General features: G+C 38.7%; 2 protein-coding genes across 2 annotated transcripts; one reads left to right on the top strand and one right to left on the bottom strand.

Annotated features, from left to right (window-relative positions):
• Positions 1-2,315: 2,315 nt before the first annotated feature.
• On the bottom strand, positions 2,316-27,768 carry LOC139712498 (eukaryotic peptide chain release factor subunit 1). Its single transcript, XM_071624315.1, has 10 exons — positions 27,319-27,768; positions 14,345-14,461; positions 13,266-13,464; positions 12,396-12,534; positions 11,423-11,613; positions 9,890-10,019; positions 8,756-8,911; positions 8,184-8,248; positions 6,888-6,960; positions 2,316-5,805 (listed from the first exon to the last, which is right to left on the bottom strand). The coding sequence occupies exons 1-10, from the start codon at positions 27,405-27,407 to the stop codon at positions 5,651-5,653; spliced, it is 1,314 nt and encodes a 437-aa protein (XP_071480416.1). The 5' UTR covers positions 27,408-27,768; the 3' UTR covers positions 2,316-5,650.
• Positions 27,769-31,492: 3,724 nt separating this feature from the next.
• On the top strand, positions 31,493-43,785 carry LOC139712497 (L-seryl-tRNA(Sec) kinase-like). The gene is made up of 6 exons (XM_071624314.1): positions 31,493-31,681; positions 33,258-33,588; positions 34,702-34,903; positions 35,759-35,837; positions 39,512-39,605; positions 43,340-43,785. The coding sequence occupies exons 1-6, from the start codon at positions 31,493-31,495 to the stop codon at positions 43,519-43,521; spliced, it is 1,077 nt and encodes a 358-aa protein (XP_071480415.1). The 3' UTR covers positions 43,522-43,785.
• The last annotated feature ends 17,163 nt before the right edge of the window (positions 43,786-60,948 follow it).

Raw genomic sequence — 60,948 nt, 5'->3', positions numbered from 1 at the left:
ATATACTCAAGATATTGCATGCAGCCAACTCACATGATCACCTCATTAACATGGTCATCTTTATCTATGCATATATTTCTCTCATTTATTTATTTGGTAAACTGAATGACTCCCCTTCAGTCCAAATGACAGCACTCATTCCATCCTCAGAAACACAAGGCAGGCTACACACGGTCGTTCTTGCACTCACTAAAGCATGACAATATACTGAACTGAAGGAATATATATTATGATGCATATAGATTTTGCTCCATGCTACGCCATACTTGAAGTCCCCCTAATGCCCCTAATTTTTATCTTACCAAAAAAAGAGAGGAAAAAAGGAAGCTTTTGTCATTATGGGGTGTATAAGTTTAACCCACCACTAACACTAAATTGTTAATGCTAATCAGACACAGAACATAACAGTGACTGCACAAAACAATGTACTCTGCCTTCGTATGTATGATATAAGTGCACTTCATAATGGTCACATATGGCCACTACTATCTGTCTGCAGCTACGTACAAAACACTTTCTTCTTGATCGACACACTACACCATCACTGCACGGGGGATATACACTTGATTTCTAATCACATCACAGTAGCAGGGAATGTCTTTGCATAGAGATTGAAATTTTATGCACTGAAGGATGGAGACCAGACTAGTCTACTAGGGAAGAGCTTGGTTGGGGGTGGGGGAGGGGGAGGGGGGTTTGGGGATGTTCTGAGATTATACAATGATATATAAGCCCGGTAAGAGTACATCAAGTATATGTCTTGAAATTTACTAATGCCCTAGTTTTTTCATCTTAAAAAGTATGCAAGAAACAAACTAGCTGTAACCCGCCTAAGAAATCTGGTGGATACACGTTTTTAAAAAAATCTAAATTGCACTGCATGAGAACTTTTTTTATTTTCACTAGTATTCATTTCATACTCCCATGAAAACAGGACAGTGCCTTATCAAATATGTCGATCCTAAATAACTGAATTTATCTCGGGTCCAAACATGACAACTAACTCATTATTAGTCACAGAACTGTCCGGGTGATTTGTAAAATGTTGGAAAAGAGAATGTCAACACGCAGCATTTGCAAGATTTTTATTTTTTTATTATTATTATCAACATTACAATATAGTCTAGCTAGGCAAGACTAAAAGCCTATAAACTTTCTAATATCTCATTACATTACATTAAAAAAAATTGCAGATATGGAAGAGAGACTAGGGATAAGGAAGGGGCCATGGAGTTACACATCTGGTGAAAGGAGTCTTATGGCACTCCTCTTCAGATAAAACCATGGTTTGTCATCGCCGGATTTGCCATAAAAAGGAGATTAAGTCGAGAAGCTTGAGTTGAAGACGTTCCATCTTGATGTGTTTTTGTTTGTGTTTTTCTCTCTGTTTTCAAATTTGCAGTTGCAGTCAGTCTTGCAAGCAAGAATTGGGAAGATTGGTTTGGGGTTGGGGTTGGGGCTGGGGCAGAAATGGGTCAAATGTGAGTGCTTGCAGTGTTTTTGTGTGCATGCTTTTATTCCGTGTGCGTCCTTTAATCATATAGCCACAAATACGGTATGAGGGATGCATGGGATCTCAATGTTTGTTACGTGGAAACATGCTTTGGTTTGAGTAAGTCGCTGAGCATTCCTTGTCAGTGATGAAACCGAGTCTCACAAAAGATGGTACGAAGCTGTTGGGTGCATACTGTGCACGTAGAATCTGCCATTTTCTAGCTATGCCATGAAAAAAGAGTGAAAGAAACAGAAAAACAAATGATAGTGTAAAGAATCGTCCCATCGTGCCCACACATATTGACACTAAGATATCTCTCATCTTCCATGCAATAAATCTCCAAGTCAGAGTTTATATTCAGTATCTTAGTGAATCTAAGCTCTCTCTCTCTGCCCACACAACAAAAAGGATCTCTTTACAAATACTTCATAATTAGTTGTGAAATCTTACAATATACTTCCACAGACTTTGTGTCACACATTGCTGCCGGAGTCACGTCCAGCTTGTGGTTCAAGAGGTCATTTATGATCATCAATGCCCTCACATCCCCCGGCACGAAGAAGTTACGAGTGATCGCAAACTTGAAAGTCCAAAATAAATTGGACGCTCCATGCCCATCAGAAAATAGGAAACAGTGTCTAATGTGATGGATTCACATTTATTGCATCACTGATTACGAACACTTGTAACTTTTGGTGCACTGAGATGCTCCTGCCTTCCAAGCCAGGAACCTGGTGACCAGTATTTCCTACACAGTAGTGACTCCACAATAGACTTGCTTCTTTTATTTTGGCAGCTTCAAACGTAGTGACATTAAAAAAAAAAAAAAGATATGGTGACTTGCAGGAGACTAAATCTTGTCAGTATATGACTTTACTGTGGTCTCCCATCACATGCGTACAGACTACAAAGGCCAATGCATAATCTGTGGGGGAAATGTAGTATAGGCATCTTCTTTGTTATCATCACATGAAATACATAACCTTTTATATCTTTGACAAAGGAAAATATGCACATCCTGAAGGTCTGTTCACACTTGTTACGTATTGTATCATATGAATGGGTAGAACGGCTCTCTTTGAGATCTTATCGACAGAGAAGTTTTTTGCACATCTAGAATTATGTGACAAATACCGGTAGTAATTTGTTATTAGTCAGTGTGAAACACAAAAGCATAAGCTACCTATCATGGCTGCCCTTTAACAGAAGGTCAACAACCACTGAATAGTCTTCTTTGAGTATGATTAAGTTGGCAGGTAGTATCTGTTTGATAGAGGCATAGAAAGAGAGCAAAATGACAAAAGGTGCAGTGTGAACAGTCCTGTGTGGATGTAGTTACTTGTAGCAATGGAATGACACGATGCCTTTACTGTGTTTGTGGCTTGGTTTGGTCAAGCACCACGCAGGACTGACCACCCCAGCTGTCTGGAGAGAGAGATAGGAGCACATTCTATTATCCCTCCCAATGTAGTCTCCATCAGCCATTAACTTACCAGTGCCTGATATCACTGACCACTCCCACACGGACAGACTTGTGCCACACACATCCCGTCTCTGAAGGGCAACCATTTTTTTTTTGAAAACACACATGCACATCTCGATGGTGGTTTTGAGTTCCGCCCCGATCTCGCAGCTAACCAATCAGGTTTTGCTACCTTGTAGATGCATGCTGATCACTCATGTAATAACTCATATATACTGCGGTCCGTGACAATTCTCCAATTGAGACTTGCCTAGCACATGGTAGAATATCGTAGATTACATTATCAAAAGAAATAAAATATTCTCATAGTTAAGTGTCATACATGACAAAAAGACAAAGATAGACCATTATCACATCAAGTTGATTGGTCTCTTTGCCTTGTACAGTGTGGGAGGCTGGGTTTACTCCACAAATCCACAATAAAAGTATGTCTCTCTCCAAACAGCCGTGTGACATTCTTTTCATACCACAATGATGAGAAGACTGACAATATTTGGATTCACCATTCACCTCAGCCACTTCATGCCCTGAATATACCACTTTTTTCGTTAACAAGTGCTCTAGAAGTAAAAATACACAAGAATGAATCGCTACAGAGTCTAAGGGAACCTCATGGAGGCTTTTAAAAAAGGTGTCATTCAACGATTACCTCAGATTTCATGGTTGGGTGGGTGCCGACTGCGAGCCAAGCTTTGAACAACTTGTCACACAACACTCGTGTGGGACTAGGAGCTGTTAATTTCCACGAACTTTTTAAATAGAAATAAGTCTTCTCCTTTTTGCTCCTGAAAACAACCAACAACAACTCGAATTCAAAACCTGCCATGCAAATGATTTGAGAAATCAGTCATACTCAATATCAAGTATATGTACAAAATTGTCCATGCATCTATTGAGGTAGAACCAAGCCATGACTGGGAGAAACGCATAGTAAATGCTACTATGCATAAACTTCCAAGAGGGGATTGCAAAACTAATTCATAATAAATAAATAACTGCTCCTACACTGGCAACCAGAATTTCTTTACTGCACAGGCATTGAGCACCTAGCAAAACATAGTGAAGGCATCACCGTTTGACAGTGGGACCAAAAAACTTTATAGTTTTTATGCAGGCCTTAAAAGTCATTAATCTTGCAGGTGATTCTAGTTTGAAGAATATAAATGAATGACAAACGAAAATGGGGAGAAAGGTAGCTCTGGAAGAAATTTACATGCAAATATTGGTCGTATTTGGCTTTACAGACATTTATGCAGGCTGCTCTAAAACAAAAGTTTTGTAATTCTGTTCAAAATTTGTCATGGTCAGCAATTCGCGAGAGTTTTATGCAGCAATAAAGCCCATTGGCTCGAATTTGTGAGTTTCATGCCATGAATGTTTCTGGTTTTACAGAAGTTGCAGCTTTTTATCAGGCTTCCAACATGAAGCTCTCTTGACATCAGCCAGCATCGCTCTAATGCTTTCCTCAGATTACTGAAGCACACCCGAGGGAAACATTATTCCAAACGTGTGTCATTTCTTCAAACTCTTGATAAGCATACAGTATGTACCACTGCTGAAATCACAACAGCAAATCAGGAGTGAAAAGCAATAATTTTTTTTTTTTTTGGTATGTTTTCCATGAAACCCTAACCCCTTTGCTCTACGTCTTCAAAGACTGCTGGAATGATGTGTGTAGTGCAGCATGAAATGCCTCCACCAGCTATTCTCAATGATCACTGCATGTCACTCATTCATATCAAGGGCATTTTAAACAATCGCACCCTTTACAAAAACTGACCCCTCCCCAGACCTACCGTTAGATTCAGCACCCAATATCACTGTGGTCAAGTGAAAAAAAAAAAAAGACAAGAGAGAGGATAGTGAAGTGTGAGCTCAGAGGTGTATCTCATTAAACTATCAGGTAATCCAGTTTGTGCTATGACAGGCTACGGATTATCTGTTTTATCATTTCATATAAGCTTCTCCAATGCACCATGACATGCCATTAAAAAAAAAAAATATGATGAACGGAGGGGAAAAGGAGGGCTTAATTCTTGTCAATCGGGGAACAAAGTTCATCCTGTTCAGCTCTTAGTGGCTCTTTCTCTGCCTACAGGGAAGTACAGGATTGTACAAGATAGAACCTTCTAAACAGAATAGCACTTTATAAATATTACCAAAAGATACAGCAGGCACCAGGCAACCATGAAATCCTCGGCATACTGTCATGTGACAGCAAATTTATGGGTTCTAACTAGGAGTAGCAGCTTTGTCCTTTTTCTGGTGGATTGGATCCCATTTTGGGTACTTTAGTGTGACAAACACGTGTTACCCAGGCTTCTAAATTCTCCTATAATATGAAGACAAAATATGTCAAGTTCAGAGGCATTCAGAAGCTTCAAGCTAACAGGTAAGGGGCGCCATCTTGGTTGCCTCGGAGATTAGACCACGTCCGACGTCCGAGACCAGCCATTCTTCTGGGAAGAAAAGCCATCCTGCTGTTGATTGGAGTCCCACTGAAGAGAAGGTCGGATAGATGGTAAACAGAAGTTGAGGTGCTTTTACTGATATAATGTCATTTTGTGTCTCTGTAAAATGATATCTTCTTTCTGCTGTCCGTGAATGTGTGGATGTCGAACGATTGCTGCCTCACTTATACGCTTCCCTTTGTTTTTTTTCTGTTCACGAATTTAGTCGTCGTAGTCGCCGTAGTCGTCGTCATCCTCATCGTAGTCCAGCTGCTGGAAGTCCACTCTGTATCGCAGGAGACCACCGATGCCCCCGAAACCCTTGCAAAACTGGGATCCCTCTTGTGATCTGTCTGTGATAATCTCCAATGTTGCACCTGGTTTTACAAAAATGATATTTATAATGAAGTACATTTCTTTAATTAATCAACTTCTGGTACATGATTACTTAACCCATTGCGGACGGGCTGATTTTGCTACAACACGCTTTTCACATAGACCCCTGCCCAAGTATACTCGGGACTCGTTCCCAACGGGGTAAAAAAAAAAATCTGCTTTAATTATGCATGCCCCCCCGTCTCTGTCTAAAGAGACTAGTACACTTCTGACAGTTGTCTATCAACATTCAATTGTAAATTATTCCCACAGTCTGTGGCCATTTCATCACAAACAGCAGGAAAAAGACACAAGATTCAGCACAAATTTTACTCATCACTCTTGGGGACACACAAGATAAAATCATTGAAACATAAACTGCCGCTTTTCCTTTAACCGGCTTAGATGAATTTCCTCAAATGTTTTGGTATTCATTATAGCTCAAAGTGTAAGCTGAGTTAAAAACCTCTCCAGCCCCAGCCCTGGACACATCAACCTCCAAATCAATTCCCCCAATACTGTAAAAGTGGAAATTTTTGCAGTGTTGAAATTTTCACGCATTTCACACAACCAGAAACTAGCGCAAAAATAAAAGCATGCAAATATTTTCGCTTGCCATATGTTCTAGGAGTTCCGCGGAATTCCGCGGAATTAAAAACACACGAAACTCTTCTTATTCGGCAGAGCACAAAAATATCCACTTTTACGGTAACCCTGAAATAATGATTTGCTTGCACTAAACTACACAAACCAGCAGTATCTGTTGCACAGCCTAAACAGGGTAGAAAGATTAATAATTCTGGAGGAAATAGTCTCTGTAACTGTTTACCAAGGCCCCAATACACTCACAAAAGGTACACCCTTGGGCTAGTTCTTCCTCAATAAAATTGGTAATAACTGATGAAAAACAGAACATATCCTCAGCTTTTAAAGTCATTGCACAACATAAGAAAACGGAGATTATCCTGAATGTAGTTGCAAAGATAAATACATTTGTGCCTTCTCCATCTACCATTCTTATGATTTCTGGTGCTGTAGTTGTCAAACTCTACAGCAAGCAGAGACCATTTTCCACGATACTCACCGAATGATTTGTAGTTGTTTGCCAGCCATTCAAGCAATGCTTGGGAATCCACTAACTCCATTTCTACACCAGTCTGTGTATTTGGAAAAAAAAAAGGCAGGATAAATGCAAAGTGTGATTACCAGATAGCAAAAAGACAAAAAACAAAAACAAACAAAAAACAAACAAAAAACAAAAAAACAAAAAAACAAAAACAAAAAAACAGAAAGAGACAGTACCATCAGCTGTGTCAAAGAACTCTACTATACTGTTCTCTAAGAGGGGAAATGAAGACATTGACAACAAATGACGTTGTCAAGGCAACACTGGCAGCAAACACAAAAACCGAAAGCCTGGCGTACTTATACAATACCTTGAGACCATTAAACAATTAACCAAATTTCTTGCAAGCTGCTAAAATATTCTCCTTAGAAAGTTTCTTTGCAACAAATTGATTGCTCAATCTACTAAGAAACAACATGATGACTCACTCATATCCCTCAAAATTTTCTCTTTTTTTTTTTTTAGGGGGGGGGGGGGGGGGGGGGGGGGCTCTAATCATTCAGCCCAGACAGGACATGTCAGATGAAGATTTCAGAACTTGGAATATTTTCACCCATTGAGGATGGGATGATTTTGCTACAACATGCATTTCCCATAGACATTTGACCGAGTATACTCGGGACTCGTCCTCAATGGGTTAAAACCACAACTTCTGTATGTCTATTCTTGCTGTAAAAAGACATAGATTAGGATATATCATCAGTTATTTTTTTCAAAAGAAAATATAATTCTAAACAGGAATGTACCCAGCAGAGAACGTCATAAAGCATGAACATTGTGAACATAAATTCAACAGTCAGTGACAGATTTGGTGGAATTGGTCAAACATCTGAGAATTTTATAACTCTATTTGTATATCAGTCAGCCAACCAACATGAGGTGTAACAGGGATAGCAAAATAGTAACCCTGGCCATATGACTTGCTACTATCTTCTCTGTATTTACCATCAGCACATATTCCCTTTCCAACTTCACTTGAAGGAAGTAACAGGCTAGCGATTTTTGCTAAATAATGTTGCAGACAAGAGAACATAACTTATTGCAAAGGGAAATGGCCATCACCTTCCACTTTATACCTAAACTCATTGAATTATGACATACTTTCCATGAACAAAAAAAAAAACCCAAAAAACAAAACGCAAAAAACCCCACAAATAATGCCTCCGGCACCACTTCGTGGCGGAGGCATAAAAAACCCCCACAAAAAAACAAAAACAATATATATATATATATATATATATATATATAACTCACATCTTTATCAATGAAGTAGGTCTTGTCCTTTTGTTGCTCAGGGTTCAGATGAAGCACTTTCTCCTCTGTAAATAAATGACGAGAAGAATTATTTTGACATTATTGATGTAATCAGTAGGAAAGCATAAAGAGGCAAACTAAGAATACACAAGAGATGAATTCTGAAAGTTCTGGATGCAGACAGCGTATGGCTACACCATGTGACAGAAATGAAAGGAAGTGAGAAGGAAGGAACATTAGAGGGGATTATCCCGAGTGATGGATGGATGGTGTAGACTTCTTGGAGGTCCAGAGATGACTGGAAACCTCACTCTCCCTTGTACACAGTTCTCTTCTACAAAAAAGGAAATAATATAAAGGTGACACCAAGTCTACACAGAGAAATTTTCCCAGCATGCTAAAGACATTGCCAAAATGAAGAGTTATACAACTTTGTGAACAATTTTGAAATCTAATGCTTGGATCTCATTAAATCTACAAGAAGTTTCATGATTATAATATCAAATCCCTCATACAATGGAAACAGTGACATAAATAAAGCCGTGATCTCAGAAAATCTCCTCGTGGCTTACCATCGGAGGAATGGTTCTTGAGAACATAGCGGACGACATCAAGATTCTCCCAGACGATGAGGATTTCGACGGCACCCATCTCCAGTGCCTTGAATGTGTCCTCGACCCCGAAGCAGTACTTCCCCGTGTCTTGTGAGATCTCATCAAAATATTTCCCTGGTGAGAAAAAGGAGAAAGAGACTGAAATGAACGAAAATTTATGGTGATTGACATCACAAATTCCAAGCTCATAGACCCAGTGCTGTGGCAATGCATATTATGCATTTTCAGAAATAAGTCTCCCCTTTAATTTTTCCCTTTTATTTTCATTTTTATTTATTTATTTATTTTTTTTTGCATTTCTATCATTTTGTAGACATCCCAAACAACCTACAAACTGGCATCTCATAGGAACTTCACCAACTCTGGATTACTGGGCTCAGGAACAAGGAAGACATACCAAAGTATATGAAGTCTTCACAAAATTTCAGACAGTCTTGGGACAACGGTTATGGTGCATTTAATAAATTTCTGAGAAAGTAGACTGTATGAGCGCTGGCAAAAATAATCTACCATGGACTGAAAAACTGACATCCTTCAATCACTGATCTCACAAAGAGACATGTAAAGAAAAATATTGACCTGAAACATAACAACTGCACTAAACAAGTTAAAGGGATTGTACAGTTTTGGTTGAGACCTAATTTCAGGTTTCCAACATTTTTTGGTGAGATGAGAAACCTCTTATGAAATATGAAAGAGCATGTAATTCTATGAGGAATTCAATGTTTATTTGATAAAAATTGGTTTTGAAATGGCTGAGATATACAAAAAAGAGCGATTATAATAAAGTGTGGGACCCACACTTTATTACGATCGCTTTGTTTTACTTTGTTTTTGTATGTTTCAGTCATTCCAAAAACGATTTTCATCAAATAAACTTTGAATTCCTCTTAAAATGATATGCTCTTAACTATATCATAAGTGTTTTCTTGGTATCTCGCAAAAAGTTATAAGCCCAATTCTCATCTCCACCAATACTGTACCATCCCTTTAAGCCAGACAAAATTACGACATGGGTAATATTCCAGAAACAAATGCTGCTCTTGAAATTGAATTAACAGAAGGCACGGCCAGTGCACTGGCCCAACGTACCGATGAGTTTCTTTTCTTGAATGAATTTGACATTGGAAAGGACCTCAGCTGACAGTTCAATGGCCTGGTTAAATCCATTCTCTCCTCCGTACGATACATCGACCAGCTTGAGCACTTTATTTTGTAACCTCTGAAAGACGGACAGAAACAAGAGAAAAGCATGGAGATTAGAGCAAACATGATGACATTGGCACTTCAACATTGTACATACAAACATGAAGTTACATAAGACCTTGCACTGGTACAGATGCAACAGGAAAGGCTTCTTCCACTATCTGTCATAACTCTTTCCCTACTGAGGGTGGCAGGTAGTACCATTTGTGATTCATCATTGATATGTGTACGCAAAGCAAATCAGGAGAGATCAAAGCTGTCTTTTACAGTGTTTGTGAAAGAGATCTCTTTAATACTGTATAAGCTGTTATTTTCGAAAAGGTTGAATTTTCTCGAATTTCACGAGTCACAGTTCGATCACGAATTTGACAGCACGTCGAAATGTTGCCATGTGCTAGGGTAACAAAGACTATTCAATAGCGTCGGTGTCATTTCACAAAAACAACTTCTCGCGAAAATGTCTCCGACCTCTTAATTTGCAAAAATATCTGTACGTGAAAATAACAGCTTATAAAGTAGTATCTGAATTATCAGTGCTCTTTTCAAAGAGTCAAATAGAGCAAGGAATATGTGTTACCATGGTAGCATTACATAAGGTTGAAAGCTGGAGGGCCTAAGACTAATTTATCCCAGACACACACATAGCTGAAGAAGAGAAAAGACACAGCACTAAAAGAAAAGAATTGACAGTATAGAGGGAAAGATACATTGGCAGGGCTGCTCACATTCACACAGTCAAATCAGGCAGGTTCCACAGAGTAATCGGGGAGATACTTTAGTGATACATGGATCTTTGCAGGCCAATATAGTCCCCAAAACAGGAAGATCTTTCCTTCTTTTTTTTTTCATCAGTACTCAAAGAGATGGTGACACAACATTTGCTCCTGTGACAATTGCTCCGGCCTTATTTTTTCCAAGGACTTACAGGGTTAGGGTTAGGTTTGTAATAGGGTTTTAGGTTTAGTTTGATGCAAGGATTAGGATTAGAATTTAGAATTAGGATACTGTATACGCCGCATATTTTGTGAGGTTTTTATTTTCGCGAATTTCGCGAATCAGGTGCTATTCGCAAAATTAAAGACACACGAAAATATTGACTCTGATCCCGATGTGGATGTGATGTACACGTGTACATTTCTCCGTTCAGTACAAGACTCCACGATCACGAATTTAACCACTCGCGAAATCGTCAGGAATTCCCAATTCGCGAAAATTTAGACTGGCGAAATAATATGGCGTATACAGTAATGTTCGTGGGCAGAATTTGGGTTTGGCGTAGCGTGCAGCTATATTTCACAGGAGCAAATGTCATGAAACCAAAAAGATACTAAAAGGTTTCAGGGGAGAACCCTTCAGAATCACGAAGACTAGACAGCTCAGGATTGGACAGGAATGACTTTCTCTTCTAAGAAGACTCACAGGATCAAACATGTCTGACTGGCTGAGCTCTGTCTTGAAGTCTGCAGACCCTGCGAGGATCAGGCCACCAATGTTCGGCTTGTCGTTGCTGATGTACAGCTGGACCGCTGTCTCTGCAACCTTCCGTACATAGTTGTGTCGCTTCTCCATCCTGAGACGGGCAAAACGTAGGGCCGACTGACCTCCACGACCTGGGGAATACAGAAATAGGGACAAATCTGAGTCAAGACATTGTTCAAATCGAAAATATAGAGAACAAAATTGTACATGTTACATACACACAATTAACGAATCCTGACTGTTAACCTTATATTCCTTTTTGGGAGAAGGGAAGGGAGGTTTTGAAATATTACATGCTAGGTCAGGTATCATGACAGGGATTTTTTGACTAGTCTTTAATCTGACAATAAGCGACTATATTGCTAATTTCTATAGTCTTAGCTCAAATCACATATCATTTATGAAAGACAGATCAATCATGGCATTAAAGTTGCTCAAACTGACATTACTTTGATATCAAACTGATTCAATCAGTACACTGTAAGAACTTCCTGTCCTGCTTGTTTTAATTGAAATGTCAAAGAACAATATTTTTTCCTCATCCAATTACAAAGTGAATTGGTTCCCTATGTCCACGGTACAAGTCAGAAAATGGTTCTCTTTCCAGTTTTCTTCAAAACAGGTATGGATGACAGGAAAGACTTCATATGCGTCGAGTAAAAACCTAGCCTGAATAAGAAATTCTACTACTGTAAAAGTGGAAATTTTCTCGGTGTTGAAATTTTCGCGCATTTTGCCCAACCAGAACCTAGCACGAAAATAAAAGCACGCGAATATTTTTGCTTGCCATATGTTCCTGTGCGTGATGTCTCTATTCCGCGGAATTAAAAACACTCTGAACTCTTCTGACCGGGCCAAGCGCGAAAAATTAGTCGCGCGAAAGTATCCACTTTTACAGCAGTTCTCCTCTCACCGTGTTTCTTTGGTAAGTCTACGGTGAACTTGTGCAGCACCTCCCTGGTGTTCCCTGACAGGGTGCCAAACAGGGCCCCGTTACCGTCCATCACGATGAAGCCAAATTTATTGTCGTCTGCTAGAAGTGCTGTCAAAGCCTGGTCAGAGGGAGATGGATAGAAAAGCAAAAATAAATGCGAGATACAGTGGAAAAAAAAGTGCTGTAAAACCAGAAACAATTTGTGAATACACAGCATGAAATTTTCACGAATTGATGAAAATGAATGCAGTTAATGGATTGTGTAGACCAAAACTTTAATGTGCATTTTACCCTCACAAGTTTTGGCTTCCTGCGAAATTCGTGAAAGTTTCATGCACACGAAAGTTTCCGGTTTTACAGTACTGGGAAGACTTATGACATTAAGTTATCAATGAAGCCCTTTAATCATATTGTCATACAGACATTCACACAACATTGAACTCAATGCCATGTGATTCATTGACATCTAATTGACAGATATTTGATCAAACATTTGAATGTCATCCGCAAGGGAACAAAGCATGGATGTAAGTTATCTTGAAAAAGATAGTCAGGTTCAGATAATAACATTGCATATTAGCTGGTATCGGTCTTAATTTGACCGAAAGACTTGGACCGTTACTTACGTGAGCAAAAACATTTGCATTCACCCAACTGCGGGTATGATTTGTATTACTTCATGACCTTGATAAACAGAAAAATAAAGAAAATAATATGCAAACTTCATCATCTTTCCCTCTCTACTCCCCCCCCCCCCCCCCCCCCCCCCCCCCCCCCTCAAGCCGAATATGGTGACAAGTGTTGAGATAACCATTCTGAATACACTGGCAGCGGCTGGGCACACCATACCTCTGTGTGGAATTTGTTGTCGCATAGGTAGAGGGAGGTGTTGATTGGCCGGAAGGGCTCGAAGTCGATGTTGACCTTCTTCTCCTTGCCGTCCTCCGTCACGATGGTGCCGCAGTAGATGACGAGGCCGTTGGGCGGAACCTTGGAGTACAGTTTGAGACGCTGTTGTACTGATGTGATTGCCGATAGAACCGAGAGTCTGGAAGAAAAGGGGGCAGGGAAACACAGTATTCAGCAGGTAAATCTGGAAGTGAAACACTAAACTCATCAAGTTTGAAATTCCCCCTACAACGGTAGGCAAAGTGCTGATAGACTGACAAACTGGCATGCCAAAAATGATAGCAAATTTATTAACAGCAATGTTATCTTCCAGGATAGAATAAAGGGGGGGGGGGGGTGGACAGGAGACTCTTTTGTCTGGGATAGCATCACAAAGCATATCACCTGGTAATGCTGGGGTTATAATAAAGGCAGGGCCCTCTGGAAGAGCAGTGGTAAGTCTGAAGAAGCAATCCCGTGTAAATAACAGCATATCATTATCATTCACAAACAAAAAATATCAACTCAGAATGCTAAATTTTACTCAATTTTCCTGGTGAAAGCAAGATTGATCTATCCATCCATCATAGCATGGAAAAATACACTGACCCCAACAACAGCAAGACCATGGGAATGATACATATATTATTGTAATAGCAACTTTTTTTGATAAATATTGATAAATAATACTGCTGATTTGGAAAATATCAAATTTGTCCTTTTCAAATTACATAGATTATCTTACACTTTTTTGATATAAAAAAGCTAAAACCATCAAATTAGTAATCATAAAAACACAATAGCTTTATAATCATTGTCTTAAACTATAAAACCATCAATGGTAGAGTAACTTTTCCTGCTGAAATGCACAACATTTGTCAATGCCTAACAGATATGTTTTATGTTTTTGTGTGTACCACTGTGTAAACATATTGATAGACATAGAATGTAAGTACTAGTCACTAGGTGGGCCAAGAGTGTTCCCCTCCCTATCCCATCCAAACCCTCCCCAACTTTTACATCCATTTTTCTTCTTTTACCTGTTGACTCGACTTTTGATGTTTGAGGCTGTTCCAAATTCGTCGGCCAGCATCTTGGCGACTCTGGAGATTTGATCTTTGGGTGGGATAATGAGGGAGATCATACTGGTGCCATTCCTGCATGAAAGGAGAAGCAATGATGAAAGGAGGAAAATTAGCATACTGCACTGAATCACACACTTTCCGTTCATTTCCACCAGCCATACATAGCCTTATTTCAAGGCACTCATGCTGTTGTTTGTGTCAAAAAAAAAAAAAAAACCTCCAGCAAAGAGAGTGGAAGCTGTGTGCTTTCAACATGAATGCTGTTTGAGAACAGTGAATGTGATTACCATCACAACTGGGGCAAAGCCTAACCAAAGCCCCTCTCATGCTGAATAATAAGGCTAGTTTGACCAATGGAACTGCTAAATTTGCCCATCATCCTGCAGTGCCAAATAGATAGATCTAATAAATATGCTTCCCTGAGCAGAGTTCTACTGATGGATTGCAGAATTCTGTATGGTAAGTTAAGAAATAGACTGGTCTACCAAGACTCTCTTACATCCCATCTATACAGGCCATTTAGAGCTCTCCAGGACTGCTCCTGAACCCATCTGAGCTGTGTATGAACAGACAGTCAGGACCTGGAGTGCTCAAAAGTTATGCCCCTCTCGAGCCTACAGTTTGTAGGCTGTAGGCTAAGGAGCACTCCTGAAGCGCCCTACATTCTGTATAAACGGTTGCCAACGTTTCTAAGAGGGCTTCAGAAGTGGTATACAGTGCAGGCTGTGCATACAGTGTACATGTTCGAAGTTCTGAAGGTTGTCATGAAAATTATGTAAGTCGAAGCACTTCAGCACTACTCCTGGGCCCAGCTGTGTGTATAAATGGGGTATCATTTGGGCTTGCCTCTCCCTGGAGGCTTGACTCCTTCACGCACAACATCCCTTTGACGGCTCCTCTTGCAAATGACTACAGCAAGAGGGTCTTGAACAAAGGCTAACCTCAACATACAGCCTAGGGTTACATTGCATGATGTGTGAGGTTCTCTAATATTCCATGAACTCCACAATCCCCTTCTGGGTTGTAGGTGTAATTTGAACAACACTGACAAGCTGGAGGAGTGTTCCTAACAGCAACATGTTCACTGTGCCATAACATGACTTCTTGTTGGCAAGCAGCCTGGGTAGAGTCATTACTGCACAGAGCATTATATTCACCAGAATACAATATGTACATCAATTATAGATTGAGAAAATGTGAGGTACCGTACTTAAATCAGCAACACAAACAGTACACACACTCACTCAAACACACATACACACACTGAGGGAAAATGCACAAGGGGGAAAAGTTTGTTCAAATGCAATCATTATACCGTAAGACCAGAAATTTTTGTGTACATGAAACTTTCATGAATTTTGCGAGGAAGTATTCATGAAAGTATTATAATGCATGCAAAAGTGTTTGCCTACAAAATGTATTAAATGTCACATGTATGTGATTCGCGAAAGTTTTATGCCGCTAACAAGGCCATCAGCCCCAATTTGCACAATTTCATGCTGCTAATAATTCTGGTTTTACAGTACATGCACATGGTTTTTGCCAGTCACATGTGATCTTGTACAGTATACGTAAGGATAAGTTTTGAGGGAAAATTGGAAGAGTGTACCAGAGCCTGCATGACCAAAGGTAAGAACAAAATTGTGTGTTACAGGTTGGAATACTGACAATGATACATGTAGCTTTGTACCATTAATTTGCATTTTTTGAAAAGTAATGATGTGCAATTTACGCACAGTACCAGCGACTTTTGTTATTAATGTGTCAGTAGACACTGTAAGCATCATACTGCATTTTTCTAGGACCACTGAGCAAAAGCAGAAAGAAAGATGGAAAAGGATAGACATGCAATAGATAGATAGATAAACAGACAAACCCTGAGGGGGAGATGGGAAGGATGAGAAAGAAAAAAAAAATTGTTTGCAATATTGGTTTTGGTTGCACTGTGCAATCTCAAATGGAGTACAAATGTGTAGGTCTACTTTCTTAATAGCGCTGTGTTTATTGCTTATTCTGGTTCAGAAGAGAGAAAGGCAATCACGAGTCATCTCATACAATTCTCTCCAAACATGATCCAATTTATAAACATGCCTCATGACAGGAAGTTGTCATTCCAAACATGGGATTTACTGTCCAGACCAAATATATGTAACATTATCCTCTTGGGGAGATTTCAGCACTATGATACACTTTTACTGACATCGTGATGAATTCATACAGGCATGCGATGATTGCCCCTCAATCCTCTCTCACCACATGTGAGGGACGTTTGGACGCAATAAGACCAACAACTGCATTCCAAGAATGTCACACTGCCCTCTTGTCAAGAGAGAACAATGGTGCATTTGAGTCTTTCATGCTGCTAAAACTCTTACCTACATTTGTATGACAGGACATCACACACACACACAAACAAACACACAAATAAAAACAATACAATTATAATGTACAAAGAATAACTATTTGCACTTTCAAATCAATTTTCACTCTTGCAACATGCTGTAGGAACCTGGAATAACCTGGAATGTTGCCTACATTGTATACTGTAAGCTTCTTATTGCTTTTATTGCTGTGACTGTGCAATGCATTACCTACATATGTACACACTAACATGTTCTATACTGTGCCAGATCAGAGAAGCAAAAAATTGCTCACTGTAAACTCTCAATAATTTCATTTCCATCATAATTCTTAGTAGCATCTCTCTGTCCCCACCCCCTCCCCTTCTCTCCCCACCCCCTCCCCTTCTCTCAAGCTTTGAAAAGACATTGTGACTGTTTGTGGCTATATCAAAATATCTGTCATGATGAGTGACCATCATTCCCCATGAATCACACCACAGTATGAAGTGCAAATGTGATATTTCAATCTAACGGACCGATGTCCATCATACTGACATCACACTTGGATGTGGGTGGATGGGGGCGGATTGGGAGGTGGGGGTGGGGGGGGGGGAATTCATCTTGGTACAATATACCCCTGCCAGGATCCATGAAGTCATGTCGTCACATACGCCCACCATCGGCTGAAAATAGTTCATGCCTGTCCACAAAAGATTTACCGGTAAACACACTATCTCGATGGGCCACTACAGTGAGCACATTACTCTACTGCATACTAGACATGCAGATGAATACTGACTTAATGATATTGACCCAGACTTTTTCACAGACATAATTATCATAATGCAAAATATTATCATATCGGAAAGATTGTTTTTATCATAAATACATTTTTATCATGCACTGTCGGTCTATCAGCAGATTAATATACCACAGTTTTATTGTAGACGGGGGATGAATTTCTCTGCGAAATGTTTTAGCACATAGAGAGATTGACACCGCTTGTCTTCAAGATTGCAAGGAATGCTACAGCTGTATTTGCTTGACATGCAAAACCAATGTACATGAAGGCAAAATCAAAATACTTGTGTCATAGAATGAAGATTTACCACTGCATTCAACATTCAAAGGCATGCTTAACTGACATACAGTATGTGTACACTAGTGATTTCAAGGGGTCTCTTTGAAAATACAGTATGACACCTTCTTAAAAAAACCCAAAAAAACAAAAAATAAAAATGCACATATCAATGTATCTCTTCTCTGTCATTCTATTTCTTTTTTCTTTTCTTTTTGGGAGGGGGTCAATAATATGGAAACTCCTGAAGTATGCTTAAAGTACACAACTGTGACAATGCAGCAACAACTAATTTGGCCAAGAGTGAAAACAAACGCATCATGTGCAGTACAAAGTACTCTACGTTACCTGCCTACTGCAGCTGTATACAAATTCAAGTTAAGTCATCCATAATTCACAAGTTTATTGGTGGTGTATGTGGCAATTCAACCATGCTACACAGGTACTCATAAATGCAGTTGTCTTGCAACATCGACAGCAATTCCTATCCAAGTGCACCGCCGAACCTTACTTCCTTTTTGCGGCAAAACCCTGGAAGGTTATGGCACTCCTGCTGACTGACTCATGATTAAATATCCACTGTTTTTCAGGACTACAAGTACGCCTCACTGCATTGCTGACTGGCTCCATCAAAACCACTAATCTGCAAAGTAACAACTTGGACTGACACAGCTTCCTCACCATTCTATTTGCATTTCTAAACTACAGTTAGTCTGCTGTTTTCTGTAGAACAATAGCATCATCGTTCAGTTGCAGAGAGTTTGTGCCATATGATATAGGACCCTACAACATAAATGATAGCTTAGCAAAATACATGAAAATAAAAAAGTCTTGAATTGTATACGTACAATGTACATGTGTAGTGTTAATTGTTACAATCCTCCCACATGGCAACATACTTGGTTTGGTACCTATGCATGTAGGGAAGAGGTAGGAATATAACATATAGGCCATCATATAATTAGTTGGGGGTCTCTAACTTTTTTCCAAAGAAACAATTAAAAGAAATGTGTTCTTAATTATTGAATGACGAAGGAAAATGAATAATACAGTATGTTTGGGGTTTGGCTGTTGATTTTTATTTCCTATAGCTGATAGCTCTGTTCAGGACAACCAACAACTTTTGAGCAAATTCATAGTTACATGTATATTTGAGTTTGAAACACTGCACAGTTCATACATGTACATGTACATAACTTTGTACAAATGTACAGGTGTAGGAGGGGCGATTCTTTAATCCATCTGGATATGAAATGCTTTGACTGCCCAGTTCACTTCATATCTTGATTTTTTTTTTCTCTCGGTCATGCAAGGTCCTTAGGCACCCTAAAACAGGAATTCCAACTTTTGTTGTAGAAAGCACGAAGACATCATTGTATTTTAATCTTAATCCTGATCCTTCTTGCACTTTTGAAGAAATCAATTGATGATCCAGAGCAATTGAAAGTACCCCGTACCCCGTAAATGCATGAAGCTGAAAGTCCTTCTGTCGTATGTAAACAGAGATGCTAATAAAGGCAGAACAAGACATCAGGCAGGGGCAACTTCAGAAAGCAAACCGTACACTGTAATGTATGTATCACATTAAATAAATGTCAATCACACATTATCCTTGTCCCATTTAACTACAATTGTAAGTCATGATGAAAATTGTGTGCTAATTACAAAAGACTTGTCAGCATACAATGTACACTGTATGCTCTAAATACACTGTATGCTCTAAATACCAAAGATCTACCACATCATAGTATCTGTGCCGACAATTTCAGATAATATCATGTAGATCCCTCAAGAGAAAGCACTTCACTCATTGCCAGCTGTTTTGGCCAAGTTCCCATTGACTGTCTGATGTCGTCTCATAAACAATGTGGCAATGACACTGACAGAGTGACGGTCGGTAGGATCCACCAGCATTCAACAGGGAGATGAAAATCAGAGGATGCCACACACATTCTCCCAAAATGCTCTCAAATGACTGTAAGAAACCCATCTAACAATCAACAACTTGTACTTTACTTGTCAAATATATTACAAATTTAACCTCCATATTCAAAAGAAAAAGAAAAAAAAAAAGATTCAGAGCATATCTGTTGACCTTAGCAGTTCTATCCTTTCATGTCAACATTGACTTTGTGGTAGTATTCCAACTGTAGTTGCGTACAATGGTACTTAAATTGATAGTTTAGCGGGTTAGGGTCATTCATGATTCAATCACTTATAAAACAGACTGGTAAAATAAATGTCCAAGGACCAATACAACAAGTGCAAGCACGTAGAAATACATGTAGACTGATTTCTCTAGACAACTTGTATATGTACAATGTACATTTGTAGGTTATATCTACAATGTAGTGTAGTTCAACTGTATGAATAGTGGCAAGACTAAGTAAAATCTTGAAAAGATACGATGTATATTTTCTTCATTTCTGCTATATAATCTTGGCATGAACACATAACACATGGTATTCACTTTTAAGCACTGGAGTACTTGTATCATGTAAATGGGACACAAAGAGGAAAGAATATTTCTGTACATGTACAGTTGACCTTGCCTGTAAAGTTGAATCTATTTGGACTGAAGAAATAGCTTCGACTTGGAGGAAGGTTGACTTTCATATGACAAATTAAAATCGATAAAATATACAGACAAAATGACTCGAAAAGACCTTTGACTTAGGCGATTATTCAACTTATGCGAGGTTGACTTACATTGTAAGCGAGGTTGACGGCAGTACATTTCTCTATACAACATTGCCACTTTGACCAAGTTTACATGCACACTGTGCATTTAGGTTTGATAACAAATTGACAATGCTGTTTTTAGCATCCATGAGTAGAATCAAAACTGGAATGTGGCAATGCATGTTTGACTGGGAATCCCACCTGACTGTTCAAATCACACTACTTTCATTATCTCCAACAACCAAACTACCCATGCACTATAGAAAAATGAATTGATTTTGCACAAGTGCCAATATTTGCTGATATTCTATTGGCCATTACTATAATAACCCTTGTGTAATGGGATTTATCACACATTGTAGGGCACCACTAGAATTTCTGACAGTTCATAACAAACTGAAACAAAACCACAAAATAAAACTTATCCCTGCAGATGGTAACTGGCCGAACAGATTACCAAGGTATCCCACTATGAAAAAGATATGGAAACAAAAATGAATCACTTAGTATTGTCACTATGTACCTGTCAAACCTCCTACAAAAATATCAAAACACTATGAGTTTTTGGTCAAGTGTTAATTCCATCTGCTTGTACTTGGCAGTTGAGAATATGTATCAAGGTATGACCTAGATGTGCTATACAATGCTAATGACGATTGTAGCTAGATGTAGATACTGTAATGTGATGGCAATGCAGCTGGAAAACCAATATTTTCACGTCAAAATCAGAAAAGAGTCCATAGAGCAATCAAGATTTAAGATTCTTTATTCTCTGCATGTATGAACAATTAGGGAAATGTTTTGCTTGTTTCATTTTCTATCTGAGAAGATGGCTGGGTAGTCCATATTCAGCTGTGCTACACGTGTACAATGTAACTGGTCTCCCATGGGGTCCACTTGGGTGTGACGCAGACCACTTCACTACCACCCTGCTCTTTGTGATGAATGAACGAAGCAAGATCTTTTATGTGCATGATTTGAGACCCTCTCACACATGGGACCTTAATTTCATATGCCATATAAGGGACAGAGTGTTTTGCCTCTTTAGAGCTAAACTTGGGAATCAAACCCAAGTCATGTGGATTGACTGGGAGGCAGGCATGCTAATGACTAGGCCAAATCACTGCCCTATGTGTCGTATAAGAGGCAGAATACTAGTATATTTCCAAAGTCGCGAGGCTTGCATACTGTACATGTATATAGTGAACTCTCTGGTCAGTTTACAGAGCAGGGAAGGTTGGAAGATTGTATCTTTCAGTGAACCCTAGGAGAGCCAAGGTGATTTTAAAGGGATAGTATAGTACTAGTTGAGGTGAGGATTCAGCCTTTAACATTTTGCAAGATACTTAGAAATGACAATGAAATGTCAAAGAGCATACAATTCCAAGAGGAATTCAAAGTTTGTTTGATGACAATCGGTTTTGAAATGGCTGAGATATCCAAAAACAAAGTAAAAAACAAAGCGATCCTAACGAATGGTGGGTCCCATCTTTTATTAGATTGCTTTGCTTTGGATATCTCAGCCATTTCAAAACCAATTTTCATCAAATAATCTTTGAATCCCTTGTAGAATTCTATGCTCTTTCTTATTTCATAACAGGTTTCTCATTATCTAAAAAAAAATAATCATCATCAAAAAACGTTGGAAAACTGTGGTCCCATCTCAACTGAAACTGCACCATCCCTTTAAAAATAGACGGATACAGTACAGGAGCAGATTGGTGAGATTACCATACTGTGACACTACAAGTAGCTACATGGTACAGAGTGACTTCTGAATAACATGCTGTGACTTTGGTTTCAAGATCAAACTGGAAATTGAAAGTCTCTAAGGTATGGTACTCTCTTCCAGATGGTTGTTGTGGTTGAGTTAGGTAGAGAAATCCAGTGGCTAACTACGCAGAACAATTAGGGTAAACATCAAGTGCAGTCCGTGTGTGACAGTCACAAGGCTGTTACTGTTTGGGACCTTGCCATGGAGTGTCATTAGCATTGACAGTTTTTCAATGCCATAATAACAACAATCAACAAAGAAACATCACTAAACCTTACAACAATGCTTAGATTTGATTACTTTTCCATTTGATCTAATTGGCTCTGAATTGGCTCTCGGCCTAGTGTTGTTGCGTTGATGACCACAATGCAAGGGCTGTACAAAAACTGTTTACGGGACGAACTTCTGGAAATTTGTCCTTTGATGTCATGATATTGCGACCACGTAGATTGGTGGATTACGTAAAGGGGAGTTTACACCAAATATTTACTGTATGTGGATTTAGCGAATGCACCAATATTAGGCCAAGTTTCATGTCTCCTCGCACATCCAATTTTGGCACCACATCAATTTTTTTTTTACCAGGGGTCGCACTTAACTTTTTTTAAAACTAGCCAGGCGGACTACTTAGAATCAATTTTGACACTGAAGCAATATTTTGGCTAGCCAGACGGACTAGTTACTTCAGAATTTTATGATTTTTAGCTAGTCCGACATGATTTTGGGTGGCCAATGGCCAGCGGACCATCGCCAATTTCGAACCCTGTTTACTATTTATTATTTCTCAAAATGCTGATGAAAATATTAAAAATTTGTGTTTTAATTAGATCAGATACAGAAACCAATAATGATACAAGGAATGGAGGAGGCTAACTACCCTATAACATAGAACCCAATTCACCAAAACTACCAATGAAAGACAGTAGGATGGAGATTGCAACTAGGTGGGGTAATTACTAAACACTGGATGTTGAACAAAAGGACCAAATGTGGGGATGCTATGAATGATCACATCTGAATTGGTAAGGAATGAAAGTGATCAGAGAAACAGAGAAGAGAGCAAGCAGGGATGGACGAGAACCTGAAGACCTGTACAAAATGAACTAAATGCCAACTGGAACTGGAAAGAAGTTAACATTCAGCTTGTCTGTCTTATACTTGCACTAATCTATGACAATTCTCAAGTTTTAAAAAGAAATTTGTCTACTATCAGGCACACACTGGTGCCTTTATGCATGGATATTGAGTATAGCATGTAAAAATTTTGGGGACTGAAACAGCTTTATAGGTGATGAAAGAAGGGAAAGAATTGTGTGTTTCATATTTGTACTAATTAGAAACAACCACATGTAACATTCTCTATTGTTGCAAAGTCAGTACAGCTACATGTAGTAGAAAGCTGCTTCATCGTTGGTGTTTACAGTAGATCACACTTCTCAGGTTCTCCCAATACCATTGGTACTTACCACACTGATTAGCTATAGCCAATGCCATAAAACTACTGTAAAACGAGGAATGTTCGCGTGCATTTTAATTTCGCGAATTTGCGAGAGCCAAGATTTGTGAAATTAAAATGCTCATGAAAGTTCTTGTCTACACTATACGCAATGAATGTTAGAGGCAACTCGGGAAAATTTCATGCCGCGAAAAAGGCCGTCGGCTCCAATTCGCGAAAATTTCATGCCGCGAAAATATTGTTTTACAGTACATACTATGACCCCGTTTACAGTGCGGGGCTGAGCCGCGGACGAGCCCAGCCTCCATTGCCGGGCCGAGCCCCACAATTTTGTCCGTTTACACTGCCAGGCTCAAACGCGCTTTTAATTCAAACCTTTCAATATTTTGTCGTAGTGGCGCTCTGCTTGTAAACAAACGCAATTTGGTATAGTCTGGTTTTCAGACCCTTTGCCAACTGGATTCCGTGGCGACGAAGTCGCAGTTCAGGCAAAGACCTTTGCCGTAGGAAAAATCCTTTGCAGGACAAAACCACCATAAACTATACAAGTTTTCGACGTTGAGGGGGTTAATATCCTGAGTGGCGAAATAGTTCGGGCAGAGGGTTTGGAAGCCAGACTAAAATTGGCCGTGCATTTGGCCCAGTTTGAGTTTACACTGAGAAAAGGCCGGGCTCGGCCGCGGCCGAGACCACCTCCTGAGCATGGCCAAATGCGCAGCCAATTTGGCCCCGCATTTGGCCTTTTGCGCGTTTACACTGAAATGAAGGCGGGCTCGGCCACAGCCGAGCCACGGCTGAGCCTCGCACTGTAAACGGGGTCTATGCCTGAGGGGAGATTAGCCAGGGTTTTGGTTGGTTGATACAGCCAACAGAAGTCCAGATGTGTATGAAACCTAAGAAGAGCTCTGCAAGCTGCAATGTCTATATTTGAAACAGCTCTGGTTCTGCATGGCTGCACACCGACCCATTTTTTCTACTGGTCAGACCTATCATGCAGTTTTTACAGTGCACACGAACGCACACAGAGGTACATACATGTACAGTACACAGTACACACACACACACATTTCTCAATCAATTTTTTTCACCTTGCCGCAATCTATTAATCACTGTATCGGGTACACTGAACTTAAGTTTCTGTTTACTTGAAAGATATATGGCATAATATTAGATGAGTACATTATAAAAAAATTTATATGGCTACCTTCTGTTTCATATTGTGCAAGCAGCGTACAGCATAATTGCACTGTAGAGGCTTGCAAAGACTCAGCTGTTTAAGCAACGACATCAGAGTAAAAGTCGATGTCAATTCAATGCTTCCAGATAACCGATTTGGTTCAAAATTTATGCGAGTGATTGAAAATAAGCTCTTTATTTATTAAAGTAGACACTACTTCCTGTAATTTGGTGCAATTTGGTTTGGTAGAATTCAAGATATCAACATGGATCCAAAAGTATGGCAATCCAAGGCTTTAGGGACCACACACAGTTTTGACCTTAACCCGTTAACAACGAGTCCCCGAGAACTACTCGGCAAGCATCTATGGGAAATGTGTGTTGTAGCAAAATCAAATCGTCCTCAATGGGTTAAAATGAGTATGATTATTATTTTGGGTTACAGGATTATATTTTCATGTTTCAGCTTTAGTACAATGTCACTTCGACACAACTTTGGCCATAATAAGGAAATAATTGCAATAAACATTGACGAATCTAGGCAGAAATACATGTAGCAAATACCATTTTGAGACTTGCTCGCTGTTCATTGTTTATATAGTATACATGAAGTGTTCATGCACATCATGCCTGGCAGAGGTGCACATTCTGCTGAAATTAGTGAGGAAATGTAATGAATTGTCGCATCATGGTGTGCTTGCTTCGGTAACGCTTACTGTGTACGAGGGGCAGGCCCGTTGCTTTAAACTTGACTTGCTATGGAACTTCACATTAAACACAAGTATCACCTGGAACTTTGCATTTGGCCAAAATCAAATGCAAAGTTGCATCTTATTCATCAAAGTTGTGTTTGACATTTGCATACGAAATCAACAGACTTGTGTTTAACTGCAAAAGTTGCATATGATGTGGGGGACTTGCATTTGATTTGTCAAGCTTCTCACAATTGGACCCACAAACTTGACTGTATAAGCTGTTATTTTTGCAAATAACACATGGGCCGTGAATTTAACAACACGCAAAAATGTCACCGTGCGCTGAGGTAATAGTGCACTTATGAGGATCTCTGAATCAGTGTGCAAAAACAGCAACTTGCGAAAATGTCTGTGATCCCCTCATTCACGAAAATATCTGTACGCGAAAATAACAGCGTATACAGTATAATTGTAGGCTCGAGATGCCAGCTTTCCATCAGAGTCGCTGGCTAACTACAGCAGATGATGTGCGTACGCTAGGCGTACACGTATTCATACATTGGGGATAGCGAGCCGGGAGCAAATCGGTTTACCATGCCATTTCCGTAGCCATCCGACAATAGGCAATAATCTCATTATTGATTGTTGACTTTGGTTTGCAATGGCATCGAGCAGCTGAAAGTGAAACATTCAATGATCAGAATTCATTTCTGTAACTTAAAATATCATTATCAATAAGTGTCAATGGTCAAAGTCATTCCAAAACAGTGGCCCCTGGCCTAAACCCCTGCATTGTCAAAACTAAACAAAGTACATTAGCCCCCACCATTTTACTTGAATTAAAGCAAGCCACCCGTAATTCGATCATAGGCGGAGCGCCGTTCATAATTTGACCGCCTGCTACAATTGTACATGTAGAAATGTGAACCACACCAGCGACCCCAGCCAAGCACACCACATTAAGTTACCGGTTACAGCGCGCACCTCAGGAATATTGTAGAAACCTGCTTTTGCACGCAGTCAAATTTTGGCACTAAAGGATGAACCTTGGTCGCTGGTTGGAGGACCCCTGCCTGGTACCTGAATTACCTACGTTGACGCCCAGTAAGTTATTTACCAAGTTGATTGTGTTTAGAAACGGCTACAATCTATGGTAAAATTTATGTTTCTACTTACCGAATGCGAACCATGGTAATTATCATAAATTTAGTATAAAAGTGGAATTTTTTTTGCATTTTGCACAACCAGAAACTAGTGCGACAATAAAATCATGCAAATATTTTTGCTTGCCACATGTTCCAGTAAAATTAGTTGATGTCTTGATTCTGCAAAATTAAAAATACACAAAACTCACATTACCCGGCCGAGCGCGAAAAATTAGTCATGCGAAAATATCCACTTTTACAGTAGTAAATCACTGATTGGTGCCATCACATTATGCCATTATGGCAATGCAGTTTGAATGCTTACTGTATTAATCTGTAAATGCTCAGCGATTTTCCCTACTTTGACATCGAAATGAATTCTACCAATTTTACCATGTGACAACACATTTCGTTTCAACAACCATGCTGTGGGCCGTGGGCAGTGTGGCCGTGTATCCAGGATCAGGATCCACACACCGACTCACAAGAGTCACACACACAAACAGATGGCAAGTGCTGATGAAGTGGCAAATCGCGCGTGAATATGTGCTGGTGTGTGTGATTAGCGAAGTGAAACCTACCCTCTTGCTGCTTGTAAACTTTTGATCAGTTTCTTGATTTTCCATATTTCGACATTCCTGTCTGCAGCCGTCTCTTCTTGTGCCGACATCTTGCTTTATAGAGCGTACACACGGCAACTTCTAGACTGATTCCGATTCTTTCTGTTCTTCTGTGTGCGTTGCGAACGTATTGCGGAAGACACGAATTCGGGAAACCACTTCACATTCGCAACTCGTGTTGGCCCGTCTTTGCACAGGAATGAATGGGGCCACGAATCAAATGAATGGATGCTGTAAACGCCGTACGGCGCCGCGTTTTATTCACCAACCACCAAATATTGGATAGCAGTCTTCAGTTATATGAACGACAATCTGGTGATCAGCGATGTCCAGTAGTCTTTCAAAACAAGGGAATTACACAATATGTTGGAACATCAATTCCGTATCTTGTCGATTTCGCCCATGTGATGAAACTTGCGAGAACACAATCGCAGTGCTACGACACACAAGGTCAACCGGAAGTGCGTAGAAGTAATGTCGATTTCACAAATCTACACCCATATGAAAAATGTATCAGAAGAAAATAATTCATGTACCTCAAAATGATTCAAAATAATCAAGAAACATTCTTAAAATGTATTTTGTGAAATATTAGCTGTTATCTACTCAATACAAAAATGATTTACTAATTTCTATTTCTTTACAAATATTAGAACACCCCTAAAATAGTTTACGAGTCCTATGCCCGATAGTTGACCTTTCTTTCATTGAAGAACATGCATCTTTCCGAGAGACACGATTTGCCAAAATTAGTCAGCGTGTAATACCGTGATAAAAAAGGGTGGTAAATTAATCTCATATTTCGAAAAGACCCATAAAGCATCATCATTTTTATGACAAAAGGTATGTTATCACGCCAAACTGAAGTGAGCAGAACCATCTTGTATGAAAATATGTGATGCCGGGAAGCGCCGGGAAAGGTCACTCCGAACCCGCTCTCCGAGCGATTTCTTTCCTACGACGTGAACTGGCCTGCCGCACGGTCCACCCCCCCCCCCCGTCCCCTCGCTCGTAGTAACAACCCCCCCCCCCCCCACACACACACACACACTCACACACAGACAACACACATGCACACAGCATTCCACACGATGTTATCATGGAGCCATGGTCTGATCGATCCCTACAGGTAATTTCGTTTCCTACATAACTTTGTAGCTTTGTTGGCATGCAAAGATGTTAACAGGTGGGACCCGATGCAGGCGGCAATTATCATTCATGTCAATATTAGTAAATTCGATGAATCAGTATTTTGACTTTATTATGATTCTAAAATCAGATCTCTTCTCCCGTGCGACTAAATAACATTGCATGTGTCAGTGCGTATTGTTTATCTGGTGTAATTTAGACGGGATAATGTAAACATAAGAATAAAATATGTATCATTGAATAACGAGAACAACAATGCGAATAAATCTATACAATCGGTGGAAAAACATTATAAAAACAAACACATACTTTTTCGATTGACTATTACCAACTTTAATCTGATCAATAAAAGCATCCCTTGCAAAATCATACAGATAACCCTGCCACCATTTTTGTTTCTTCTTTTTTTTTTCTGGAGGGACACACAGTTTATTATTGATTACTGTATCACATATGTACTTTTTTTCTTTTTGTTACTGTTATTTTGCTCTTGCATTATCCTTATATAATTGTGGTTGCTAGTTCTCTGACATTAAATTTCTATGAGGAGCACCAGCGTGCTTAGAAACACCCGTATAAAGCGCCATATAAATTTATTATTACCATTATTATTTTTTTATTTATTATTATTATGTTGTTGAAGTTGTTATTTAGTAGTAGTAGTAGTAGTAGTATAGTAGTAGTAGTTTATCACTATTATTGTCATTATTGTTATTATCATAATCATAAAAATGATGTGGTGTGTTATGAGAAATTTACATTCAATACCACTCACCTATTTTACGCCCCCCCCCCCACACACACACATTTCAGTGATGCATTCCCTATTTTATTATTTCATTTCACCTTCCTTTCTGTCCCAACCTCTGGTTACGTTTATATTATTATGCCATCTGTTTCGGTCAGACATCAAATGATGTTGAAAGTTTATTAAAGGTATTGTTTACCCATAGGCCCGGTGATAGTGTTTGAGTTATTACATTTGATGCATGTTATGTGGAGGTCAGTTGTAACCCCAAACATCCTACCATGTAAAAAATTCACAATATAGCCTAAAATATATGAAGGTATCACTATAATTTCTCAATAAACCATCAGAAACACTGTTATTATAACAATTTTTCACATTTTGAATATTTAACAATACTTAACATTTATCATAATGATTAAAATAACCAAAGTACACTAGCTGTCTAATGGCCCCTTGAAAATCAGCTCTCCAGCTGAAATTTTAAACCTCATATTGGAAAAAAAAGCATGACTTAGCCTAATGAAAACTCATCTTGATGAATTTACTATACAGGTCCGTACTGCACTTCTGCAGCAGAATTCCCCCATCTGTCCTATACCTTTTACAGGATGAGTTGAATCTATTGTTGTGAAAGAACATTTCACAGCCAAATTTCTTAAAACAAATCTTTGCTGAGCAAGATTTGTATACTTTCTGTGCATGCGCTCTAAAGAAATAGATAAATTGTAAATCCAACATTTTAAATGATGTCAATCCTCGAACCTTAACTTGTAAATGTTAAATTGAACACTCAAAATGTTGGATTTGTATACCATTTCAGTTTTTATAGTCGGTACACTCTATAAATATGATTACTATCATTATAATTGCAAAGTGATAAACAGCGGTATATATGTAACACAAAATGAAAGAGAAATAGGTGGTCAACGATGTTTACACTCTAAAAAATGAAATCGTACTCTCTAAAAAAATCGAGTGAAAATATTCACTCGGAGTGAATACAAAAAAGAGTGAATTTAGAGTGAAATTGGAGTGAATTTTGAGTGAAAATGCTCATTTTCACTCGTTTTGGAGTGACCTCAGGGATCACTCCTAAATCTTCGAGTGATCCCTGAGGTCACTCCAAAATGAGTGAAAATGAGCATTTTCACTCAAAAATTCACTCCAATTTTACTCTAAATTCAATCTTTTTTGTATTCACTCCTTTAAGAGTGAATATTTTCACTAGAATTTTTTTAGAGAGTAAATGCAACATTTTGAGTGTTGAATTTAGGATTTAAAGGGTTCGTGGAGTGACAACATTTTTTTTTAACGGTGGATTTATTATTTCAAATTTTAGAGTGTGGACATCGTGATATTCCTTTAAGGTGTTGTCGTCTTTTTTTTTTGTTTTTTTACAATGGAAGCTTGTCCCAGACTGCATTTCTCCTGAGTTTAACTACTGACCAGAGTTGTTTTTTTATTGAATTCATAAAGCTGTTGAATCAGCTTAGAGGGGAAAATTACCAGATCTTTTCTTTTGGTGGTCCTTGGAGGACCATCAGAGAACATGAAATATTCTACGCTTTTGGACATATAAAATTTACACATAACACTAATTAAATGCACTGGCAAAATTTTCTATCTTCTCTTTCTGTACTCTTATTTTGGTATATGTATGCCCTAATTTACTCTAAACCCATACTATTCTGTTTTCCCGAGGCCTGCCATGCCATTGAAATGTTAGTGATTAATTATTTGTATTTTACAATTAGTATTGTTGTTTCCAACAGATTAATGGCGTGATTACATGGAAATGCCATCAATATTTCGTAAGATGTAAACCATTGTTAAATTGGCTGTTACTCAATTCAATTATATTATATTATATTGCTCTAGCGTTATATATTTGTGCCTATTTATACGGCTATGTGATATTTTATGTCATCGTTGTGTGGACGGTATCTATGTCATAATATCAGGAGTCTGTGGTGGCAGATCGATTACTAGTACGTGTAGTACACTGTATTCTGCCACTCACTCCTAACAACTGTACTGCTGTCAGACCCTGTGTAGGAAAAGAAATCCCGTTCAGTACTAACTGTGATCGATCATATTCTGTATCCACCACTACCGGTGGACTGACTAGAATAATAAGGTTAGACGTCTACCGCCGTTCGTGAATCCTTCTCCGAAATATTGCCATTTTCGCCCGATTTATTCATTACAGAAACCCAAAACAGATGTAGAATAAAGATGACTTCCACGGATACGTGTTTATGTGTTATTTGCGGTATCCCGGCCTCGGGAAAGACGAGTTTATGCAAACTTATAGGTGAATTGGCGTCGGTGCAGACTACGCAGTGCAGATCGGACGTGCTTGCTGTACACATTTGCTATGACACGATAATCCCTCGAAGCCTGGACCTTGCAAAGGACGAACAGGTTTGTGATCCTAATTTTGAAGAACATCTGACTAACGTTACAAAGATCAGGGTGGTCCACAACTTGAAATTTTAGCATGTTGCAAGCTCAGAATCTGAGAATATTGCAGAAATTGAATATGCGCGGAGCGCACACGATGAGTACATAGTACGCAATATTTTGCTGCTTATCTCTCTTTGTGCTGCTTACATTCAATGTTCTCTCTCATGTTTTGCACACAAAAATCTAAAGTACCTGGTAGTTTGATGTTTCTTATGTTATGCACATGTTTTGCACATTTTTGAATACTTTTACTTTGAGCTTGTTGCAAATTCTTGAGGATGTTGCATAGCATGTTGCTGGCTTCTTAGGATGTTGCACAAGAATTTTAGCATGTTGCAGCGACATGCTAAAACCCCTCGTGGACCACCCTGCAAAGATGAGAGTGAGGTTAAGAGATGTTTGTCACTGACTTCACTGTCATCATTCTGCTGTTCTATTTATTTTTGGCTTTCCTTGGATTTGGGTAATTAGTACTGTAACGTTATGTAAGTTTGGTTCTTCAACTATTGATCATGCTGATATTTGTAAAGACTAAGTTGCCGTTGTTAGTGTAGAAGCTCTAACCTATTAAATGTTAACTGCTAGGCCTTTATTTGGCTTCAGGAGACGGCGTCTGGTTGTGGTGGGGCTAACTACTACTACCATGACTACCCTGCTGCTATTACTGGTAGAATCTGTAGACTTGCTGTGGTGGAGTGATATACTTTGCTCTATTTTTCATTAGGCTATACAAAAATAGACTTGATTGTCTATAGAACCTATTCTAGTTTAATAAACGCAGTTGAGCCAGCCAATGATCATATACATTGTAGTTGTACGTGGAGACACGAACCCAAAGCCCAAGGCAGGAGGTGTGAGATGTGTGTATTAATGTTAGAATTTATGCAATGTGTTGGACATTTGCCACATGAAAATGGCAAGGTACAGTGTCAGTAGTAGAGACTAGACTCTAGAGTAGAGTGGGTCATAGCTCGGCTATCTATATTGAGATCAAACCGGTGTGATAGTTCTTGCTTTCTACAGTGATCTGAGGGAATTGATCCTTCATTTTTGGATCACGGGTAATGAAAATTCCTGATTAATTTTTAACAGAGCAAGGAAAAAGTCATTGTTTTTTTGGTTTTTTTTTTTTTTTTTTTTTTGGTGGGGGGGGGGGGGGGGGGAGGGGTGGGGAGTAATTACGGTAGTTGTATTTCATACACAAAACAAAGTTGAATATCACACAAGAGTTTAGTTGTATCCATAGCTGCATACCCTGAACAACACTTTGGATGCCCAAATGAGTATGTTTCAGCAGGTCATTAAAATGTTTGTCTAATTTTTGCAGATATTTCTGCAATCAGTTTTACATGTGTCTCCCCTCTTAGTGATAATAAAAGAATGGTTTCTTCATGTTTCACTCCTCTTGAGAGGATAAAAGTCATGGAAGGTAGTGTCTGTATTTCTTTTTCTCAAAACTTTGCTGGAAGTTTTGAGGAAAGAAGTTACTTTTTTGTTTCAAGGGGATAAAATGCTTAAATCTAACATTTTTCAGGGATCTTCTGCATGGAAGGAATACCGAAAACAGATTGTGATTGGCATGGACCATATCTGCAAGAAGCTAGCAGAGAAAGGAACATCACTGCCACAGGTCATCACAGATCTCCAAAATGATCCCGGCCCAAGAGGGGAGGAGCCTGCAAGCGACAGCAGTGAAGATGGAGAGGTGATCCGGGAGGTAGTCTGGAGGCAACTGCTTGCGTGTTTATCTGCTTCCCTGGCTGGGAGTGGAGTAGAGATGAACTGCAGCCAGATTCTGTTCCTCGTTGATGACAACATGTTCTACAGGAGCATGAGATACGAGTATTTCCAGCTCGCCCGAAATTGTAGGTCATGACATGTTGCAACTTTAGAATACCTCAAGTTACTTGGTACTCAGTACTTGGTAGATGTCCTCCAAAAGGCTCGTGTGTCCCTCTTTATTTTTTGTTGAAACAAAAGAAATAAAAAAGAAAAAAGGGGGCGAGTGCGCCTCCCCTTTACAGAATTCCTGGATCCGGCCCTTTGTGCTGTCAGTCACCAACTTGAGGTGCTAGTTTCATGGCCTTTTCTAATTCTGTTTTGAAAATACCTAAAGAAGATTGGGTAACAACGGAAGAGGAGAGGCAATTCCATTCTTTTACAGTTCTTCCATTCCCCCGGGCCTCCAGGAAACCCCACAGCCCCAAGTTGAGGATGAGTCCCAAGTATACGCAGGCAGGTGTCTATGGGAAATGCATGTTGTAACAAAATCAAACCGTCCTCAACGGGTAAAAAAATATTGTATAAAACCAGAAGTACTCTGAGTAAATACATAATTAGTGCATGTACTTTCAAGTTAGTTTATGGCAGAGTCAGAGTGGCCCCCTTAATTGCGACAAAGACCAAATTCGGGGCCAGTTTTCACTTTTTGATCCTCTGTAAAAACTCATGGTCAAATTTTGTACAAATTTGACAGGTATTTACTATTGCTATTGTTATAGAATTTCAAATTGATACCATGCCCCCTGGACAGCCACCCCCCCCCCCCAGCTCCCTAAATGCATATTTTCTTCTTAGGTAATAGTCTGCAAGAATGTGTAGAAGATGAACTTGTGTACTCAGTGAGCACCAGACCCACTGAGTCTCTTATTTATTTTCATGCCTGATTATATACATTGCATTATGCATTAATATTATACTCTTTTGTAGTTTTGAAAGCATCAGATTAAGTGTAATACAATCAAACATCTTAGATAGGGCAGATAATGAAATGGAGGTACAGATAATCCAAATTAGATTTCATTCATATTCAGACAGACAGAGCACTCATACAGCATATTTATGATCTTTGAGAGATGTGAGTAGGCTGAAAGGGATGTGGATATATATCATGTGTTGATATCATCTATTTCACTTCCAACTGAGCTGAGTACACCAGCTGGGTGATGTTGATTCCATTATATCATCTTGGACGTTAGATTCCACAGGATTCTGTCAAGTCGGCCTCACTTGCAGTGCAAAACTGGCCCTGGACAGGAACAGCGGCCGTAAGAATGAGATTCCAGAGAACACCATTGTTACCATGGCAACCAAGATGGAGCTGCCGGATGCCAGCAAGGCCCCCTGGGAGAAGAATTCTTTCTTGGTTGATGTCCAGGATCCAGTGGATCATGTGGTTCTGTGAGTTAACCCTTATTGTGCTTTGGTTGCCCATTGATACACAGGCTTCAGTGCTTTCTTCACCAACTGGCGGGAGTGTCTGGAGAGTGATTGTCATTGAATAGAGATGATCTGATCCCCCTAATCTCTATTGTGTGTCGAATTAGCCTTCCTGTCAAACTAAGCAACTGTGTTGCACCTGAGTGGGCTTGCTAATCTACAACTAGACAACTAGATCAAGTTTGAATAGATTACTGAATGATGATGAAAGAGTTTAGCAAGTAAAGCTAAGTGCTTTCAATGTCTCTGAAAATGTGCATGGAGCCATTCTGAATTCTTGGTTGTAAATTGTGCCAAACTGACACTATGTGAATATTCAGCACTCCAGTTTGGATTATCACCATTAGCACCACTTGTTGGATGGGAACAGTAATGAAATAATCTAGTTGAAGGCATAAGTGTGATAAAAGAGTTGTCATGAAAATTCCTTCCAGCGATATGTCACTGGATAGTGCCCCCTACTATATACACTTTGTAAAATACATTAGATACATTATATCTATCATGTGATGAGAACTGCAAGAGACCAGTGTCCCTGTCTTACCTTTGATAGTATGATGTCATTATCTGAATTTCCATGTAGGCAAATAAACAAACAAACACACAAACAATCTAAGTATCAATACATTGAATTAAAAAAATTTACAACTCTTATTGATAATGGCTTATGCTCATAATCATCACTTCCCACTTCTAGCAGATGCTGGCTGGTACATCTATTGTAATAGCCTTTTAATTTCAATTGCATGCCATGAGTTTATTTAGGGGATAATTATGAACATTGGTAACTGTGATCATCCCCATTCATCCTAACAGTGCCCCTGTATGGATGCTGATACAGGCTGCCTTCCAGTCTGCAGTACCCCCTCTAGAGGTGGCAGATGAAGAGGCCAAGGTGAGTCTTAGGTATAAAAGGCTTGTGGCCTAGTCATATTGGTCAGAAACTGGCAAACTTTGAGAAGTCATACAGGAATGCCAAGTTCAAAAAAATTTTATGAGTGAGATTTCCATGACTCGGCATCTCGGCGAGCGAATGTGCGCGCGAGCGAGGGTGTGGCCCGTGGCCTTCCACGGTAGGGAGCTTTTCCAACTTTTAGCTCTTAATGGTAATATTAGGTGCATACTTAAGTGACTATTTTTTACTTATCTTGAAAGACAAAAGGAAAATATACCTTCAATTGCAATTATCACTTTCATCTTTTGAGCTATGTTCATTATCAAAGGCCTAAGTTGAAGACTTCGCAAGATGCGTGAGAAAAATGGGTGCCATGCGTGAGATCGTGAGACGGCCCCCAAATGCTTGAGTCTCACGCAGAATGCGTGAGACTTGGTAGCTCTGGTCATATGACATGTCATACACATCAAGTATTAGCTACAATTCTGCTCCATGTTAGATTTGATATGTGGAGTAGCGTCTAATACACAAGTATACAAATTAGTGGAAATCTCATTAAAATCAGACTTTGATTAGGAAAGTTATAAATGCAATATCATAGAGTCCCATGTTTTCACAAATTGGTGACATTGGTCACAGCTGCTCATGAAAAATGACATAAGTGTTGATACTAGTGATTTATAAGTTTTCCAGTGGACCTGCACATATATCTTTGATAAATTTTCAGGTTTGAAATGAAGTCACAAAATAGAATGTATGTATTTGTAATTTTGCAGTCAGTGGCAATTATTTTGTATTAATGACCGAGGACATCTGACTTGGGTGGAATGAAGGGATTGTAAATGTCAAATTATCAGGGAAATCACCAATATAATATATTTCATTTTATTAATTTGTGTCCAAGGCGGTGTGAAAGCTGTGAGGAAATGACATTATTCCCTTATAAAATTGCATTTTTAATGAAAAAAAAAAAAAAATTGTGACCCTACACTGCAACCCTTCTCCCCCCCCCCCCCAAAAAAAAGAATTTCCGGTGAGGATTTTCTTTTTTGTTTTGTTAAGGTCAAATTCCAAAAGAGGAAATCCTTACAGCATTACAGTCATATGTTACTCATCAAAATTGGATGTGCCTAACTCATTAACGTAACTGATGGAAAACGGAAATATAGAAATGCCCATACATTGAAGGCTCTTTAAAAATTGTCTTCTCTGGAACCAGAAGAGATATAATTGTATCCCCCGAACAGAGTTCGGAGGACACTATGGATTTGGCCTCGTCGCGCCGCGTCCGCCGCATCTGCCGCCGCCGCCGCCGCCGCCGCAGAGATTTCCTTGTGAGCGCTCTACCAGCTGCGTTTCTTTTCCGATCATCTTCAAATTTGGCATGAAGGTGTATTATGGTTAGACGAAGGCGCCTATTGTTTTTGGTGATGGCGCCCTCACTTGTTCCGTCTTTATACATGAAAAGGTAAATTCAATAGGGTCTGCTTGTGAGCGCTCTACTGGCTGCAGTTCTTCTTCGATCATCTTCAAATTTGGCATGAATGTGTATTATGGTAAGATAAAGAGGCCTATTGTTTTTGGTGGTGGCGCCCTCACTTGTTCCGTCTTTATACGTGAAAAGGTAAATTCAATAGGGTCTGCTTGTGAGCTCTCTACTGGCTGCAGTTCTTCTTCGATCATCTTCAAATTTGGCATGAAGGTGTATTGTGACAAGACAAAGATGCCTATTGTTTTTGGTGATGGAGCCCTCGCTTGTTCCGTCTTTATACATGAAAAGGTAAATCCAATAGGGTCTGCTTGTGAGTGCTCTACTGGCTGCAGTTCTTCTTCGATCATCTTCAAATTTGGCATGAAGGTGTATTATGGTAAGACAAAGGCGTCTATTGTTTTTGGTGATGGCGCCCTTGCTTGTTCCATCTTTATACATGAAAAGGTAAATTCAATAGGGTCTGCTTGTGAGCGCTCTACTGGCTGCAGTTCTTCTTCAATCATCTTCAAATTTGGCATGAAGGTGTATTATGGTAAGATGAAGAGACCTATTGTTTTTGGTGATGGTGCCCTCGCTTGTTCCGTCTTTATACATGAAAAGGTAAATCCAATAGGGTTTGTTTGTGAGCGCTCTACTGGCAGCAGTTCTTCTTCGATCATCTTCAAATTTGGCATGAAGGTGTATTATGGTAAGGCGAAGACGCCTTTTGTTTTTGGTGATGGCGCCCTCGCTTGTTCCGTCTTTAAATATGAAAAGGTAAATTCAATGTTGTCTGCTTGTGAGTGCTCTACTGGCTGCAGTTCTTCTTCGATCATCTTCAAATTTGACATGAAGGTGTATTATGGTAAGACGAAGATGCCTATTGTTTTTGGTGATGGCGCCCTCGCTTGTTCCGTCTTTATACGTGAAAAGGTAACTTTTAAAGGGTCTGCTTGTGTGTGTGACGCTGGCCTTGTTTTTTGACTAATTTTTTTCAAATATGGTATGTAAATATATCATAGTCAAATCTATACATCTATACCTATTGATAATGCTGCCCTCACTGTTCCACCGTTTACAGGGTCAAAGGTCATCTTGATCATGTCAAAATTTGCAAAAGTGCTTATTTATGCAATAACTTGGTTGTTACCCAACAGATTTTATTCAGACTTGCTAGGGAGGAGTATGGGTGATCATTCTACATGAAGGACACAACAGTTTGTGGTGACGGCGCCCTCAGTGTTCCGACTTTGGATGCCAATGCTCATTTCTTGTGTGTGCTCTATCAGCCACATTTCTTATAAGATTTTCTTCAAATTTGGCAAAAAGGTGCATTATAGTGAAATGAAGATGCCCATATTGTTTTTGGTGGCGGCGCCCTCGCTTATTCCGTCTTTATACATGAAAAGGTAAATTTTACAGGGTCTGCTTGTGTGTGCAACCCTGCCTTGTTTCTTGACCGATTTTTTTCAAATTTGGCATGTAAATGTATCATAGTCAAATATATACACCTACAGCTATTTGGATTTTATTGTATCCTGCAACAGTTGCCATATCATACAAAATTCTGGCCTTAAAAGTAATCCAGATGGAGTATGGGAGACGGGTTCGGGGGATACATGTGCTCGATTGCGAGTGCTTCTAGTTTAGTTAGTGCTATGAGTAACTACATATTTTCAATTTGTTCATGGCAAATCTGGGGTGCCCCCCTTATTGCCCAGAACCCCCAAATTAGAGAATCTTTTAAAAAAATCTTTTATGAAATCAGATTCATTCTGAGTAAATGTAATGTACATTAGTGGGTGTACTGTTGAGTTTGTTTGTGGCAGAGCTTATGTATAAGATCAACATGAATAATCACTACATGACAGATGCAAATCTCAATGAATTTAAATACCGACATGCCTGTTAGTACAAATGACCTTTTTCTGCTCATGCGAAACTACAAACTGACTTATTTGTGGAAGGTAAACTTACAATACTTGGGTGAGTGTGAGACCCCTCTATCTCTTGTTGATATTCTTACACAGCTGTGTTTGCAGATATTGGTTTTTGTAAAAAGACAGTATGCTAGTAGTGATGTACAATTACACATCAATAGTTTTATCATATACATGAATCATGGCCTTTATGGATCAGTATTTTGTGTGCTACCTTTAGATCAGTGATAAGATGAATTGTTTCTTGGTCTTGTCCTTTCAAGGAGAGAAGCCGAGCGGGGTGTGCTGCTAGTCTTCTGCACCAGGCTGACCAAGTGTTGAGAAAGTGCATTTCTGAGACCATGCTGGCTTCCAAGGGTAAGCCCAATATAAAATATATGTCAAAACCCTCATGTGAAGTCTATACATGTTGGAGAGGGTTGAGTGTCGTAGTCCATTTGAGAGTGTGTAAAATTGCATGAAGTGTTTAGATCTGTTTTTGAGTCAGTCCAGCTGCCCTTGAGTGACCTAAATAGTATGTAGTTGACTTTGACTGTGGTATGAAAACAGTCTGAAGATAAAGGTTTAAAGGTATGCATTGTGTAAGTTGTGTGTGTATCAGTGCGTATTTGGAGCGACAGAGCCTGCTTTTGTGTGAGAACGGACAAATACATGTTTATTTTCAGTTGCCAATATAACACACTCCATAGAATGTGATATGCCTCTTTCTTCTGCATGTCTTGAATATGCATTAGATTTATACAAAAGTTGCAAACTGATTTGAAGTAATAAGAGACAGCGAGAAGGCTGATTCAGGCTGCCATGATATCACAGAATTTGTGGGAGAACTATTCTTTATGAGGTGTCAATTACATTGACAACAAGTTGTATGTAGTACACGGTAAGTTAGTAGGAACTAGCACTGGCTGTCGGCCAGAAGCTTGGTGGTCTAGTGCATACAATGCCTGTCTAGTAATCAGGAGATCATATGTGGCCGTGCACCACAAAACGAACAAAAAGTCGCACAAACTGATTTTGTGTGAGGACTGAAAATAAGTGAAATGGGTCAACCTAGCTGATCTTGACTTTTTCATATTTTCTGAAAGAGCAAGTCTTCTTTTACATTATGCTAAAATTGGGATTATAAAAAGGGCAGGAAAGTGTGTTTTTTTATCAGTTTATCTCAAACATTTTTGATAGAATAGTGTGATTAGGCGTGTCTTTAGAGTCCCCTTTTCATTTCTGAAAAAACCTTGTACACACTCTTCAGTTTCAACTCTAATAACTTTTGAAAGGCTGATGCTACTGCTTTGAAAGTTGGCATTAATTATGGACAGAATGTGTTAATGAGGCATGCTTAATTTAAGTTTAATCTGATAATCCCTTCATTGTTGTAACTCTGGGGGATTACTTCCTGATTTTTTTGTCCCATTCATCGCACAGCCAGCGCGGTTAGGTAAAGATTAAGCGCTTCAATAGACACTGTACTTCACAGCCTCTTTTCTCAGTTCACATTTTTCCTGAGTTTGTGCTTTCTTTTCAGTATTTAGATAGGTTAGTGGAATCCATTTGAGTTGAGTTATACTGTATATCATTTTAAAGCTTAAAGTCTGCTCTTTCAGAATATGGTCTTAACTAAAAAATCATGTCTGGTGACTTTTTGTTTGTTTTGTGGTGCAGGGTCACATATTTTCGAGTCCAAGCAGAGTATGTACACCCATGATTTTTTGTTTCTCTCAATCATGGCTGTCACTAAAACACTGAATAATTGATGCTTATTTTTAATGCATAGATGAAGGGCAATTTGTCAATCAGTTACAACAAAGTTGTAGTTAGATTGGGTGGAGCAGCTGTGAATGAACCCTTTGCCTACTGTATTCAAGCTTTCAGATTACACTGAAGTGAAATCTTTGCAAAGTTGTTTTATGCTAAGACACTTGAACGGGCTTGAATTTATCATTCTGCACCATAAGTACCTAATCTAAAGGGGAAAAATATCACCATCCCGTTAAGTTTCTGTTTCTAGTTACTGTATGAAAATTGTCTTTTAGCCAGTGAAAGACTTACACTTGTAAAACTTCAAAAATTAGCCCAATTTATGCCAGTTATTTTCTTCATAAGCTATTGAGTCCACATTCTACTTCACAGCTCCAGCATTCTAGTGAAAATTGGTCTATATATTCTGCATAAGGGAGGCAGCAACAAAGGATGTAACCATACAGCATTATGTAAAGTAGGTTTAGTTTGCAGGGTTGCAGAATGAAGTGTGAGGGTGACAGAGTGGAAAACTCTGGCTGTAGTCCCCTCTCGGTAAAGAGACACTCGCCACTATTCATGCTACCCGCCTGCAATGTGTTTACCCATGACTCACTTACAGAGTTGGCAGAGGAAATGAATACTCTGCGGATAGACGTGAGACACCTTTTTTTAATCTCTTGGCAAGACGCATTGAGACACTTTGTGAAAGAGATCAAGTGCCCTTCAAGTTGAGCGTCTAGTGCCTCTTTAAGATTCAACAGGAATACAGCACAAAGGGATTGTGAAATACTAGTATCCAGTGGTGGAAGTATCCCAGCAAATTGATTCTTCAACCAGTTGCTTTGGGATTGGTGCAAATGAGATCAAGAGTATGTTAAGCTGAGGCCGTTGAATAACTCGAAAGCACTCCACCCTGCTAGAATAAAGCCGCAGAAAATCATCAAAAGCCTCGTTAACATAAAAGGGAATGAAACAGGAGAGCACCTCTATTGTAGTGTATTGTTCTACTCATGCTTAGGAAAACAAGAAACAACAGAAAAATGTATTTCACTTTAACATTGAAGAAAATTGCTGGCATACATTGTATATCCCTTCTAAAAGAATTATACACCTTGCTGATTGTAAAGTTGAAGTTATCTTTTGCAAGCTTTTAGTGTTCCTCTCACAAAACTATTTGTTTATAGCATAAGGCATCAGAGTAATAGGTGTTAGACCAAAATCAACAACCAACCAATCAATCAATATAATGCTCATGACATCATCCAGTTGACTTCAGATAACATTCAGGCCTGTAACTTTTAGTTTAGTGATTTCTGTGATGAATATGAATTGTATTTTGTCACATGTTCAGGTATTGTGTGTTGGTAAGCATTGTAAGCTCTATATGTTAAAGACTTTTATGATTATATTAAATAAAATTAAAGGGACTCACTTAAACTCTTTGCTTACTGCTAGTCACTAACTTAGTTCATCACAGATTCAACTGAAATATTTTTTTTCTTCACATGTTCAAAAAAAAAAAAAAAAAGGTGTATTTCTTTTTAGATGTAAGCGACAAAAGTTGCAGTGTAGCATGTGTCTGTTATCATGTCACCAGTCAGTTTAAGATAATCATCTTTCTGCTTCTTGTTATTTCAGTAGTACAGCATAAATTGTGATATGTGAGGAAAGAGATTACAACATATACAATAAACTTTCAATAATGCACCCCAATCTTCTGTGCCCTGTCACCAGTGAGATAATTTGGCTGAAAAATTAGAAGTGTGATTTTTTTTTTCAAAATTATTAAAAAAAATATTCATATTAAAACTACATATTTCCTGAATATCAGTGTCTAAGAATGTTTTGAAAATTTTAAAAGCATGTTGCTGTGATGTATAAAATTGGCTACTGGTGTTTCGATACAGATTCTCCCAATTAGCTTCAAAGTTGAATTTCTCAGAAACTGTATTTTTGTGGTGGCCCGATTTTTGCCATATTCGCGTTAAGTTGTTTTAAATAAAAGCGGGCAACTTGAAAATTTACAGCCTTGACATTTAGAAAATGCTGAAAAAAAAATGAAAGTGTATGCCAGGTCCTTGTGGTGACAGGTGAACTCACAAATTAAGTATCTCTAAATTGTCATTTCTAATCAGCACAAAGTGTCTGTAAAGTAAGCACTATAGTAGTAGAGTATATTATGCACAGTAGAGTATATTATTATAGTAGCTGCGCAATATAAATGTCCTTTATTATTAGGGGTCAGTTGGACCAGACATACTTGCAAAAAGTATTCAAATTCAGTCCCCCCCTCCCCCCCCCCCAAAAAAAAAAATGAATTGACATCATATTGATTCTTACTTATACGTTCACAGGGACATGCAGCAAGGAAGAAATGCAGATCATTGCTCAACGTTTAAACACCGCCAAGGCTGTCATCCTTGAGGGTGTTAAAGTGGGTGACCTGGTGCCCCCGTCTCTCCCTGATGAGGGGGAAACCAAAGAAGACTTTGAGGTCTACCTCCGCGACTGTCTAAGGAGCAAAGCGGGGCTGTAGATGCTTTACAGTTGAATGGACACAGTCAGCTGAGGGACTGGAGTGAATGAAAGAAGAATGACCCTAGGGAGACATTTCAGATTCTGCCACTGCCGTTCACCTTGAAGGAGCAGTTTTTAATGCTGTGAGGTTGTCAGGACCTTGTGATTTTCCTTGTTTTCCTCATTTGCTATACTGAGAAAAAGAGAAACACAGTGAATGCAAGTACAGCTATCTTGAGGCAAAGAACAACAGAAATGCAAGGAAATTCAGCAAAATGCTAATGCCTAAAGACTTGCAATGTACTGGTAGAATATTTGGATATTTATGTGTTTTGGGAGCATATTGTTGCTTTTTTTTTGGGGGGGGGGGAGGGAGACTCCAATTGAAATATTGTTATAGATGACCTCATATTGCCATGGAATAACTTGTATAATAAGGGGACTGTAGTAATACATGCTGTAGGTTACACCTCATTACACCCAATTTGATGCCCCCTTCTCTTTTCTCTACATGATGTTTACACTTGCAGAGCCACAAATAAACTGACTATTCAATATAAGATATCAGGCAGTTTAGATATGAGTTTACCAATACATATTTACAACATTAATACATTGTATTCAATATAATGGTATGTAATATGCTCCTGTCACAATATACTCCAGGCACAATATACTACCTAGTACACCGTTAACACGTGATACAAATGTAGGCTAACAAGATGATCGTGTGACTTGTGAGTAGTCCTATATATGCACACTTTTGTTGCAGTATATGGACATCCATATTTTGTCATAACAAAAATAATCTTTGTTGCCCAAAATATCTTGTCATAACAGGGTTGGCCTGTACATGGTAGACTGCAAACTGCCCAAGCCTCGTGGTATATGGGCATTTGCAGAAAGCTGGGAAAAACTTGTAGATACTTAGCACTATATATGCCATGTTTGTAGTTATGTGCTGTCTCTTTGCGTGGAATGTATAAGAGGTACTTAGGGTGATGATTTTGAACACATTTCATCTAAATGAAATGTAAGTGCAAATGTTTGCATCCCTACATGATTATGTAAGGTATAATTTTATATGCAACTGATACAGTGTGATATGGATTTTTTAACGTGATGTCAATTCAGCATTTTCATAGTATGAGGTTGAACATTTCTGAAAGGAAAGATGTGTATTGAATGGCCATGAACTTTTCAAACTGGGCTGACTCATTAATATCTGTTACTTTGAAAAAGAAAATCAGCCATGTAATTAATACACATGCAAAATCATGAGTAAAATCCATTCAGTGGGAGTGTTTCCATTGTTCGGTGTTTGTGTATTCATTGTACATTGTAGAAAGCTTAGAATTATTCCTGTATATACATGACACAATGGCGATATATGTGTTAGAAAACATAGCTGAATTATGAACAGAGATCTTCAAATTTTGTAAAATAAATAAATAGTGCATGTTTATCCAATGACAAGAGGCTGTCATTTTAATATTACTGACCCACTACAGACAAACATGATAAAGCACAGAACCTGTACAAAGCGTGTAGGATGTGAACACACTGTTAGTCATGGTGGCATTTTCATCATTGGCACCAGAGTCATGGCCTAATTTTCATGTGTATGTGTTGGTCGCTCAAAAGTGCTTGCAAAACATAGCTGTGTGTAATTTATATGACAAATGGGCAGTACACATGTATTTTAGTATTTATACGCAGAGCAGAATTTTTATGTCAGCGTAACATCACCTTGACAAGTACAGTCAACCTCACCTCAGTCAACTTTGCGTAAGGCGAAAAATGGCCAAGTTGAAGAAAAATTCTAGTGTGGATGGTAATAGGGACATGTTTATTTACTTGTTTAATCAAAATTTGTGTAAAATGAATTATTTTTTCTTTCTCTGGTTCCTTTGGATTTGACTTGGGTGAGATTGACTGTAGTTTGCTTGAATCCAAGACTGGAAGAGTTTTTGGTTTTCTCTTTTTTTTAATGTGCTTTTCTAAACTATTGAAATTTTACACCGTATGTTTTTTTTTTTCTTTCCCTACCAATCATAGTCATGTCCTGCTGTGTCTGCAATATTTCTTGAATGTCTGGACAGGGATGATGATAGGTAGTCACGTCAACCATTTCCCATCCTAGCACTGAAGAACTTACACCCTCTATGTCTTTCTGGGATGTATACTGTAAAAGTGGAAATTTTCGCGGTGTTGAAATTTTCGCGCATTTTGCGTAAGCCGAAACTAGCGCGAAAATAAAAGCTCGCGAATATTTTTGCTCACCATTTGTTCAAGTAGTTGATGTCTTGATTCCGCGGAATTAACAACACGCGAAACTCTTCTTACCCCGCCGACCACGAAAAATTAGTCGCGCGAAAATATCCACTTTTACAGTAGTGGTGGCAATACGGAAAGTTTTGCTTTTTCTGTACACATTGTTGGTATTGTGCAGTGGCGATTGTTATCCTGAACCGAGTATTGAAGTGCTGTCACCATTTTTTTGATAATGAGCCTAGATCTGACGTGAATGCAAAGACGAACATAATGGTGTCCTGTTCATGTGTGAGAGAGCTGTTTCCGTTGTCTAACCCAGGAGGCTGTGTCGTGTAGTGTTGGCATCACATATGAAAAGCTTACTATTGATGGCCATAGAGAGGACACATTAAAGATAAAACTCTTTATATCACAACAAATCAATTAATTGAATAAACAGGTGAGGTAATTTTGCTGAAATTTAAATCATTTTTTTTTCACTAAAAACTTAAGTACAGTCGTAATTACCATTTTTGAAAACTTTGCCAGCAATTTATTGCAGATCTTTTGTCAAAGAATGTGGCAATAAACAGTATGTTATAGGGGCATACTCAAGCTAGTCACTTGCAAGCGTCTGAAAATGAAATAAACACGAATATCAAGATGCTGTGTCAGTCAATCAAAATTAAAAGACATAGTATGTTAATGTCCATTGTTATGCACTTATTCAACATGTAGTTTTGGGGCATAAATATTAGATGTTCAAAATAAAGATATATCAACATATTCTCATAAGTCACCTATTGTGCATATTCCATTTGTTCAGTATGTGTGAAAGTTCATCATTGTATATGTATTGTTTCACTTTCCATGTTGCTCTTTTTAATTCCAAGGATTGAATTACAAGCCCACAAGAATATCTTAGCATGATATGTAATTGCTTAATGCAGATAAGAGGTGGATGCAGATCCAAAGCTGTGCTTCAGGATAGGACTTCCACTGGTATTTCAAAATTATACAGTTCACCGGTTACCAATATGCTCAGTGAGTTTATGTAGTCGCTTACACAAACAATGTGGATTGAGTGAAAGCAGTAACATTAGTAGAACACATCAGTGAAAGTTTGAGGAAAATCGGACAATTGATGCAAAAGTTATGATTTTTTAAAAGTTTTGGTGTTGGAACCGCTGGATGAGGAGACTATTAGAGATTATGACGTCATGTGTGGACAACAATATAAAGAAAATGTAAAGGGAATTCCACAAAAGTATTATTCATTTTTCATGAAAATTACACATTTCATCAACTTGATACTGACATATGTTAAGGGTAGTACTTATTCCCCCTGCTTTCTGAAAGCGGTTAGTCAAGTGCTCTTTCATTATGCTAGAAAAGTGAAAGCATGTTGAATTTTCTTTATATTTTCTTTATAATTGTTGTTTACACATGTCATAAACTCAAGTAGTCTCCTCATCCAGTGGTTCCAACACCAAAACTTTAAAAATTCATAAATTTTGCATCGATTGTCCGATTTTCCTCAAACTTTCACTGATGTGTTCTACTAATGTTGCTGCTTCCAGTCAATTTACATTTCTCTTTGGGTTTTGGTTTCCTTTAAGTAATTTTATTTCTATGTACTCTGTCTATTCAAATCGGAGTGAAGCCCGTGAAAGGAAGCTCCTGTGAAAATGAGGGCAAATAACATTTTGCCGAATACCGAGGGGAACTAATGTAGAGAGCGCCCTCTTGGGGAGTAATTGTTAAGTTTTAATGCATTACAGTGTACTTGTTTTGTTCTGTTGTGATCCAGTTTTTAATCCCCCTTACCCCTTTGTTCTTTCAATTTTCGATTCATCTGTGTTGGGTTGGTGTTTTATTAATTCTTTCTAACCTTCTATAACTACATAGGCATAGTTGTTTTGTTTGTTATTTATTTTTTTTTTCACTTGAATACGACATGATGTGTCGTTTCACCCAAAAGTAGCTATCCAGTAATCATTGCTACCATTTTCCCCGTGTCAGCTTACACCTGTACTGTGATTGGGCTGCGTTATTAGAGAATGACACACAGCCTTTTTTTTTCACTGGCCTATCCAGACGCTTTTTCTTTTTAATGGTATTATTTCTTCCCCGACAACTTCTGCGTCTACAATTTCCCCTCTTTATTTTTTTTTTCTATCTCTATCTTTCTGTTTCCATGTTGTCTCTCTTTTCCATCCACCATTTGCGAGTGTTCGTGTGTGTCTATGTGTGTGCTTGAACATCATAATCTCTTTCTGCTGTTTTAACCCGTATTTTCACCTACTCCTATCTCAATATCATCTTCTCTTTTTACGCTAACTCTATTCTCTCTCTCTCTTCCATTCGCTCGCCCCGTAAGCATTATTTTCTCCCCTGGGTAAAAGCGCGATATTGGCCAACGCACTCGGTCGCTTGCAAATATTACCGTCGAGTCTTTGTTCCCATACACTCCGCGAGCGAATGATGCGCTCTCTCTAGTCGTTTCCAAAGCAGTCGAGGTGATAATAATGACTATCAATATATCAATCCTACCTACGAGTCATAAGACACGCTTGGTTTGTATAGCACTCTTTATTGAACGACATAGTTAAGAATCGGTGAAAGAAATGTGAATCCTGATGTACTCATACCGAATGTCTTAAAAGGATTGGTGGGGGGGGGGGGGGGAGGTAGTGGGGAAAATGATTTCATTGATAATCGTGCATCGGTTCATTTTTAGCATGTCCTCCCTTGCAGCGTGAGGCAGTACTGAATTTCATAAATGGGTTCATGCTGCTTCTATCTGTAGGGGATAATCTACTCCAACGAGTGCGTAGAATGCGGTCAGAATCTTCTTTACACTGTAAAGATGAAGTCTTGCCCGCGAAACCCGGCATGACTAGAAACACAATTCTCCCCATGAACATTATCCGACTGTCTAATATTACAGAATTTAGATACTTTGGTCACCATTCAAGATTTCGCGATGCGCTCTACATCTGAGATTCTTTTTCCTTTTCATTTCTTTCGATTCGCTTTCTCTTTCTTCCTTACTTTTCGTTCCTATAAATCCCCTTTATCTTTTTATAATTATTCTAAAACAAAATCCGATTGACGCCGATCTAGATTACCTAAAAACCCAAGAAGACAGTAATTTTATTTTCTGTTTATTCAGAGTGCATTTCCACTCTTGTCAATTTACTATAATACTGGTATAAGTAGAAATAAAAACAAAATTGATACAATGCTATCATTACTGCATAAGTTTGATCTAAATTGATATAAAAATGTGGAAATACAGAACTTTAAAATGAGACATGTTTCACAGTGATATTAGTCACCGTCACGCAGATTGGATGAAACTAGAACTAATCGTATACGATTGTACCTAATAATGATGACTTTTAGTGAATGGGGATGTAGAACTGTTGCAATAAGAATCGACCAGACCCACATATTTGCCTACAACCGAGGGGAGCTTAGAAAACATGAGGTTACCTCGTCTAACTTACATGTGGTTTTAACCTATATATTACTACATTTAAAGAAAAATGTCGGAAACCTTACGAATTTGCTACTGCTTCCTTTGCGTGTTTTTCTTCTATTTATGAACTTTAACTTTAACATAATAATTATGTGGAATCGAAACACAAAGAGAAAGAGAGAGGGAGGGAGAGAGAGAGAGAGAGACGAAGTGCCACTTCTTACTACAATGTATACTGTTACAAAGACTCATATACCACTTCTGTAATACTTCTAATCTACTTCCGCTATCCCGAATCCTTATACCGCCACGTATCACTGCAACTGTTTCAGCGGCTACTACACTAATTCTAATACAGTTCCAACCACCACTAATACTGCTTCGACTGCCCTTACTGTTGTAGTCACTCTGTCCATTATTTCAATGTTTGTTCCTCCTGCTACGAATAATAACACGCCTATTTCTACCTTTACTGTTGCTGCAATTTATACGATTATTCTGTCCTTCCTATTACTATATACTTTTACTGCCTTGCACTGCAACTATACACTGTACTGCTATTCATAAAGTTACCACAAAATAGCTACCTACATGCGACTCTACAGGCGAACCCCGACTATAACGAACACGGATTCAACGAGATTATTCATTTGCTACGAGAAGATTTCCCCTGAACACTGTATTTACTGCCACTACGACTGCTAATGTTATCATTACCGTAGTTGTTATTTCTGCAACTGCACATAATTTATACTACAACTGCTGTCGGTTGTACAACCATTCTTTTAATTCCTATCCACTGTGCTGGTAAAAATGGCACTTCCAGTACCAGGATTTTCACCGGTGAATGCTACTCTCACCGGTGCAGTATGCCTACTGATTTTCTCTGTTTTATCTTATGCTATCCTTATAATGTCGTGGAAATATGGGTCATGCCCAGTCGCTGAACTGATGTAAATAAAAGAATTTGAAGAAAAGGTTATCGGAAAGGCTTGAAACGTAAGCACCCAAGGGTCTTTGGGACATTTATGGCACAATGTTCATATCAACAAGTGGGCCGTAAGTAGGTGGGTTGATCATCACTGCCAATATGTAGCACTGCGATTCGCGTGAAGAGAAACAAGAATATTTTAAGATATGGTATAGAAGGAAGGGGGCAGGGGCCCTGATTTATATTTAGCAATAAGAAAGAGATACCAGGTTCTTCGCTTTTAGGTGAGGCGAGCTATATAAGAGTTTATAAGGGTACTTTTGTGGACGGTTGACTCTTGAGAGGGTACACACAGCCTGCGGTCAAGCGAATATTTTGCATCTTGTCCACACGGCTGTAATTAAACCGATTATGATATCTGCAAGCCATATATCCCGCATTCTTTTTGAGACCGAGCCTCCGCAGTCCTCGACTTTGTCCCCACCGCTGTGCCGCCGTGCCCCACATTAATCCAGCACTGTCAGAGAGAAAAAAGAACAAAACACATACATGCACATCTTCACGTGAAACCTAGAGTTAAACAGTTTAAAACTATGGCACTTAGCTCCTCGTATTATATTCAGCGTGGTATCTAGGCCAATTCCCCCTACAGGATATGACTATACGAATTCTGTAATGCGCTGATTGTGTAACAAGCGATGCAGAAGCGGGGGGGGGGGGGGGGGGTGACGAGTGACAGTATATTAGCACCTCATTACGCGCAGACGGTATTCAGCACAGGCAATGTGGTAACAAAGTTTAAACGAGATCCTTAATTTCTTTATTTTCCTCTCTTTTTTTGTGGGAGTGTGTAATTCTCTTTTGTGCTTTTCATTAGTTTATCTCATATTTTGTGTTAATTGTGTTTATGACGCATGTGGGTAAGCCCATGGCGTCAGGTTGTTATTGTAGAAATGATGGTGGAAACAACGATTATACGGTGTCTAAAACAGGGAAAGACGCCTCGCATTGGCTGATGAGATGATTACTTCCAACCTTGGACCAACTCACACGATTATAAGATGGATGCACACATTGTTGTGGGTCTTGGCGTACAGTCAACCCCAATTACTTTTACATGATCCACACATGACATTTTTGAATGGCTTCCATGCACGAGTTACTAAAAGTCCCACGACAAAATATGCTCGCGTGAAAATTTAAGCTGATGTTGAATGAATACGTTCTATTTGATTATGGCATTTTCAAAAGCTTGCATCGAACATTCGCTACACCTTGAATGTGCCGAAGCGTCTTTACAGGCCAGACTCATGTCTCAGAGATGATGTATTATACGCAGCGCGCAGTCTAGCTCTTTCACGTTTTTCGATGCACATCGACATTTACATGATACGTCACTATGTATACGCCCTCCGTAGAACTGTCCAAGATCGTCCTTAGCCGCCATTGCCTAATGTCATCTTTCTATTTTCATTTCCGTCAACATTGGTATTAACCCCCCCCCCCCCCGCCCGTATTCACTCCTCCACTTTATTTAATTAGAATAGCTCTCCAGTCGCCAGTCCACTAACTATTGATACTAAACGCTTTTTGCATGGTTAAGGTTGATTAAGAGGCAGGCAAGGTGTGCGTCTCTTACGTTCTCTTCGATGATTTTTTTTTTTACTGCAAATCAAGCAAGGTCTCAAAAAAGACTTAGATGTCCTTGCTTGTGTTTTTCATGTAAATATAGTTTTGTCAACGAGGGAGGTTGAGTGATGCAGATGAGCTTTAATAACTCTGAGAAAAACAAGATGGCATGTAAACTCAAGTTTGTTGTCTCTTCCTCTTAGTCTTCAGATAACCCTGTCATCGAACAATTATGTATATATATATATACATATATATATATATTTTATATATATATATATATATATATATATATATATATATATATATATATATATATAGATAGATAGATAGATATAGATAGATAGATATATAGATATATCTTACTACGTATAAATGATAATGATATACATGTATTATACACTCATATACCGCTTCTCCCCTGCGCGTGATAGGGAAAAAAAAAAGAAATAGGGGAGGTTAGCTGGCAGGCTGCGTGAAGTGGGACAATGAGGGGTATTTACTCTGCTGACGTGTCATGCATCACCCCCAGGATGTACTTCCGGGGTAGAGATATGAACAAGTCCGATTGCGAAACTGGAGGCGCCGTGTTGAAGGACCCTATTCCGCCCATATCGACGGCTTCTCATCAATCGACTGCGGATAACGCTAGAGTGGTGTGTGAGTGTTTTTAAAGCAGCAATGGGAAAATAGAAGCGAGGACTTCGATTGATGGTATGAAGCAAAAGCTGACTTTGGCGATAGATAGATGTGTCTGCATCATTTTAACGACACTGTCATTGTTCGTGTGTACGGCATTGTTGCCCACACCGATAACGAAACAGTCAACAGGGAACAGAAGAAAAATCAAATGCATGACATTAGTTACCGCTTTTTACAAAAAAAAAGAAGAAAAGATTAATGCAACTTGAACTCTAAAGCCTTGATAGAAATCTAATCAGTTTTATGTATACTTGAATATGCCACGAAATTAGTGTCTTCTAACATGCGATACATTGTACTTTGTGTCTCTTATTTTTTGTTTTCCTCTTAGCAACTCGTGTCTTGTTTGACATTCTAGTTATGTAAAGAAAATTGAAAACTGATCAGAGGTAATGAAATATAAATCTGACCATGCTTTTGGTAGGTTTTATGCCCGAAGTATTATTCTTGAAAGCAATTTTATCCTGGGGGTATTAAATCCCTTTAATAACCTTTACCCTTAAACTTCCGCAGAACTATATCGTCTACTTCTACTACTACTACTACTACTATACTACTACTACTATTACTACTATACTACTACTACTATTACTACTACTACTACTACTACTACTACTTTTACTACTACTACTACTACTACTACTACTATTACTACTACTACAGTGCTACCACCACCACCACTACCACTACTACTACTACTGCTGCTACTACTACTACTACTACTACTATTACTACTACTACTACTATAATTACTATTATATTCCACATACTAAGAATGTTGCAATAGGATTGGTCCAGAGCTGATCACGTGATGAAGCGTAGTTTTGCCCATCACATCACATGAGAGGAAAAGTTCGTTACACTCTATGTTGATAGTCCCTTTTGTTTCGCTGATCTCCACACAGTCCACACAGTCCTAACGCAAGATGAGTACGCGCGAAATAAAAGTGCGTTGCACTGTGGACTATCATGTGACCTAGGTCACTTGATAGTACACAGTGCAACGCACTTTCACTTCGGTGCCGCGCGGTGCGCGCAGCAAATTCACTGTTTTGTCATCTACGCGCAAGCCCTAAGGATACCGAAAGACAGCTAAAATGGTTTCAGATGAGGTATAAAATGGGAATTTCAAGGACCCTAAATGTGGAATATAAAGCAAATAATCAACTTTTAGTTTCAGGCAATGAGACAAACTATCACTTCCTCGGCGATCTGAATGCGTACGCTATCTTTCCTCAGCTGCGCTTCGGAAAGATAGCTACATCCAGATCGCCTCGGAAGTGATAGATTGTCCCATCACCTTCACCAACGTTGATTATTTGCTTACTACTACTACTATAATTACTACTACCACTGCTACTACTACTGCTACCACCACCACCACTACCACTACCACTACTACTGCTGCTGCTACTACTACTACTACTACTACTACTACTACCACTACTATACCTACTGCTATAAGCTACACCCGCTACTACTACTATGACATTGCCACCACTATCACTACTACTTTACCACGGTCGCAATCAAGTCTTACATAAAGATGACTTTTCACAGAACAATATGATTGTTTCTGCTACTTGAGAATGGAGTGAATTCCGCTCCGGCGACGATTGCTCCTATGAAATATCTGCGCGCTATAAGCCAAACATTAATTCTACCTGCAAATATAACCCTAACCCTAATCCTAATCCTCACTTCAAGCTAAACCTAAAACTTCGCCACAACCCTAACCGTAACCATAAGTCCTTTGAGCAAATAAGACCGGAGCAAATTGTCGCAGGAGCAAATGCCGTGTCGCTGAACAATTAAACCACTTCGTAATATCGTAAAGAAAAATTGATTCTCAATAAAATGACAAGCGTTTTCCATGTGGAATGTCGTGAACTCTTAATGTCTGTTTGTATGTGTGTTGAGGGAATCTTTGGTGAAGAGAGAGAGGGAGAGAAGGTCTACTGACCCCACACTACCTTTCTGCATAGAGACACAAAAGCTTCAAAAAGGTAAAACAAGGAGTCTGGAGAGATGATGAATCGTACAGCACCTCAACGCTGCGATGATTCTCAATCATTACACTATATCGCGCGTAGCACGCACGTGTGGGACAGTGTTCTAAAGTTCCCCTTCGCGTATCCAGATCGATATCCACTCATTGTGGGCCCTTGTTTTTTAGCGGCTTCGAAAAGGGGACACAATGACGAACTCATCGCGGGGAAGAATGTCAGAGACCAGATTCGTGATCGATCGTCGCCATGAATTCGTGACATGAATGATTGATTCTGGGCCAGGGAATATTTTGTCTCGTGGAACCAGAGCTGAGATTGACAGCCAGGACAGTACACCTCGCTCTTTAGCATACTGGTATCTCACCGATTACCTGGAGGGAAAAAAAAAGATCAACTCCTTCATTATCACTGGTAGACTGATTTTAAACACTGTTGCTGGAAATTTAAGGCAGTCAGAGGTCTAAGAGGATAGAATAGGTAGTAGATTATTTCTCGTATGAGTATCATTTAAGAAAGTGTCCTGGTATCATAATAACTAAAATTCAGTGATGGGGAAATGAATGCTGATATCGTACTTTCACAAAGAGCAAAAACAACGGCAAGCAATTCAAATTGTGAAGCTTTTAATATGGCTTTTAAGTGTATTGTATATATATATATATATATATATATATATATATAAATATATATTATATATATATATATATATATATATATATATATATATATATATATATAATGTTCATCTTGGAACTTTCCACGTGTTGGACTTCGAATGTTGTAATTATAAGAAGAAAGAGTCTCAAGTACGCCATGGATCCAATGAGAAGTTTTTTATTACAAAATTTTCGGTCTGCCTCAGACCTTCGTCAGTGTAATATCATTGTCTATCATTGCCTTTACACTAACGAAGGTCTGAGGCAGACCGAAAATTTTGTGTAATAAAAAACTTCTCGTTAGATCCATGGCCTACTTGAGACTCTTTCTTCTTCTTATATATATATCTTTATTTATCTATTTATATTGTGAGATACGAGAAAGGAAGGAGAAATCGGTGCGTAGCTTTGACATCATTATTCCCTACTGTTCCTCCTTTTCGGAAAAGTGCAAGAGTTGAAAAATTGGTCTCCGCCGGGAATCGAACTCGGGTCTTTGGCATGGAACGCCAACGCCTTAAACCACTATATATAACATACATGTATATGTTACGTTTATGTACGGGTTTTGAGTGTTTGTATGGATCTTGATTTGGTCATGATCAGGGGCGGATCCAGGAATTCCGTAAAGAGGGGGCGTGTTTACAAAATTAAAGGGGGGGGGGGGGCGCACGCACCCCTCCCCCATTTTTTTTCTTTTTATTTCTTTTGTTTCAACAAAAAATAAAGGGGGGGGGGGGGGCGTGCGCCGGTTGCGGTCCTCCCTGGATCCGCCCCTGATGATACTCGTGTCTGAAAACTATATAGTATTACCTCATACTCCCACACTTTCGTCACAATGCACTGCGTTCCATTACTCAGATGTGGCAGGTTTTGTACTAATACTCCTGGTGACGTCATTGACGCAACAACCATGATGCGGAGCTCGCACACTCATCCATGTCGAAGATTGAAATAAGCGATAAAATTCCGTCCTGATATTCATACCAAAAATGTGCACCGAGTGTCGGTTTTATCAAACGGAACATTCTGCTTCAACAACAATGAAAGTATAAAACCTCGACATGGGAAGAAAAAAAGAAGCGGAGAAGGTAATCTGTTATGGTATTTTAGATGTCTTTGTCATGTATTGACAGTGATTAATAGCAATAATGTACCTCCACCAGTTAAAACCCATATGGCAATTTTCACAGGAGTAAGTAAAACCCCGATATGGCATCCAAACATTATCCATGTTTGCAAAGGTTTCTTACTCATTTTGTTGATATTTTTACGTTTTCCTATTTATAGCATGATAATTAATTTTTGCCACTATCATACTCAAGAGCATCATATGATTCAGAGTAATTACGTTGGACATGGGCCTACAGCTGAAAACTGCAACAACTCACGGGCGTGATGTGTCTTAAGGATTCAATTTAAAGTGTCCAAGATGATTATGTGTGCTGATAATTCTCAATCATTTACATCAACTCTTTTATGCCACTCTTCCTCAAAAACAACAAGGAAAGGGGAAAGCAAAAGCAAGAACAAAAACAAAAACAAAAACAAAACCCCAACACGAAACCAAAACAAAAACAAGTCAAAAACAGAAAGAGATAATGAAGAGATAAACTTTGCTTTCGTATGCTCATCATCCCATGAAAATAAGGTTTTTATTTTATAATATGGCTATGACGCCACCCATAGTCTCAGCCTTGCATCTTAATCTTAATCAATTTACTGCTGCGGAGATCAATAAGTAGCCATTTCAATTATTGACCAATCAGTGTCTGGTACTGCATGGTAGACTACAAATGATCGTAAAATTTCATGTTCCATTGCCTTAGGATATAGATAGACAGTGTGTGACAAATTTACATGTAATTTGAGCACTTCATGTGACGACGGAAAGATAATTCGTCGATGATTGTAATGTCGCGAAATCTCCCTGGCATGAGAACATTATCCGTTAACATTATCACTGCATTACATTTTCTTGAACTGGAGTCGTGGCTTATTGAGCCAGCATCATGACAAGTTGTCGTAAGTAGACTATAGAATTGCCCCTGGTTGCAAGAACAAGTACAATGGTAAGAATTCTTTGAAATAGGACAATGAAGTGCTTATTGTCATGATTCTTTGAAAACTTTATTTCGATAACATTCTCGAGTGGCTGGTTTACTGTTACGATTACATTTTGATTTTTATCCAGAATTTACAGTTTAGATCATCAGTCTATAGGCAACATATTCAATCAATATGGTGCCAGGTTTGTCATACAACTTGGCTGTTTTTTTTTTTCGCTATCTGTTTCGTTTTGTGTGGGACGGTCGGCAAACCAATAAGAACATTATAAGTGAATACAAATACGGGGTTTTCACATGGAAAACGTCGTTCACATCATCTATACTAAAGCAAAAGTATAGCTTGTCTGGTACATTGAGGCGAAAGAGATATGAGAAAAGAACCTAACGACACAAAAGTTTATCAAAATATTGGGTAGAATGCACAGGCTAGACTGTCTAGACATTAGTTGTTCCTTTGATTTTGTTTTATATCTGTTTGTAGTTTCATTAATTCATTATTCGTTCTCTCTTATGTATTTTCAGAGTGTCACATATCGTACAAGCTTTGCTTTTTAGTGGAACAATCCATTTCCATTCCCATCCTTATCTAATTTGTATTATGCGTATGTAGGCCCTATATATTTTAAAATAAACACGATTACGCTTTCTTTATTTTGCTATTCATAATCACATGTATTTTGTTAATTTACGTTTTTGCAATTATTACAAGTTCTGCTTATAAATTGTATATAATTTTCTCTGTTTATTATCGATGGAAATGAAAATAAATTTGAACTTTGAACTCTCCCATAAGAAAGAATGAAGCGTTGAATGGAACAAGATTCTATATAAAGACGAAAATAAATGGATAATGTAATTTCATGGTAAAACATGAGATTGTTTGGCACATTGGTGAAATCTAATGAATAAACTGTACGTCAGAAGAAAAAGGAAACGGATATAATATGTGTAGGTCTATATGCGTATGATTGTGATTAACGCACATGACTCTAAAAGGACCCAGATTTAAGAAAGGGTAAGGGATTATACTGATTTCTTATTTCTGTGTATATGTGTTTTATTCCTTCACTTTAAGATAAGAGAGATCTGTCAAATCCATAATGTCTATGCAGAGGCCGTTATCCAAGTCAAGTGAATTGTTTATCGATTACGGTCCTCTCCGCCTGTCTATACTTTAAGATATACCACGAAATATATACGCGTATACCATTATATTCGCATAGTGATATACTTCTTATGAGTATTCTTGCTTTATATTTTTATATGAAAATTATTGACTTTGTTATACAGATTTCTTGCATACACACTGAGGAATAAAACAATATAATAATGAAACTGATGAAATTTATTCATAGCAAATCAGAAACAACTTCTTCCATCAGAATAGTCAGTGATTACTGCGATCCCATATGGTTTGTGAAAATGGTTATGCATGCATTCTCGTATTGTGTAATATCTTATTCATGATAATTATATTATGTATATTCGTTATTTTATGTGAATGCCTATTCGTGTTAGAATTTCAGTCAGTTTGTAGGGAACCAGAATATTACGAACATCGACAACGTGAATCATTGGAAGGAATGAGTGTTCACCCTCACAACTTTACGCCAAAAATGCAGTTGCTAGAGTTCGAGTGGGAGTAAACTGTGCTATTATTGGACAGGGATATTTCAGTTTTTGTGACATCACACCCGAGTCAGCTCTTCACGTCCGTAATGTTATCCGTCTCGTGCAATGCTGGAAAGAAACGTTATTAGATCAAGATCCCCTGGCACGTGATATCGAAAGTGTCTTGACCTTACCCCTGCGAATACGACCAGTATAGTGCAGGGTTGTGGCCGCTGAAGTACGGTGGTCAAACGACAGGTTTAGTGTATTCATCGCACCCGCCGCAACCTCACTGCGATCCTTTCACAGCTTTTGACGCACGAAATGGAATTATACAATGAATTCAGTATCACCGTAAGAGGGCAAGTTTGAACATGATGTTAGGCCAGGTAACATATGCCTACAATCACATTGATGTGCGTCAATCAAATCAAAACGCCGTCTTGAGTTAAGTGGAGCACTGTGAGATGTGACGTCACACCTTGTCCACATCATCCACTCCTCTCCTCTCTTTATCATGACAGACACATCAAATTGACTTCGTGTTCGCGCTGTCAGGGGCCAGGATTCACGTGAACTAATGTATCGCACTGAGGCTTTTATACACAGCTATATGAATCTGATGCCGTCGGCTGTATCTTGTGACTAGACTGGTAACATGCCTGCTGCACGACATGAGCAAATTTGATTTCAACATTACGAGAGAAGAACATTGCCATTACTCGATGAAACTCTCTTCTTTTAGCCCTTGGCGCCCTTTCCGCGTTCTGCCAATATTCATGTTAACTTATTTTTTCATAAAACACAAAACATTAGCTGACTTGTCGTTTTAGCCCCAGAGGCTGCTGCCATGTCATCGTTTTTCGGGTTTTTTGTTTGCCTTTTTAGTTTTTCATCTGCGCTCCGCCACAGGGCTATTTAGACAACGAAGAATCTCAACTCTGAATTTCATGACCTTGTTTCCATGGTAACTAGATTGTCCCTTTATTTTTTTCCTCGTTTATATTAAATCTCGACATCAGTTATTAGTTATCTCAACGAGGGAGGTCGCGTGATGAGGATGAGCTTTAATAACTCGGAGAAAAGATGGCGTGTAAAATCAAGTTTGTTTGTCTTTTCCTCTTAATATTCTTCAGATAACCCTGTCATCGAACAAAAAACTATATATATGTTTATAAAAAAAAAGAACTAAGCCTCTCATAGGATGAAGATTTAAGGTCTCCTGATAGTTACCAGTCAGTCACGTGATAATCATAAATATACTCACAAAAAGGAAAATCATATTGGTGACATCCTTGGCATCCCGACACGCTGAAAACATGGGAGGAATACAAAACTAATTTCCACAATTTAACGGAGAGTGGCTGGCTTGATAAGAATGTTCTGATCCGTGTGCCTCAGTATTGACTGATAATGATATTGTTCATTTATACCATGAGAAGATGCAGGAGACATAATTTGAAAACGTCAGATCAGTGAACACTTCCTCGCTTTCTCCCTTATCCAGTTTACATGGTAATCACCGAATATAGATCATACCGTATTTCAGTCCGAGTAGTGTTTAGAAAATGTTATATAAAACCGAATCGAGAGACAAACCATCAAATTTCGACCGGAATAACTGAATTTAAAACAGAGTTTAGCGAAGAAATCTATGAATCACTAGATGGTTTTATCGTATCTACGTTCACATTGGTCCTGATCTAGATCATGTCGATAAAGAAAGTAAAACATACACAGACAAAAAAAAAGCAAATTTTCTACCGTGACATTCATGCAGTAGCCGGACAAATGGCAAATATAACACGAACATCTCTCCAAAACAACTTGATGAATTGTGTGCTTCTGCAAAAAAATCAATCTAACTGCTTTCCTAAACTTCAATAAGCGTAGTTTCGACTCTAAGTGATCAAGCACGCATGGGAGGCGACCATGCCAAAATAAGCAGTGACTCTACTTTGTTTCAATGTTTGACTGATGAATCTAAAAAAAAATGAATTGCCGTTTACAAACAATTTCTGTTTGCATAAAGGTAAGATTTACATCTTCTCTATACAAACAAGGTCGGAATCACTTTCGTTCAACTTTCATATTGCAAGTTC

The sequence above is a fragment of the Diadema antillarum genome, unplaced genomic scaffold, assembly GCF_040938485.1.
Source record: "Diadema antillarum isolate AM-2024a unplaced genomic scaffold, OU_Dant_1.0 seq00001813_RagTag, whole genome shotgun sequence".
Taxonomy (NCBI): Eukaryota; Metazoa; Echinodermata; class Echinoidea; order Diadematoida; family Diadematidae; genus Diadema; species Diadema antillarum.
This window is presented reverse-complemented; position numbering and strand designations above follow the sequence as displayed.

Bases quoted from the DNA above. Each gene is read 5' to 3' on its own strand.
- LOC139712498 (XM_071624315.1), bottom strand. From the start codon at position 27,407: ATGTCGGCACAAGAAGAGACGGCTGCAGACAGGAATGTCGAAATATGG. The intron at 10,020-11,422 runs GTGAGTCTTCTT...TCCGTCTTTCAG, and splicing joins AGTCAGACATGTTTGATCCT to AGGTTACAAAATAAAGTGCT. The intron at 6,961-8,183 runs GTGAGTTATATA...CCAAATACACAG, and splicing joins CCTACTTCATTGATAAAGAT to ACTGGTGTAGAAATGGAGTT.
- LOC139712497 (XM_071624314.1), top strand. From the start codon at position 31,493: ATGACTTCCACGGATACGTGTTTATGTGTTATTTGCGGTATCCCGGCC. The intron at 33,589-34,701 runs GTAGGTCATGAC...CTTGGACGTTAG, and splicing joins TTTCCAGCTCGCCCGAAATT to ATTCCACAGGATTCTGTCAA. The intron at 35,838-39,511 runs GTGAGTCTTAGG...TGTCCTTTCAAG, and splicing joins TGGCAGATGAAGAGGCCAAG to GAGAGAAGCCGAGCGGGGTG.